The 72089-nt window shown below is 36.7% G+C and overlaps 1 protein-coding gene across 1 annotated transcript; it reads left to right on the plus strand.

Moving 5' to 3' along the window:
• The first annotated feature begins 19830 nt into the window (after positions 1-19830).
• On the plus strand, positions 19831-50404 carry NOL11 (nucleolar protein 11). The gene is made up of 18 exons (XM_044677005.1): positions 19831-19971; positions 26244-26357; positions 26854-26910; positions 28323-28471; positions 30423-30480; positions 30714-30855; positions 32203-32391; positions 34517-34593; positions 37765-37888; positions 38311-38420; positions 42377-42451; positions 43451-43635; positions 43870-43995; positions 44234-44458; positions 45250-45328; positions 45654-45746; positions 48432-48539; positions 48716-50404. The coding sequence occupies exons 1-18, from the start codon at positions 19831-19833 to the stop codon at positions 48827-48829; spliced, it is 2166 nt and encodes a 721-aa protein (XP_044532940.1). The 3' UTR covers positions 48830-50404.
• The last annotated feature ends 21685 nt before the right edge of the window (positions 50405-72089 follow it).

Here is a 72089-nt window from a genome sequence, read left to right on the forward strand (position 1 = left end):
AAAATATACCTGGGAAATGTATTACAAAATAAATACAACATACAACATACAATTTAATTTGTGGTTTTCTTTAAGTTCAGTAATATTTTATTTTTTCCTAGTTACATGTAAAAACTTGAGGTTTTTTTAATCCATAGGCTACTCCCAGGGTTCCATTTCTATGTGAATTTGACCCCAATGAGCAGGTTTTGATTAAGGAAGCTGAGTACTAGTGGATAATGGTAAGATCCAATGTGTGACTATCCCTAAGTGTAGTCAAGGTAAAGGACTGAGTTTTGGTATTTAAGGCAACAAAAGGTTAGGAAGTTAGAGAGAACCTCAGTTAGAAGGTTGAAATAATCTAGAACAGTGATGGGCAACTTTTTGAGCTTGTTGTGTCAAAATTCAGCAAAAAAAAAAATGAGCATAACTCGGGTGAGTGTCACCTTGAGAAAAAAAACATGATTTCATGATATTTATAGTTTAAATAACAAAAATGTATAATTGTAACATATAACTGTATTTAATACCAAAAAAGAATTATTCAATTTACCTGCTTACTGACTGACATCTATCAGTTGCTTTCTTTTGTTGGTCATGATATTATTTAACTTATGTGGGGTGCCATGGACTAAGATAAGTGAAGGGGAAGGGGAATTCTTTAACTAAACTGCCTATTAGTGACTTTTTTGTTATTGAGTTTCATTGGCTAATGAAAATTCATTAGCCACTAAATCTTCAGTTGAAGGTTGGTATTTTGTATACTTTGAGCCCAAGCAAGCACTACTAACTTCATCTGTCAATCTGTTTCTTTTGTTGGTTTTTATATTATTTAACACTGAGAATAAGTTGTCACAAAAGTATGTAGAAGGAAAAATTGTGAGTAACACCATTGCTATATTTTTCAGGGTACTAAAAGTGTCTGGTAATCAGTTCCAGGTACTCCAAATTTCCTGTTCATAGTTTAGTGGCACTCCTCTTGATTCTCCAAGCAGCACCTTTCCAGATTCTCAAGCTTTGACCTTAAGTTGACAAATACCTGAGTCCAGATGCTGTCTTGAAATTCTGCAAGTTGCATCTCCAAATCATCAATTTGCATCCATTAGAAACGATTTAATTCCAGACTACTATAGACTACTACATCAGAATACTTAATTATTTTCATGATCTGTTCTAGGCTTCTGAATTGATCAAATCTATAACTGAACTGGTCAAGTAACAAGTCTAAAACATGCTGGTACTTTATATGAAAGGGTTCCATTTCATTTTGTACGGTTGTACTGGCCTTCTCAAAATACTTTGTTACTCGAGGAAAATACTTATAAGTTTTAGTTTCTACATCTCACTTGAAAATTTTAAGTTTACTTTCAAAAGCTTTTATGTATCCAAACATACAACGTCAATGCTTTTGCCAAAACCTTATAACTTTAAATTCAGTTCATTAATATGAACAGAAAGATCTGAAAAAACATCAGGGTGTTGACCCACTTATCATCATTGAGCTGAAGAAAGTTTCCCAGATCCTTATTCTCAAGAAATACCTTAATTTCTTCAAAGCACTCCACAAAGCATTCCACAAAGAGCTCAAGAACTTTGCCTCAGCTCAGCCATCTTATATTATTATACATCAGCAGTCCACTGTAGGTGGAATCAACCTCCAGTAAAAGTGCAGAAAATTCTCCCTTGTGAAGACGACAACCAGCTATTAAATTAACTATTTTTGTAACAACTGACATTAAATCGTTTAAATCAGTGAATCCTGCCTTGGCACATAAAGCCTCCTGATGGATAATACAATGAAAAGGCATGATTGGATGTCCAATAGCTTCTGTAAACAATTTGACAAATCCGACTTTTTTCCCCACCATGTTTGGTGCTCCATCTGTTGTCACTGACACAACTTTAGAGATATAAATGCTTAGGTTATGGAATGTTTGTATAACAATCTTAAATATTTCACTTCCTGATGTACTTGTTGGCACTGATACTAACTTTATCAACTCTTCTCTCATTGTGAGACCATCAGAATATTGACCAATAATGGCCAACTGAGCATGTGATGTGACATCAGTAGTTTCATCAAGAGAGATCGAAAAATATTTACAATTACTTGTGTCTCTCTTTAATTGATGTTGTATGTTTGTGTTCAGTCTCATTATTCGGTCTTTTATGATATTTCTACTGAGTGGTAACTCAGATATTCTCTTAATAATTTTATATTTATTCTGCATATCATGATCTTAGGAGAGTTTCTTTAATAAATTCTCCCTCACTGAGTGCTTTTGCATGCTGAGCTATAGAGTAAGCAATGCTCAAATTTGAAGTTGTTAAATTTGTAGAGCCTTTTACAAACTTAAGGATGGAATTAGATTGACTCTTCAGTACATAGAAAGCAAAATGATCTGCCATTTTTTTCTATAATGCCATATATTTCGGTCTATGTCTCTTGAAAGGGTTGGCTACTGCTTCTTTATTTAACCTTGTTTTTTTCTTTTTTGGGTTCTCCATGAGGGAGGCAGAAGATAGAATTATAGATAGCCTGTTAGCCCTACAGGCAATTAAGGGCTAACTAGCCTAACTGACCACAAGATGGCACATATAACTGTCTTTTAGGAAAGGGCAGGGTTAATAAGCATAAATAGGAGTTAATAAGGATGCACAACAGTAATAGTGGTGAAATGGAGTCTGCACTATGCTACAAGATGGTGTTCCTTATGTAAATTAAGATGGCTGCTGCTATTTCTAATGGCGGGAAATGGCACCCATAGCACAGGCCCTTGCCAATCCCAGCCTCCCCCCACTTTTCTCAGTAATGATGGTCAATTAGAAATCCACAACACCCCAGAACAGTAGATTGGACGATGGTTGCTGTGGTTATGTGGTTGCTGGCAATGGTGATCACAGGGCCCCCAGAGATGCATTCCCTGTGATTTCACTGCTTCCTGCTCTGATAGCCAAAAGTGAGGTCAAAGGTCCCGTAATGGCCAGAAGTCCCAGAACTAGACGCTCTGTACCAGAGTTCTGTTGTTTTGGCCTACAGACCTCTGGCACAGAGTGTCTACACTACACTACAGTAAATGTTTCATCCTCAGCATGCGGCCCCATACTTCTCTGTTTGTGGCCACATGCAGCCTCTTGTCATCAAAAATGGCTACGTGTGTCAGTGCTGACACGTGTGTCACAGGCTCACCATCAGGGATCTAGAAAATAAGGGAGGACAGGAGGAGAAGATGGTAAACCAACTCCTCGAGAAAACAGGGACTAAAATATAGGTCCCCATGATCTATATTGAGTGAAGAATTTAAAAAAAAAGAAGCTGCTGAGTGATGGTGATAAATTAAGTGTGTGGAAATGGCATAGGGGAACAAAGAGTAACCAGGACCAAAGAGAATATAAATAAAAGTACAGCCAGTGATAGAGGATATAGTCCAATCTCAGTGAACATTAGTAGATAAGAGTATGAGATAATCTTAGATTGAAGAGAATTTTATTCATTATGGAATAGAAGAAATTCCAGAGGGCATAGTAGAAGTAAGGCAACAGATGGGGTAGGATTAGGAGCTTAGAGATAGTTTCCTTCTGTGTGGAATTGAATAATATAGGTATAGGGAGAGAAAGAGATAATGTAAATGTGATATTCATGGGAGTGTGTGGCAGATGAATAATAAAGCTCACAGTCTTAAAAGGGTGTTATTATAGGGTGGGAGCCAGGAATGCAGAGCCTTGATCACTCCTGCCTGCTCCTTGTATGTGGTGGAACCCATGTTGGATATTGATGCAGTTGGGAATAACGTGTTTTGTTGGCCCCAGCCTGGGGCTTTCATTAGAGTATTGGGAGATAAGGGAAGGTAAGTAAAGCAGGAAAAGGGATAAAATATTCTTGATTATCCTCACTCATTTTGAAATGTGAACTTTTGGTACAAATGGTATCTAATATCTTTATTGAAATTAACCTAAAGAGTCAGTGCTTGGATTTGAACAACATGGTGCTGGAAATGAAATAAGAAAGATTTAGAATTGCAAGGCTAGAGCTATTTGTTGACGGAAACATAGGAGCAGGTGGAAATCATTAACAGGTCTAGTCTCACTTCTCCAACTAGTGCAGTTCACACTGGACTTTAGTTTCCATATCATCTGGTATATGCCAAAAGCTTCAGTGGTATCAAATATGTTTGACAGTGATGTTGAAGTGGAGAGAACACTGAGCCCTGGATTCAGGAAAACCTGTGTGCAAAGTCTTCAGACACTAGCTCTTTTGACTCTGGGCAAGTCACAATTTTTCTGGGCCTCAGTTTCCTCATACGTAAAATGAGTATAATAGGGGCATCTATCTCAAAGGGTTTTTGTGAGGATCAGATAAGATAGATTTAGAGCTTCCACCTTTGATATTTCATTTAAAGTGCTTTGAAAACTTTATTTTTTTATTTTGTTTTGTTTTTATTTTTTAGAAAAAATTTTTTCCATGGTTACATGATTCATGTTCTCTCTCTCTCTCTCTCTCTCCTCCCACCCCCCACCCCCAGTAGCTGACATGCATTTCCACTGGTTTCTTCCTGTGTCATCAATCAAGACTTATTTCCATATTATTGATAATTTTTCTAGGGTGGTCATTAAGAGTCTACATCCAAATCATGTCCGCATCAACCCATGTGTTCAAGCAGCTGTTTTTCTTCTGTCTTTCCACTCCTGTAATTCTTCCTCTGAATGTGGGTAGTGTTCTTTTCCATAAATCCCTCAGAATTGTTCTACATCATTGCATTGCTGCTAGTACAGAAGTCCTTTACATTCAATTTTACCAAAGTGTATCAGTCTCTGTGTACAATGTTCTCCTGGATCTGCTCCTTTCACTCTGCATCAATTCCTAGAGGTCTTTCCAGTTTATATGGAATTCCTCCAATTTATTATTCCTTTGAGCACAATAGTATTCCATCACCAGCATATACCACAATTTGTTCAGCCATTCCCCAATTGACAGACACATCCTTGTTTTCCAGTTTTTTGCCACCACAAAGAGCGCGGCTATAAATATTTTTGAACAGTCTTTTTATCTATGATCTCTTTGGGGTACAAGTGCAGCAGTGGTATAGCTGGATCAAAGGGCATGCATTGTTTTAGCACTCTTTAGGCATAGTTCCAAATTGCTATCCAGAATGGTTAGATCAATTCACAACTTCACCAGCAGTGCATTAATGTCCCAATTTTGCCACATCCTCTCCAACATTCATTACTCTCCCATCCTGTCATTTTAGCCAATCTCCTGGGTTTGAGGTGATACCTCAGAGTTGTTTTGATTTGCATTTCTCTAATTATTAGAGATTTAGAACACTTTCTCATTGCTTATTGATAGTTTTGATTTCTTTATCTGAAAATTGCCTATTCATGTCCCTTGCCCATTTATCGATTGGAGAATGGCTTGATTTTTTTGTACAATTGATTTAGCTCTTTGCATATTTGAGTAATTTGACCTTTGTCAGAGTTTTTTGTTATAAAGATTTTTCCCCAGTTTGTTGTTTCCCTTCTGATTTTAGTTGCATTGTTTTTGTTTGTACAAAATCTTTCTAATTTAATGTAATCAAAAATTACTTATTTTACATTTTGTAATCTTTTCTAACTCTTTCTTGGTTTTAAAATCTTTCCTTTCCCAGAGATCTGACAAGTATACTATTCTGTGTTTGCCAAATTTTCTTATAGTTTCCTTCTTTATATTCAAGTCATTCACCCACTCCGAATTTATTTTGGTGTAGGGTATGAGATGTTGATCTAAACCTAATCTCTCCCCTATTGTTTTACAATTTTCCCAGCAGTTTTTGTCCCAAAAGTTGGGCTCTTTGGGTTTATCATAGACTGTCTTGCTGACGTCATTTACTCCAAGTCTATTCCACTGATCCTCCCTTCTGTCTCTTAGATGGTACCATATTGTTTTGATGACCAATGCTTTAGAGTATAGTTTAATATCTGGTACTGCTAGGCCACCTTCCTTAAATGTTTTTTTTTTCATGATTTCCCTTGATATTCTTGATATTAGTTTTTTCTAATTCTGTAAAAAAGTTTCTTGGTAGTTTGATAGGTATTGCACTAAATAAGTAAATTAATTTGAGTAGAATGATCATTTTTATTATATTAGCTCATCCTACCCATGAGCAATCAATGTTTTTCCAATTGTTTAGATCTAGTTTTAATTGTTTGGAAAGTTTTTTTTTAGTTGTTTTCATATAATTCCTGTGTTTGTTTTGGTAGATAGATTCCTAAGTATTTTATATTGTCTAGGGTGATTTTAAATGGTGTTTCTCTTTTTAACCCTTGCTGCTGTAATGAATTGGAGATATATAGAAATGCTGATGATTTGTGTGCTTTTATTTTTGTATCCTGCAACTTTGCAAAAGTAGTTGATTATTTCTACTAGCTTTTCAGTTGATTCGCTAGGATTTTTTAAGTACACCATCATATCTGCAAAGAGTGATAACTTAGACTCCTCATTGCCTATTTTAATACCTTCAATTTCTTTTTCTTCTCTAATTGCTGCTGTTAGTGTTTCTAGTACAATGTTAAATAATAGAGGTGATAATGGGCATCCTTGTTTCAAGCTTGATCTTACTGGGAAGGATTCTAATTTATCCCCATTGCATATGATGCTTTTTGATGGTTTTAGATATATACTGTTTATTATTTTTAGGAAAGGTTTGCTTTATGCCAGTAACCCTTGTCCCCTCCCTTGATTTACTTCCCTTTCTACCCCCCCCTTATTATTCCCTTCTTTTTATTTTTAAGGCCTAATGAATTCCCTCCCCCTACTTCTCCTCTCCCTTTTTTGACCTCCCCACTCCCCTGCTCCCCTCGGTTTATCCCTTCTGACTTTCTCAGTAGGGTTAGATAGAGTTTTTTATCCCAATGGATAAAGCTATTCTTCCCTCTCAGGGTTAATTACACTGAGAGTAAGGTTTAAATATTACCTCTTAATGCTCTCTTCCCTTCCTTCTTATAATAGTATTCATCCCTTCCCCTTCCCATGCCCTCTTTGTGTGTAATAGAATGTCCTATTTTTCTTATTCATTCAAGTTTCTCTCGGTGTCCTCTACTATTCACCTCCCTCTTTCCCAGCCCCATATCATCTTAGACCATTTAGTATTCCCACCTCTACCTATGAATAATTCTTCTAATTGCTATAATAGTGAATACTATAATAGTGAATAGAGTTCCTTACATCGAATTATACATAACATTTCTCCACATAGGAATACCAATAATTAGATCATATTGAAGCCCTTAAAGAAGCAAATTAAAAAAATATGAGTTTTCTTTCTTTCCCCTTTGTTTCTTATTTACCTTTTCATGTTTCTCTTGATTTTTCTGGTTGGATATTGAACTTTCTATTTAGTCCTGGTCTTTTCTGTGCAAATACTTGGAAATCTTCTCTCTTGTTGAATGCCCAAACTTTCCCCTGGAAGTATATAGTCAGTTTTGATGGGTAGTTGATCCTTGGTTGTAGACCCAGTTCTCTTGCTTTTCTGAATATCATATTCCAAGCCTTGCAGTCTTTTAGTGTGGAGGCTGCCAGATCCTGTGTGATCCTGATTGGTGCTCCTTGATATCTGAATTGTCTCTTTCTGGCTTCTTGTAAAATTTTTTTCTTTTACTTGGAAGCTCTTGAGTTTGGCTATTATATTCCTAGGAGTTGTCTTTTCTGGGTCTAGTGTAGAGGGTGATCTATGGATCCTTTCAATGTCTATATTGCCCTCTTGTTGTAGAACTTCAGGGCAATTTTGCTGAATAATTTTAGTATGGAGTCCAAATTTCTATTAATTTCTGCTTTTTCAGGAAGACCAATGATTCTCAGATTGTCTCTTCTAGACCTGTTTTTTTGGTCTGTCACTTTCTCATTGAGATATTTCATATTTCCTTCTATTTTATCAGTCTTTTGACTTTGTTTTATTTGTTCTTGTTGTCTTGAGAGATCATTAGCTTCTAATTGCTCAATTCTTGCCTTTAGGGTCTGGTTTTCCTTTTCAATCTGGTCATTTCTGGTGTTCAATTTGCTTATCTGTTCATATGATTTCTGAGCCTCACTTTCCAATTGCAAAATTCTACCTTTTAAACTGTTATTTTCTTTCCAGATCTCTTCCATCAGAAAGATTTGAACTCTTCAATAGCTTGTGACCAGTTTTCATTATTTTGGGAAGGTTTGGATATGATTACTTGTTTGTTCTCCTCTGCTGTTTGCTCTGTTGTCTGGATTTTATCTGTGCAGAAGTTGTCGAGTGTTACAGATTTCTTCTTGATGATCTTTCTCTTTTGGGGTTCTTGTCTCTGGCTTGCCATTGTTAGCCTAGAGCCCTCTCAGGTTTATCCTCACACTCAGGGTCTGTCTGCACTCTTTAGGCTCCTGAGATCTCAGGTCTAGTTGTTCTCAGGGTCAAGCCTCCTGGTGGTCCCCTTGCTTGTTTCTCTGCCCGAGGCTCTTTTAACAGTCTCAGGGAGCTGCTTCCACAGTTGTGCACCCCTCTGCACTGGGTCCCCACTCAAGGTCCTCGACTGCGCTCAAGATCCAAGTCCTCGCTTGTGCTCAGGATTTGTGTCTGGGCTTGCATCCATGCCTGCACTCAGGGTCTGTGTTCAAAGTCTGCATGTTCTTTAGCCTCTTGGGGTCTTAAGTCTTGCTGCTCTCAGGAGCATGTCCTGGTGACCCCAGGTAGCTGCCAAGGACTTAATGCATGCCCCAAACTTGCTCTAACTCTTGTGCGCTGACTTTGGCACTGTAGGTAGTGTGGGGTCAGGGAGGGGGTTGCTCAGCTCATGTTTTAGTGAGAGCTGTTTCACCCCTTTATAGCATGGAAATGTCCCGATTCCACATACCTCCAATGTTGCACCCTGTTGTAGAGTCCCTTCACTCCTCTGGATTTGTTTTTTGTCTTCTTGAGGAGTTCTATATGTTTCGGTTAGGAGAGGTTAAGCAGCTGCTTTTTACTCTGCTGCCATCTTAATCAGGAAGTCCAGATCCCCATGCACTTCTTTATGGAATATAAATTTACTCCATTTTGTTTGTTTTCCCAATTTTCTTAATATTACCTTCTTTTTTTCCCCTCTTGTTTTGTATATATTTATACATATATATATCTTGACATTTCATCCTATACAGCTTGTCACTGTTCCCTCTATGTAAACTTCTTCTAATTACCCTGTTGAAAATAACAATTTTTAATATTTGCCAATATCTTCTTTTCTTCTAAGGATACAAATTGATTGAACTTATTGGGTCTCTTAAAGAAAAGATTCCCACCCCCACCCTCCAGCTCTCTTAATTACCTTATGGTGATTCTCTTCAGTTCTATGTTTGGGCAGCAAACTCTCTGTTTAAGTCTGGTTTTTTCTTCATGAATGCTTGGAAGTCCTCAATTTTATTCAATGACCATACTTTCCCCTGCAAAAATATAGTCAGTTTTGCTGGATAGTTGGTTCTTGGTTGTAGACCCAGTTCTCTTGCTTTCTGGAATATTGTGTTCCATGCCTTCTGGTCCTTCAATGTAGATGCAGCCAGATCCTGTGTTATCCTAATTGTGGTTCCCTGGTATCTGAATGACTTCTTTTTAGCAGCTTGTTATATTTGTAATGAAAACTTTAAAACACTATCTTATATTAGCTGGGTAATAATAGTAAATAAAGACTCTCAGATTTGGAAATTCTCAAATTAGATAAGGATATAAAGCACTTTATAAACCTAAAGTACTATAGAAATGCCAGTTATCATCACCATCACCATTATTCATATTAGCCTCTAATCACCAGGTCTACAGCCTGGTCATAGCTTCATTTCTTCAGCCTTCTACTGCACTCCTTCTAAGCTCAAGCAATATTTATAAAGCAATACAGGGGTGTGCTGGTATATATTTAAGAATTGGGCTTTGGGTAAAGGTAGGAAAAGGAATGTGTGTATACACTTGAGTTTGTAGGGGTTAAAATTAATGGTTTGACTAAATATATAAGAGAATGTGGTCACCAAAATGAATATATCTCAAGTCAAAATAACTTTTAAAAAATCAGTTTTATTTACAAAATAGAGGGAAAGAGTGAAAGGAGAGGAATGTAAATGAGGGCAGAGTGAGAAGTCTGACTTATCACTCCAAATATTTGCTTCACCCCTTGGCTCTACTCTGGCAGGGCTCCAGAAGCCTCAGTGGGAGGGCCCAGAGGTAAATTAAGCAAGGGTTTCACACACACACATGGCCTCTTCCTCTGAGAGGAAGGCCTAGCTGGTGTTAATCTCTGTTATAAGGGGATTTTTAGGATGTAATAGGGAATCTGCAGGATGTAATATGAGACTGAAGCTAGGGGTAATAGCTGGTAGGAATAGGGAATAAGGCAAGGCAAGGGACCCAAGGCTGGAGGTAATCAAAGGAATAGACTAGGTAGTAGGGAAATTAAGGCAATATGGTGGATGAGGAAGGTACAATGATGAAGGTTGGTAGTTGAGGTAGTAGGAGAAAGGAATGTCTGAGCTTAGGGAATATAACACTATGGTACCAAGTGTTGCAAGGGAGGGGATGAGTTAATCTAAGGCAGGCAACAGCAGCAGGGAAACACAGACTGGATACTAAAGTTAGAGACAAAACACTGAAGGGAAATAGATTGAGCCCTTCAAGTAAAGGACACTTTACAAAGCCAGGTTAGAGCTAGCCAAGGCTTTAGTCAGTTTCACAGGAAGGGACTAGAAAGGAAGTATTGAAGTTACACTTCCTCCCAAATGAATATCCTCAGCTTTCCTCAAACTCCAGAGAGTATGTTATCCCTCTCTCTCTTCCTCCCTCTCTTATTAATCAACTAATGAAGTAGCCAAAAGGTCTTGATTAAATACAAACAGGGTTAATTGTCTTCTAGGATAGATTGGCAGGGTAGAGGATACAAGGTAGCCCTAACTTCAGGTGGGGGAAGGGAGGCAGGAACGTGAGACTGAGAAAGGACCTGCCTTAACTCAGCTCTCAGGTGGTTTGTAATTGATCGGGTTAGGAAAGTTGGATACAATGATTCAATAGGTAAATTGTTGCAAGGGTAAGCCCTATTTGATTATTTAAAATATCAAGTTTAAACTAACACTCCGAACTACCCTCCTTTCAAACCCTCACAGGAATTTAGGCAGGGAAAATGAAGGTGGGAATAAGGTATGGTAGGGAGATTCAAAGGAATTAGCTAAATTAACAAATATCAAAGAAAGCTGCAAAATATAGGCCAGGTTTCAATCTAAAGAAGGAGCTCACATGGACCCTGGTTCTCTCCACGAGTTCCCAGGACCAACTGTCTCTTTTCCAAGATTCTAAACTCCTTAACTGACAGAAGAACTCTGCAAATCAGTTATGCCCCCTCTCTTCACCACATCTCTCCAGAAGTCAGGAAAGGAAGGTCAGCTTTTTCCACTCACCAATCCAAAGTCCAAGGGGAGAAGATCTCAGAGCAGTCTTACCAAATGCTAGAATCCCAAGGTCCACAGCCTCAAAATAGCTCAAAAAACTCCTCTCACAGGAAGTTGCAGCCACTTTTAAAGACCCTTCTTTTCATCACTTCCTGTGCCTTCCTCCACTTTACGGGGACCACTTGCCATCTATAACTTTGCTTAGGATTACCCAGGTGGCAGTCAGCTGTCACCCACTTTAGCACATGGGTTGTGGACCTCCCCCACTTAGGAATTAAGTAGGGTGTATACACTTCTGGTGATTAAATTTAAAAGTTGGGAGAGAGTTAATCCCATCTTCACAAATTTAATCTGTATTATTAACACTTTTGTAAATCTAGACAATCAACAGAATAAATCAACCCTTGATTTATAGATTTTCTGATTTCTGGGGTACAAAAGCTCACACTGAAAATGTAAAAACCCAGTCAAAACTGGGTTAGAAGTGACTCCAGCACTCCCTTAGTTAGAAAGGACCACATACTTGAACCAAGTATCCTGTTTGCCTTATATCTGATGAGGGCTCATCCAACCTTTGTTTGATGATTTCCAGTTAATTGGAATCCATTACAGTTTCAATGTCAGTCCATTTCACTTGTGGACTGCTCTAATTAGCAGGATTTTTTCTTTACATAGGGCCTACAACTGCTTCTCTGCAACTTCTATTCTTTGCTATCTGAAATGGAGAAGAAAATGTCTGTTCCCACTGCCTCATGCCAGTCTTTTAAATAATATTATATTCCCAAAGCCCACAACCCCTCCTTTATTCAGAGAGCTGGATTCTGTTATTGTATCTTTAAGTGAGAGAGAGATAATTCATCTGGAGAGTTAGCTAACACTTGGCTTTTATTTATAACATATAGTTTCTGGGCCAGTAGTATCCAGAGAGCCAATTGTTAAGAGAGCCAATTGTTAAGTGTTCAGAATAAATATTTACACATTGGAAATTGGTAAAGGCTACAAACTAGGTTTTAATTTATTGTTTTGTTGATTGTCCAGACTTAAGGGGAAAGAGAAAATGTTAATAATTACAGATTAAATTTTTAAATGTGTCCTGGGTGCAGTTTGATTTTGGAGAGCTGGTTGTTAAATATTTGCTGGCACACCACTGTTTTGTTTCCACTCTCTAAAAGCCAAGCCTGTTTCATCTCCTCCCAAGCTCCAGTGTTCTCAGGTCCTCTAGTAGTAGAGTTAGGGTGTCTTTTTTTTCTACTATTTTCTAGTCCTTATCACCTGTGTTCCTCTCATTTTAGGATCCTAGTGACTAGCAGATCAGTTTCATTTAACAATTTACTGTTAGGTAACTTTTGTAAAGTAATATTTACAGCAAAGTAATACATAGCTAGGTGGCTCAGTGGCTAGAGGGCCAATTTAGGAAATGGGAAGTCCTAGGTTCAAATCAGATCTCCTATACTTTGTAGCTGTGTGTCCCTGGGCAATTTGCTAGTCACTTAAACCCAATTATATAGGCTTTGCCTCTCTTTTTCCTTGGAATTAGTACTTGCTATTGATTGTAAGACAGAAGGTATAAGTTATTATTTTTCAAAAAATCCAATAACAAAGTAACATTTATATCAAAGATATACAAAGTTTGAATATTTCTCCCAACACTTCAGGAGCACAATTCCTGCTCAACCCAACCCCCTCTTCATCTCAGATCTTTTTTCTTTTTCTCCATTAAACTTCTATTCTCTTTTGGAACACTCGATTCTCTCACGTACCCCTGGAATATATTGAGGTATTCTTTAAGTCCTTTTCACCTTCTTCTCCAGGAAGGCCATCAGCCTATGCTTGGAACATAATTGAAAATTTATTTTTTTACAAGCATCGTTTATCCAAAGTATTTCATATTATGGGGCCAACTATTTCCAGTTAATCCCCTGCCAAAAGTGGCAATCTGATATTAGGTTTTAATTTACCCTAATCACTTCACTTAAAAGGACATTTAAATTTAACTCAAATCTAGGTGTTCTAATGGCAACATTGAAAATCTCAAACTAGTGAAGCTTTTCAGTTACTAGTCTTGTGTAGCACTGAAGTAGCTGAAACTAGATTGTAGCTCATAGGTCAAAGTCCCCTGCCCCTTTACAAAATGAAGAGACAAAGAGAAAAATAGCCATAGCTGAAACCAGCTAGAAACCCCCTACATGTTTGGGGAAAACAGCCAAAACCACTAACTACAAAGGCTCTCCAACTACAAAGGCTATAGAAGTTACATTTCAGGAACTATAGGGCGCCCCTAAGTCTGTCAATACCCGCCACCTTACCCGCCATCCCTTGACCCCCCTTAACCACCAGCCTGGACCTTACCCGCCACCCTACCCACCACCTTACCCGCCATCCCTTGACCCCCCCCCCCCAGCCCGGAATCCCAAACGTATATAATCTTTGCTCTGAATATACATCACTGGAACTCCTTTGCTGAGCTCCCCTAGTGCGCACTAGAAATAAAGACTTCCCTTTGCTTGGATTGCATTGTCTCCCTGTGCTCCTTGGGTGGCGATCCATTCGGACCCCAACAGCGCTACTACAGAGACATATTGCTATTAAAATGAATAATATGGAAATAGGTATCAAGTGATAACATTTGTACAACCCAGTGGAATTGCTTGTCAGATCTGGGAGGAGGGAAGGAAAGAAAATGAATCATGTAAACATGAAAAATATTTAACAAATATATTGCAATTGTTAAATGTGTTTTTTGAAACCACAAATTTGTCCCCTCTCCTTTAGGAATTTGCCTTGGGGGAATCCCCAACAGATCTGACTTTACCTCCTACTAAACAATAGACTTTGAGGTACTTAATGAAGGGAGTTTAGATAAGATTAGTAAGAGATCAAGTCTTAGGTATCCTTTTTGTTTATCTTCATTAATCAGAGACCCCTCCCTGGTAGTCCAGCCTCAGGCTGGAAACATCTTTTTGTAGCTAGTGTAAAGCATCAGCTAGTGTAAAGTCAGTCAAGCCCTGGGCTCCTCCTTTCTAAGTGTCCATTGTAGAGCTAATCAATCATATTTCCCAGCCCTTTGTTCCCCTAAAAGGTACATAAGACCTCCAAGTTCAGTTACTCTTTGGAGAATTATCTTTGGCTGTGCATTCTCCCAGAGGCACTGCTCCCAGAGTCCCAGAGCTTTGACTCTGTGTGGTTTTTAGCACTTGATTCTGTATGGTGGCTGAATGTTAAGAACTTGTCTTTTATCTTGATTAAATATTTGGTTTTTCTGACCATTTTAGTGGTTCTGTGTTTTTCCACATAGACACTATTCTCATTTTGGGCCTCATTGTCTCCAATGGCCTGTTCTGTCTATCTGTATGTCTCTCTCTCTTCTCTCTCTCTCTATCTCTCTCTCTCTCTCTCTCTCTCTCTCTCTCTCTCTCTCTCTCTCTCTCTCACTCACTCGTACTCCCAACACAAATTGCTCTCCAAAAAGAAAGATAAAGGTACAAAATATATAGCCAGCAGCTTGTCCATTTGAGAACTGAAAGAGTTTAGATTCAGCTTCCTGCTTAGTTGTTTCAAGGAACCATTGAAAAAGAGGCCTCTCACTGAGGACCCTCAGTCTTAAGGCCAGAGAAATCTAGAGTTAGTCACAAAAGGTGATTGTCATAATCAAAGGAACCCCAATGCAGAAAGCACTGTTGGAAGTCCAATTTGGTATTCTGTCAATTATCCAAATACTTGCAAGTATACAGTCCATATTTTGAAAACATGGCAGTGTCCCTTCAGGAGGACCTGGAGGAGTGAACCTACAATTAATTGCTCAGAGGCCTTTTAGCAAACCCTCCATCAAAAAGCCAGGTACTCACTCTACCAAAAAAAGAGAGGGAGTACAATTCTGAGGTCATCACACAGATCCAAAATGCAAGATCCCCAAAGAGGGGCAAAAGAGGAAGGGTATAAATATACTTTAACTGGGAGGAATGATTAACCCCTCATTAGATCTAGTTAAATCAAAAAGCTCCAAGTGTGATTAACATCTGATTAGTTCAAAAGGCTCCAAGTGTAGAAGTTTTCAGAGATCTCATAAGACCTTTTCTAACCATAGCTCAATGAGGTCAAGGTAGCCCCTTAATAACATTTAACACTACTCTTTAGCAGATACAAACCTGGTCCACATTATGGAAGCCATTGCATAATTTACTCTCCTATCTCTCTGGAAGCTCATCTTCCTGAGTTCACATTTGGCCTCAGACACATAATATCTGCATGACCCTGGGTAAGTCACCTAACCTGGTTTGCCTCAGTTTCTTTATCTGTAAATGGAGGATATGGCAGACCACTCCAATATCTTTGCCAAGAAAACTTCAAATGGGATCATGAAGAACTGGACAGGACTGAACAACAACAACCATATAATGGTTGAGATGTTTAGCCTTGTTTCTTTGTACAACTGGTAGGTGTTTACACCTCAATCAACCCCAACAGCTCCTTTATAGCAAATGATCACCTCTCAGGAACTTGAAAATCCCATTCAAATACTCTTTAAAAAACCACAGATTTGATCATAGCTCCATACACTACAGTGCCTCCCTATTCCCTCTAAGGCTCAAATACAAACTCCTCTGGCATTTAAAGCCCCCTTCTCAACAAGATTCCTGGTGATTTTTTCCAATCTCATTATATGTCACTCCTCTTCCCTAATTCTATAGTTCAGCCAAAATATTCTTGCTGTTTTTCACATTTAACTCAACCTTCCACCCCCTGTTCATTTGCAAAGCATTCCCTTTACCTTAATCTCTTAGAATTCCTATAGTGGAAGCAGCTGTATGCCTCAGTGGATCGGGAGCCAGGCCCAGAGATAGGAGGTCCTGGGTTCAAATATAACTTTAGACAATTCATAACTGTGTGACCTTGGGCAAATCACTTAACCCCTACTCTTAGCCCTTACCACTCTTCTGCCTTGGAACCAATACACAGTATTGATCCTAAGATGGAAGGTAAGGGTTTAAAAAAAGGAATTCCTAATATTCATCAAATCTCAGCTTAATCACTACCTTCTATATGATTGCCTCTCCCCATCTGCACCCTACATCCTACCAAAAACTTTGTATATATTTTTCACAAAGACATGATACAATGTATGTTTCTTGAGGATAAAACCCAGTTCATTTTTTATCTTCAATATATGGTAAGGTGGGTGAATGGATGAAAATGTTGGATGAATAAATAAATGAAAGAAAAATAAATAAATGAATTTTTAAAAATTAAGTGTTTACTATGGGGTGGATGGGAAATACTAAAAGAAAAGACAGTGACAGAAGGCTGGGATGGGGTGGGGTGTTTGGGGGTGTTAATGTCTGGAAAAGCCTCTTCAGGCATTAGAGAGGATAGCCAAAACCTGGTCATTTTACCAGCAGATGTGTACTGTAAGAGATTTGGACAGTGCAGAGCCAAGGTAAAATGTAAAATGCATGATCAACAGTACTGAAAACTGCTTTATGTTCTGATAATGTTTTAAGTATCAGCCTTTGTTCGAAAGCTTGTAACAGTACAAACAACAGAAAGTTTTGTTAATGTGCTGCTTGTGAATCTTTTATTTTTGGCATTTCTAGGGTGGAAAGGAATAAATCAACTGTCCCATACCTGGTTCAAATTTTACATCGAGCATTTCATTTTCCCTATTTGGGTTAGTTCCTAGGCAAAATCTATAAGAGATATCCTCAGGAGGGTCAGGATGAGGGACTTTTAACAAATCCCAAAGTATGAGATTTAGGGAACTTAACCTAGGACTGAATCTGGTCCAAACCACATGCCTAGGTACATAGTAGGGAATGGGTATAGTAATCCCAGCCCTTATAGTGAGCCAATTTGTGTTCTCCAAGGTTTGATTGGTTTCCAGTTTATCCCGTTTATAATTTGTTTGTACATAGTTATTTCCATGATGTTTTCCCCAAGTCCCCACCCGCTTAGATTATGAGTTCCTTGAGGTCAGACTGTTTTTTACTTTACTTTGTATCAGTAGTACTTAGCAGAGTGCCTGGCATACTGGCATGCCTGGATCTAAATAAATGTTTACTGTCTGATAACTAGCTCTTTCCTGACCTTGTCCTACTAGCTTCCTCTCTGGTCTCTAAATTTTCATAAATCATTTCCCATAGCTGGAACTCTCATTCCTTATCTCTACATATCAATAGTAAAAATGTTTGCTGAATTTGAATGTATATTTTTAGGTTCAACCAAGTAACCCCCAGTCATAGAAGCATTGAAGATAGCAGTCTCACCTCAGTTCAATCCATCCTCCATTAAACTGTGAAAGTAACTTTTTAAAAGTATAGGTCTGATAAATTCCAATGGCTCCCTATCATCTCCCAGATATAGCATCATCTCCAAGATAATTATAGCATCATATGTTTAGCATTTAAAGCCTTTCACAACCTGGTCTTATGCTACCTTTCCAATCTTATTAAACATTACTCCTTACCTACTATACTGACCAGCAACATTAGTCTGTGTTTTGTTGTATCTCTCATGTGATACATTATTCCATCTCTTGACTCTGACTTTGCCCTGGTAGTATCCTTTCCCTCTCTCCTTATGGTTTTCTCATATTCAAGTATCAGTTCAAATCTCACCTTTTGCAGGTCTTCCTTTCTTTTTCTCTTTTGTTTCCCTTACTAGTACCTTCCCTCTGAGACTGTCTCCCATTTAGATAGCATATAACTTGTAAGTACATAGGCATTTACATGTTGTCTCCCCTATTAGAATGTGAGCTTCTTGAGAGCAGCACTTAGCATATAATAACCATTTAATAAATTCTCGTTGATTAATTGGCTGACTTTAAAATTGACAAATTGCTTTTATATGCATTATTTCCTACAAGTCTCCCAACAACTCTCTCTGATATAGGTAAGGGAGTCACTATGCCTCAGTATACAGATGAGGAAAGTGAGACACAGATAAAATAATAATAATAATTGCTAACATTTATAAATATCTACTATATGACAGGCACTTTACAAATATTATCTGAGTTGATTCTCACAAATCCCCCAGGAGATAGGTGTCATTTTTACCCACATTTTGCAGGTGAAGGAATTGAGGCACAGGTGAAATCATCATCATATAACATAGGGTAGTGTGACAAGTGCTTTACAATTATTATTTCTTTCTCTTTAACCCTTACCTTCCATGTTAGAATCAATACAATGTTTCTGTTCTAAGGCAGAATATATGTAAAGGCTAGGCAATGTGGGGAGGAGGGGGTCTGTGACCAGATTTGAATCCAGGACCTCCCATCTCTAGGCCAGGCTCTCAATCACCTACCTGGCCCCTACAATTATTATTTCAACTGATCTTCATAACCATCCTAGGAGGCAGTTGTTATTATTATCCCTTTTTTAAAAACTCAAAGATATTTTAGTTCCTAATTACGTTATCACAATTTCCAACATATTTTCTAAAATTATAAGATCCAAATCGTCTTCCTCCCTCCCCTCCCCTGTCTCAAAGATGGTAAGCAATTTGACACATGTAGTATCATGCAAAACATAACTTCCATATTGATCGTTGTTGTAAGAGAATAATCACATAAAACCAAAACCCCAAAATAAAACAATGTTAAAAATAGTAGTTTTGATATGCATCTGACTCTAACAGTTCTTTGGAAGTGGATAGCATTCTTTATCATATCCTTATGAATTGTCTCAAATCATTGTATTGGTGAGAGTGACTAATTCTTTCACATTTGATCAGCATACAATATTGCTGTTACTGTGTACAATGTTGTCTTGCCTCTGCTTATTTCACTCTACATCAGTTCATGTAGATCTTTCCAGTTCTTTCTGAAATCAACCTGTTCATCATTCCTTATAGTACAATAGTATTCCATCACCAAAATATACCACAATTTGTTCAGCCATTCCCCCAGTGGATGGACATCCACTCTGTTTCCCATTCTTTTCCACCACAAAAAGAGCTGCTATAAATATTTTTGTACAAGTAGGTTGTTTCTCCTTTTTTATTGATCTCTTTGGCATACAGACCCAGTAGTGGTATTATAGGCATTATCACAGTTTTTAAAGATGAGGAAAGTGAGGCAAACAAAGGTTAAGTTTGCCCAGGGTCACAGAGCTAGTCAAAAGTCTGAGGCTATATTTTAACATGAGTTGTCCTGACTCTGAGCCCAGAGCTCTACCAGTTATGCCATCTGTATTTGAACCTACCCTATTAGGTTGTGCTTTTCTTAAAGGGATAAGAAGGCTGAATCAGAAATCTACTCACAACTCTAGAATCTCTCCAGGCCCAAAGACACCAAAGGAGTACTGACTTGGGGAGGGGGAAGACCAAGCCCAGTGTAAAGGAAATCTTTTCCCCCAACCGCTAGGGGTCGCGCCATTCACCATTCGCCCCACCCCATTGGCCTCTCCGTCCACTCTCGCGAGAAGGAAGCGGGAAGAAAGCCAGTTTCCTCTAAAATGGCGGTCTTGGAGGAGGGTTTTACCCTGGGTGGTCTCGTGCTGGGTGCTGGCCTCGATGGCCTGCTGGGTGTCGAGCAAGGACAGAAAGGAGACCTATTCCTGGTCACTGATCGCGGCAGAACCGTCATCCTCTACAAGGTGAGCGAGGCGCGTTGTAGGCGAAGGGGCGGAGCGGCTGCGAGGCCAGCCGGGATTCTCGGGCTTTCCGCCCCTCGCTGGAGCCTCCAGGAAAGAGGGTTTGGGGTGGGCCGAGGGTCAGGGGACCTGGCTACGAATCCCGCTTATTCACAGCACGCCCTGCTCCTGCAGCCGGGGTGGCGGCGCCGGCCTGCCCTTGTCAGCGGCCGGGTCTCTACGCTGGCCGGTTCCACGCGGGCTCCACGCTACCTCGCTACCCATTTCCTACCTTAGGTCTCCAGTGGCCGAGTCGAACCAGTCTCACAGTGGTCCAGCCAAAGAAGCCAAGTGTTAGTTATAAACAAACATTTATTAAGCGATTACTGTGCGCCAGGCACTGTACTAAGTCAACAAGGATCCATTAGAGCACTTTCCATTGCCAGGACTCTGCTGTGTTACTAAAAATCTGTTAAAGCACTTTCTTTGTGCCAGGCCCTATGCTATGCCCACAAGATTATATTAAAGTATTTACCGTGTGCCGGGCATTGTGCTAAGTCAGTAAAACCACTAAAGCACTTACTATTTGCTAGGTACTGTACCATGTTAACAGAATCTTTTAAAGCATTTACTGTGTGCCAATAAAGTCTTCTAAGGCAACAGGGATCTGTTGAAAAACTAAACACTAGGAACTCAGCAAACCACTGGGTTTGGTTAAGGTTTGGCTACATGACCCCTTCTCCCATCCCCAAAACCATTACTTCTGACCAGAGGCAGGAAGGATGCAAAGCTCTCTTCTAACTGCTTGGTTGGATCAGAATCCTCTATCAGTTACTATAAAGCTTTGCCTTTGATCTTATCATTCTCTTTAATAAAATGAGATACTTTTTAAGTGCTTAGCATAGTATCTAGCACATACTAAGTGTTTAATAAGCGCTTATTCCTTTCCTCCCTTCCTTCTTATTTCCAGTATTTCCCTTTTCTTCCTTTTATTTTCATATTCAAAAAAACAAGACAAAAAAAAACCCCACCCTTAACTATTGGCTTAGAATTCATATTGGTTCCAAGGCAAAAGAGTGCTAACAGGTAGGGGTCAAGCATTTGCCCAGGATCACATGGCTAGGAAGTGTCTTCACAATAAATTTGAACCCAAGACCTCCTATATCTAGATCTCTTCCATCTCTTTTAATGCTGGTGCCTTCCCTCTGAGATTCTCTCCATTTTATAGTATATATCTTGTTTGTACATAGTTGTTTTCCTCACTAGATTGTGAGCTCCTCAGTGGCAGGAACTGTTTTTGCCTTTCTTTGTATCCCCAGTGATTAGCTTGGTGCCTAGCACCTTGATGGCACTTTAATAAGGGCTTGTTGACTTTTTTCAGAGTGCAGAATTTAACATACATTTTTAGATGTGGCTAGAACATGGGTTTATTTTGCTTTAATTATGCTGAATAAACTCACTCCTTGCAGAATGAGCAGATTCAAAGTCAAATGATGGTCTTTGGCTTATTAGTGGTTGGATAAGAATTTTGGGTCTAGATCCAAGTTCTTAGAAAAGAAGAAAAATCAGTCATTCAGCAAGCATTTATTAAGTCCTTATTCTCTGCCAGGTACTGTGCTAAGTATGCATAGGGATGCAAAGATTGACAGAAAACAGGCTCTCAGGAAACTCAAATTGGGTGGGGAACCTCAATCTGTAAATAACTATGTACGTACAGGATATGTATATTTGTAAATATACATAGAGATATACATTAACAGTTGCAGGATGGAGTGTTAGGAAGGAAGACAAAGACACTTTCCAAAAGATAGGATTTGAGCAAAGTCTTGAAGGAACCCAGGAAGTGAAGGTGAGGAAGGAAAGCAGTACAGGAATGGGAGAAAGTTTGTGAAAAGGAATGGAGTCAGTAGATGATCCATTGTCTTTATTCGAAGGTACAAGTCACTGGATTGTACAATATGTGAAGGAAAGTAGGAAGACGAAAAAGATAGGAGAGGGCCCAGATTGTAAAGAGCTTTGAAAGCCAAACAAGATTTTATATTTGATCCTGATAGGGAGCCACTCATGTTTTTTGAGTGAGTGACATAGTCCAGTGCATTAGGAAAATTATTTTGATAGCTGAGTGGGGAGAAATGTGAGGCAAAGAGACCTACCTAAAAGCTCTTTGAATAGTCTAGGCCTGAGATGGTAAGGCCTTCACTAAGGCTATGTGAATGGAAATAAGGAGGCATTTATGAGAGTTGTTATAAAGGTAGAAATATGACAACAGTTCAGATATGGGTTAGCAAAAATGAGATGAGGATGATACCAGTAATAGAGTGTTGTACCCAAATTTTAATACCTAACCCAGGTTCATGGCCGAAGGAAGAATCACACTGACAATGCAATATGCAAGAAGAGGCTCATTCTTTACTAGCAATAATAGCTAGGGCCGCTAGGCAGAGAGGCATGCCTGAAGGACCCCTTGGAATTCTCAGCCAAGAGTTTATATAGAAATGTTTGGGGAAGGGGGTTGGTACATACATAATTATCAAGGTAGTGTCAGGGACAGGTGGTCCGGAAGCATCTGGGGAGGGGGGGGTGTTTCAGGGTCAGGGGTCTGGAAGCATTTGGCAAATATTGTAAAGCAGGCAAACATAGACAAACATTCCTCAAGAAAGTTAATATTCATCAGATAAGATAGCTTCAGTTTTAGGTTTATGATTGGGGGAGATAAGGAAGACTGTGCTGGGAAACCTTGGGGGCTGGGGGTAGCTTGCCCAGGCCAGAAATAGTTCAGTAGACTGCCAGACTGATTTTTAAATCCAACAAGAGAAAATGGGAAGAAGAGAAGGTTTGGTGATTGAGTGTGAGAGATCTATGGGAGATCTAGTTTGAGATGTTCAGTAGACAGTTGGTGAAACTAGTCTAGAGGTTAGGGCTGGATAAATAGATTTGAGAATCATTTACATAGAAATGATCATTTAACTGACAGGCATTGATGAGATTATCAAGTGAGGCAGTATGGGGGTTGGGGGAAGGGCTCAGGATAGAGCTTTGGGGGAGTACCCACAGTTGGTAGGCATTCATGACTTTGAGGAAGATCCAGCAAAAGAGATTAAGAAGCAGCAGTCAGATAAGTAGGAGAAATAGGAAAGAGTAAAGTCATGAAAACTTAGAGAATATACAGAAGAAGGGGATCAACAGTTTCAAAGGCTACTGATAGAAGGATGAGGACTGAGAAAAGGTTATTAGGTTTAACAATTAGAATTCATCAGAATCTTTGAAGGGAGCAATTTCAGGTGAGCGGTGATATTGGAAGCCACTGAGAAGTGAATTGGGAGTACTGATCATAAATGGCTTTGTCAAAGAATTTAACCAGAAAAAAAGGTATCAGGGATAGTCTGATCAAGTGAGTTGTTTTAAGGATGAGAAAGTCATGAATGTATTTGCCCACAGCAGATAGGGAAAAATTGAAGACTTGTGAGAGAGTAGGGATGAAAGAAGGGGCAATTTACTGGAGAAAATGCGATGAAGTCAGAAAAAAGACACAAGTACAAATCCAGTAGGAATTATAAACAAATCTGGTGTTCATCAACTGGGGATGACTGAACAAATTATTAAATTAATGCAATAGATTATTATTTCCCCATCATAAGTTAACTCAAAAAAGTTGGGGAAGACTTAGGTGAACTGTTAAAGTGAAGTGAGTTAAACCAAAACTATTTTATGACCACAACATTGTTAAGGGAAACAATTTGGAGAGTATTAAGAACTCTGATCAATGCAGTGACCAATTATAACTCCAAATACTGTTGATGAAACATGCTTGCCACCTCTTGGTGGGAATGAATTATATGTACAGTCATTTTCAGATGCAACAAATGTTACATACTTTTTTTTTTTTTTTTTTGCTCAGCAGTACTTATTTGTTATGAGTGAGTTTTTATGAAAGGGGAAGATGTTAGAGTGATCTTGAAAAACAAATATAAAAAAGGGAAAATACATCAAGAAAACATTTTTAAAATATGAAGAATTTCAGAAGGGTCCATAAGCAGGTCATTATTGGTACACACCAAATATATATCAAAACATGTTTGTGTATAATAGATTCATAGTTTCGTGTGTGTGTAGTCCCCTTCCATGGCCTTATTTGTATATGAAAATCTTTCTGTTTTTTTGATTTTTTTTTTTTTTTTTTTGGTTAAAATATGTTGTGTGGAGATGCAAAGCATGGAATCCATGCAAAGGTACAGGGACAGCCTCACCCAGAATTCCAGAGAACTTTGGGTGAGGGGGCAGTTGAGAAGGGTTTGAGGCAGTTACTTTGTGGAGGTTGAAGTGAGCAGACACCCTGCTCACTACTCCACACTTGGGGGTTCACTTGAGAAGCCATTGTGGCATAGCCAGTGTGATTTTTTACAAAAGGATTAGCCTGTATAATAGGGTTAGTCTATATCAACGATTAGAGAGTAAAGATATTCATTAATAGCAAGAGGGCCAGTTTTAGTTAAGTGCCTTCATCCCCTCCTGTGAGGGGAGGGGGGGCAGCATCAACCTAACAGTTCAGGGTCACCCTTCATTATCCTAAACCCCTCATTAACCTCTCTAGTTTTTCCTTGTTGTTTTCTAATATAACCTTTACCTTCAAATCTGTGCCTGGGAAATTATTTGGGGGAATACTCACAACTCAGTCTGGACATCTAGTTTGAATCCTGTCTGCTGCCAGTTTAAGAAGATCTTCTCTGACCTCAGCAGTTAGATAACTAGCTTCTTTTTACTCATCTACCTAACAAATATTTTAACAAAGGGAGGTGGGGAGCCTGAGCTTGAATCTTGAGACCTAAAATTATTCTTTTGAGTATGTTGAAAATATCTGATGTTGAGTGATTCTACCTTAAATGATTTTCTGCAGACCTAGAATACCTGTAGGAAGAAACAACTTTTTGCTCAGAAAGTTGAACATATGTTTCCTAGTAGTTCAGTATCTGGCTTTTTGAAAGATGTAATTTATATTTGTTTCCTTTATGTTTACTTTTTTACCTGACATTATCTCCTGTGTTCCTGAAGGATTTTCAGTTTGTCTCATTTTATATGGGTTTGTATGTTTTAAAATGTAAACTGACACTTTTCATTGATTCCTACTGCCCTCTTCCTCTTCCTTCTTCTCAGCAAATAAGTACAGTTAAGAAAAATTAATCAGTAGATTGGCCATCTTTGAAATTATATGCCTCATTCTGGAAGTGGGGGCATACTTCATAGAGAGTCCTCTGAAATCAGGATTGATCATTCACTGCTCCAGCAAGTATGCAGAAGTCTCTTAACATTTTTTTTCTTTTATATTATTGTGGTTATTGTGTAAACAGATCTCTTGATGCCTTGCTATGAATCATTTCTTGTTAATCTTCCCAAATTTTTCCCCATTACATTCACATACTAGTTTGTTCAGCCATTTTCTTAATTATTAGAAACTTACTTTCATTCTAGTTCTTCACTATCTCAAAAAATTTCTACAATAATTTTTTTTTTTAAATAAAACCCTTACCTTCCATCTTAGAATCAATATTGTGTATTGGTTCTAAGGCAGAAGAATGGTAAGGGCTAGGCAATGGGGTTTAAGTGACCTGCCCAGTCACACAGCTAGGAAGTGTCTGAGGCCAGATTTGAACCTAGGACCTCCCATCTCTAGGCCTAGCTCTCAATCCACTGAGCCACCCAGCTGCCCCCTACAATAAATATTTTTTAATATATGAGACCTCTCCCTTTTTGACCTCCATTAGCAGTATGGTTAGTTGGTTTTAATGATAAAGACTTGGGTGGGGTTCGGAAGGAAGAGTGAATTGTGCTGTTGAATACTGAAGCTATGTAAAGTTTTGCATGGGAAGGGAGTAAGCACTTAGCATCTATTCTGTGTCAAATACTATCTTAAGTTTTACAAAGATTATTTCATTTGATCCTAAAAACAACCCTATGAGGTAGGTGCTGTTATTATCCCCATTTCACAGTTGAGGAAAGTGAGGTTAAATGACTTGTCTAAGGTCATACAGCTATTAAGTGTCTGAGGCCACATTTGAACTTGTGTTTTGCAGAACCATACCCACAGCTCTGTGCACTTTGATACCAACTGCCTCTATATAAGTACTATTTTCAATAGAAAAATAGTTATTACTGTATTCTTTAAAACTGGTTTAGCATGGATCAGAGTAAAGGCTTATTTCATTATTATTGCTTGTTTTGAATTTTGTTGATTTGTAAATATACTTGGGGATTTTAAAATTTAATGATACTAAGCATTGTGTTTGTTTTTATTTGATTAGGTTTCAGATCAGAAACCGTTGGGTTGCTGGTCAGTGAAGCAAGGTCAAACTATAACATGTCCAGCTGTGTGCAACTTCCAGACTGGGGAGTATGTTGTTGTCCATGATGATAAGGTAGGATTTTTTTCTGTTGATTTATGTTAGTGGAGCTTTCATAAGTAGTTTCCTACTTTAAATCAACAAAGTCCCTTAAAGAAATTTTAGGAAGATTCTTTTTTTTTTTTTTTTTTTTTTAACCCTTGTACTTTTCGGTGTATTGTCTCATAGGTGGAAGAGTGGTAAGGGTGGGCAATGGGGGTCAAGTGACTTGCTCAGGGTCACACAGCTGGGAAGTGGCTGAGGCCGGGTTTGAACCTAGGACCTCCTGTCTCTAGGCCTGACTCTCACTCCACTGAGCTACCCAGCTGCCCCCGGAAGATTCTTTTAACAGTTGCCTCAGATTCTTAAATTATAATATACTTATACCAATGACATACTACTTAAGTAAAAATTTTTTAATTTTAAATTTAAATAAATATTTAACTATTCAAATATGTGACAGTTCATATATTTATATTATAGTTATCTAGTGAGTGGTTTGCAATTATAATATTTTGTTTTTCTATTTAAGGTTTTAAGAGTATGGAAAAACGAAGATGTGAATTTGGACAAAGTATTCAAAGCAACAGTAAGTTGAAGGATTGGAAGAATAGATATATATTTGGATATTAGTGCTAATGTCTGTTTTTAACTTAAAACTCCATGAAGACATTTGGGGACAGTATACACAAGTAAACAACAGGTCTGTCCTATTCCAGGATAAACCAAAAAGACAAATAGATTCAAGAAAAGTTTAAATAAATCTGTACATTTTGGAATGGAACAAATAGGGACTTAAACATAAAATTTCCTCTGTGAACATCTTTTGGTATAAAGGCTCTCCACTGACATATCTCAGCAACTCTACTATAATTTAGAGTTGCCTAGGCTGCTTGAGAGATTGAACGAGGTACTGCATGTGTTTCAAAAACAATATTTGAGTCCTGGTCTTATGACTGAGGGTAGCTCTCTGGCCATTCTGCTTCTCAAATACATGAATCCATGATGTGTTATTCAGGGTAAAGGTAGAGAAATCTCACAAAATTGAACTGATTATACCATTGATTTGATTCATTTAGATTTTTTTCTAAACTTTTAGATTGAGAGGCTGGAAAGACTAGAGTACATATTTTTCCATGTTTACATGATTCATTTTCTTTCCCTCCCCTCTTTCAGAACCGACAGAACAGTTTCACTGGGTTATACAAATATTATCACTTCATACCTATTTCCATATTTTCCATTTTTGTAATAATCTTTTAAACCCAAAACCCCAAATCATATCCATATAACAAGTTATAAGTCATATGTTTTTCTTTTGTGTTTCTACTCCCACAGTTTTCTCCAGATATGGATAGCATTCTTTCTCATTGTCCTGGATTGTCCTGGATCATTGCATTGCTACTAGTAGCAAAGTCCATTACATTTTATCATTCTACAATGTTTCACTTTCTGTGTATAAGGATAAACATTATTTTTGAGTGAATAAGTGAACATAGTTATTCATATTTGCTATAAATTCTGTTATAGCTGGTGGATTGACTTTAACCCCTTACCAGAGTAAAGTTCTAGACCCAGCTTTTTGCTGGTAATTAGCAATGTAACCTTAGGCAAGTTATAAGACTTCATTTAACTTTACTTAACCATAAAATGAGAGAATGTGATTAGAAGATGGTTTAAAATAAGCAAAATATACCTTTAAACAAACATGAAAATTTGGGGGTTCTTTTCTGTCTTTATAGAAGTGTCTTTTTTAGTACTTTCTTGTAAAGGAATTTAAACTTATTTAATTCTTGTTATTTGCCAGTTATTGGGTTGTAACTATAATGCTACAAATTTGTGACTCAAAGAAATTTTAAGTGTAGTCATTAATACTGATAAAACTAACTAGTAGTCATGCTGAAATTTTAGGAAATAATATTGGGCAAATCTGAAATTGTTTCATATTCCTCACTGTAAATTCATTCAGAATGAAATTAAAATACATTGTTTCTCCTGCAGCTGTCTGCTGATGTATATAGAATACATTCAATACAAAATACTGAACCACTTGTATTGTTCAAAGAAGGTGCTGTTCGAAGTCTAGATGTTTTGCTTGCAGAACCCCAACAAAAAATTGAAGCTGTTATTTCAGATGAAGAAGTTATTAAGTAAGTTATGGCACATGCGAACTGTTTTAAACCAAATCAGATACACTTCAGCAGTCATTCTAAAAGGCATTTTTTCCCATATTAAAGTCTTATTTCTTTCAGTATATTAGTCATCTTTTTGAATTTTGTTACCTTTGACACTTCCATTTCCCCACTTCTGTAGCTACTTAGAAGAGGTTCTTTTGTAAAGGTTTAATAACCAAGTACTATACATATTATCTAAACATAAACTTCCTTATATTATTTAGTTCAAATGTAGATCTCTTATGTTCTTTAGAGGAATTCTGTCCCAAGGCAATCTGGTGACTTTTTACAAATGAAATGGTGAAACTGGAGGAATTTGTAAGACTTGACCTGAGCTAGAAAAATTAGTGGGAGTTGGCTTTAAGATAGTCTTAATTCCTATTAATATGATTCTGAGGCCTTTGCTACCTGGGAGTGGGGGGAAAGATTGGCTTTTCACATTACTTTCTAAATAAATTTGTGGTGACAAGTGCAGCCTCCTTTTATATTTGAAATTTAACAATGCAGCTCAGGCACTGACCACCTTTTTTGTTCTGTCTCCTCACTCACATTTTCCATCAGTGTCTGTTACAAAGCAGTACTATAAAATAATATGACTTCAGAGCTTGTAACAAATTCTTTTACATATTCCTAATGGTAGTATATTTTTCTTTTAGGCTTATAAGCATGAGAAGTGGTATGAATGTGTGTGTGTGTGTGTGTGTGTGTGTGTGTGTGTGTGTGTGTGTATAGAGAGACAGACAGATAGGTTCCGGTATATTGGAGATATACATATGCCCTAGAACTTCACCCAGGTTACTCTTGTCCTTTAAAGTGTGTATAGGTATGTATATAAATATGTTTGTCCCTTTATTTCAGTCATACATGAGATGGAAGAGAGTGTTAGATTAGGAGTCAGAGGACAAATCTCACTTCTGTCAGTACCTGTGTGACTCACAACGTCATTTAACTGTTCTGTTCATTGATAATATGAGGAAATTGGACTGTTTTATGACCTTTAAGGTTCCTTCCACCATTATCTATGATTCTACAACCCAGTCACCAAAGCATAAGTAGATACTTTTCTGTTTTTTCATTCTGCATGTATGAACCACAGATGCTATGAAGGAATAGATTGCTGTCACTTTCATGATGTAAACCCAACCAGAGGACTGAGAGCAGTCTTCATTGTGTATTTTGTCTAAACTCACTGGTACCCATTGTTGAATCATAGTCCCACTTGTTTGATATTGATCAGTTTCTGTAAATTGAAAATTGTAGTTTAAATGCAAAAGGTTCTTATTTTGTAGATAATATAGTCCTTAATGACTCCTCAGGCTAATTTTGCTGGTGTTGATTTTAGGGTTTTTAACCATTAAAAAAGACAGTAAAGAACCTTCATTAGTGTAGGAATCAGGTATTCCAAATACTAGTCCCTGATATATTCTATTAATGTAACTGAGTAAGTCATTGGATAATAAATTTACAGGTCGAAGCGATCTTTGAGGCCATCTAGCCTTACCCTCTCATTTTCCATGAGGAAACTGAATCAAAAAGGTTAAGTGAATTCATTTAATTCAAACTTTAACTTAAACTGTGTGTTTATCATCACAAAGAGATTAAGTGACAGACAGAATTTGAACCTAGTTCCTTTGACTCCAAAATACTTTTTTTTGACTTGAAAGTCACTTATATCTTCTCTTGCCTCAGTTTACTCCTACACTCATAAAAGGATCAGACCTAGAGAGAGGTTGTTTTCATTTCCAGTTCTTTAAATTCCGTGATATAGCATTGAAATAAAAGTTCCCATGTGCATTAATATGCATTTTTAAATATTTTTAGCCTTCTTTATATCAGTATTTAGTTTTTATTGAGCATTTGTCTATTTTGTTTTACTGATTTTTATTGAATGCATGTATTCCTAAAAAAAATACCGTTGTATTTTCAGGTGGACAAAACTTTTCTTGGACTCTACTCAGCCTGTTTTAATATTTGTTACAGAAAAAGTAAGTGTCTTTGGTGGTTTCTTGACCTATCTTACCAAATACAGAAGAACTTTTAGAGAGAGTTAGCTTGATAAAAGAAAGTATTTTGAAGTTGGAGTGAGAAGATAACTATTTGATTCTTTGAATTAACATATAATTTGTATGGATTACAGATCATTTAAAATGCATTTTTTAAAATTTAGTTTAAAACTTTTGATATCTATAAATGAACCAATGTTATCTTTCTCTTATAGCATGGAAATTATTTTGTGTATGTGCAAATGTTTAATCCACATAACTTATGCAAATATACCCTTTTACCTGGAGAAGAAGAACCAGTTACATTGAGTTTTGCTGCATCTGTGAATGAAAGATTAGTCACTTTGCTGTGTTTAAGTAAGTTATTTTCTAAATTTTTAAGCTAAGAGCTTTTTTCTTTTTAAAAAATGTATACCTTTTAGTAGCAACAAGATGGCTCTGTGGATAGATGGGAGGGGAGGTCCTACGTTCAAATATGGCCTGAGATACTAACTAGATGTGTGATCCTGGACAAGTCACCTAACTCCAATTGCTTTGCCCTTACTAGTCTTCTACCTTGGAACAGATACTGAATTCTAAGACAGATGGTAACGGTTTAAGAAAAATTATTCCCTTTTTTTGTTCATATTCACCTCTAAACACATTCTTTCCTTTATAACAGATTCGAAATGAAAGAGAAAGTCATCAACAAAACTACTGTAATGTATTAGGAACTGAGCATAGAAAAGAAAAACTGTCTTATTCCTCTTTTCTCCCTGCCCTTTATCCCTCCAAGGAATGTACATGCAGTAGGGGGAGGCAACGTGGAAAAAACAGCAGTTAAGCAAAACTTAACAATCATGTATGGGCAACATTCTGTACCCACTGTCTTTCTTGGTTTCTTAGAGGCTATATCAGTAGTTACAGACCCAGATTATGCTACAATAAAAAGGTTTGTAGGTATGGAATAATTGAGCTAAAAAGTATTTCTGTCATCTGAGACCAACAGTCTAAACCTAGATAAGCTTGTTACAAGAAAGCTGACAAAGGTATTGCTAAGAAGTACAGTTAGAGTATCAGCATAGGTTAAATTTATGACACAGTGGAATGTTATTTATTGCTGTTCACTCATTTCAGTTGTGTCTAACTCTTTGTGACCCCAATTGGGGGGAGACTGAGACAAACAGGGTTAAGGGACTTGCCCTGAATCACACAACTAGTAAGTGCATGAGGCCAGATTTGAATTCAGGAATATGAGTCTTCTTGACTTTGGGCCTGCTACTCTATCCACTGCATCAACTAGCTGTCCAGTGTGCCAAACGGTCCTCATGACAGTCCATTTTACATAATTTCAATACACAATGAAGGTATTTTAAAAATCAGCATTGTAAGTTTTTATTGTTGTTATTTTGCATTATTAGTCTTATCTATGATTTCCTTGATACTAAATCTTTGATCAAGAAATTAGCCTCTAGTGAATTAACATTGTTCCCACTGGTGAAATGCAATCCACTTTGCTATGCAGATAAGGAGAATTGCTTATGTTTTCTTGTCTTTGTGTGAAAACATTTTACTACTTTATTTTATTTTTACTAAAAGGTTGAAAAGAACCACTGTCATGTTATTGGAAGTTTTATGAACTACATATATCACCTAAAATAGTAAATAGGGAAGGAACTTTTCCCCCCTCAGTAATTAAGGCAAAGATATTTTTGTTTCCAATAGGCTGTAATGGGTGTATATATGAAACTTTGATACCACTAAATAAGGATAAACCTGAAGAGAAGAAAGTACTAGTCACATCCCTCTTACTCAAGACTTCTGTATCTGGCAATGTTTTGAAGGGTGATTCATTTGCCATTCTTGATAAGGATCATGTAGCAGTCATGGGAACTTCACTGAAGGCTCCTAAAGGTATCTTCAATCTGTCACTAAGCCCTGTTCTTTCAAAATATCTTCTATAAACCAAATAACTGGGAAGAATACTACCATACCCTCACTACTACCTGGATTATGTCACACCTGGATTTTTTCCAATAGTCTTCTAACTCATCTTTTTGCATATGGCTTCCTAAAACATTTTTTTCTCTTCTTTTTAAATATCTCTAACTTGCTCAAAACCTTAAGTAATTCCTTATTGTCTAGGTTCAGGTTTCCTTTTACATTTCTTGAGATGCTGATGTTTCTGACCTCACACCTTCCTTTATCCTACGAGACATTTGACCTATCATGAAGGAGGTTGAGGTCCATTGCTTCTGGACCCAGCAAGCTTCCTATTGGGAAGGCTTGCATAGGTAGTAACCATGTAGCTTAAACTTGAAATTTGAATTGTTCCTTTCTCTGAAGCTAAATAGTAGAGAAGGACTTGCTATTAGCAACCCTCACTCCCAGAAACACCAGATAATCAGAATGTTTCAGAGCTGAGATATTCTGAGAGTTTGGGGAGAAATTTTATACTGTAGGTCTTCTGTGTAATGATAAGGAACATTATGATTTTGATTCCAACCCAAATTTTACTTGTACTTCCCAGTTGGAACCCTCCATTTCAACTTTCAGGTTAGTCTCCTCACTATTATCTGCTCATCTCTTTTCTCCCATAATAATATACTTGTTCATTTTCACGTCTGTACTTTTGTTCACTTCCACCTATCTAAATACTGTCTGTTCTTTAACGGCAAACAGGTTTACCTTCCAATTGCCTCCACTCTCTCCTTTCTGTGATACAATATTTATGTTTAGCATTCATTTTGTCACATCAATAAGATTGTATGTTTAGACTTGGAAGGAACATTAATACAAGCCCCCAATTTTATAGAGAAGGAAACTGAGACTAAAAAAGATTAAGATAATTGCCCAAACACATAGTAATAAGTGGCACAGTTGTGATTAAAATGCAGGTCCTAATTTGTATTTGTTGTTTAGCTGCATGTAACTCAGCATGTCCAAAATAGGACTTACCCTTCCTAAATCCACCCTCGTTATGCATTTCTCCATTGTGGTTGAGAGCACCCGATCCCTCAGGTTCATGACCTTGATGTCATTCTCAGATCCTGACTTTACCCACATATCCAATTTACTGCCAAATCTTTACAACTTTTCCTTTTTTCTACTAATACAACTACTGTTCTAGTTGAGGCCCTCATGACCTATTGCTTTTTTTTTTTTAACATTCTGATTGGGTTGCCTGCCTCGAGGCTCCTACCAATCCAGTCTGTATTCCAAAGTAACTTTCCTAAAGTGAAGTCTGACATGCTTTCTCTTCTATCTCCCAGCCCTTACCAAACCCCTACTCAGTAATCCCTTTGTGGCTCCTTAGAGGACATCTAGTGTCAAATAAAAACTGCTGTGTTTGGCATTTAAAGCTCTCCTTTCCATTTTTATACCTAACTCCCCTTGTTGTCATCTAGGCTTACTTGCTATTCCTCACACCCTCCATCTCATCTCCTAGTTACCCATGGCTGGAATGCTCTCCCTTCCTCAGTCTTAGACTTTTTTGGTTTCCTTCAAGAATCAACTCAAATCCCACCTTCTTAATATCCCTGAATATTAATGCCTTTTCCTCTAAAGTTATCTTCTGGTAATTCAATAATATTTCGTCTAGACCTGTTTTGTCATAACAAAGTCCTTGAGGCTAGAAACTATTTTTACTTTTTCTTTGTGTCTCTAGCACTTAGTGCAGAGCCTGGCACATAATTGTTTAATTGATGCTGTTTAGTAAGTGATTGTATTTCTTATTATGTAAAAAGATTGTAAAACCCATAAGGGCAGAGACTATGTTTTTATATTTGTTTTGAGCTCCACAATGCTAATATACACATGTATGCTTCATATTTTAAGAATCTACTAAATGTCTAAAATCACACATACTGGAGCAAATTAATATGGATTAAGTCTTAGCATAAAACCGTTGATATATTTTGGGAGTTTGGGAAACTATATGAAAAATTTTAAATAATTCTGTATTTAACTATAATATGGAAGCACTGAAAATGTGTACTTATGATACTTTTATTCTAATACTATATTTTTGTTTTAATAGAAAACATCTCTATTTGGAATATTAAGTTTCAGACATTACAAACTTCAAAGGAATTACCACAGGGGACCAGTGGTCAAGTATGCTGTTTTGTAATCCTTTCTTGTTTATTGAAAAAAAAAAAGTATTGTTTGATAAGTATACCTATAAGAAGCAGCATTACAGAGGGTCATCCTTTGAGTTGGAAAGCCCTAGACCTCTGACATGCTTGCTTTGTGACCAGTGGGCAAGTTACTTAACCTTTCAGTGTCTTATGCAACTCTAAGATTATAAATTACAGGCAGATTGTTGATCTGTATGGGTGCAATTCCACCTAGGAATTCCTCAGCCCTGAAAATTACAAGTCCTGACTTCTTAAAATTGCCTGTATTTATTACCTCCTTTGGTTCTGCCATTTCATTAATGTGGGTACTTTCTTAAATGATGTAACTCATAGATGTCTTCTAATGTGCTGATGTGATGTCTTCTAATGTTCCTCAGTAATTTAAGTAGGGAATCCCCTGCTTCTTCAGGCTTCTGTATAGCCCATGTTCATCACAACTAAAGACTAGAAGTCCAATTAAAGCTTTATGTTTTTGTTCTGCTTTGATGTTACCATAACTCATATACCACTGAGTATATTTGCTCACTGTTTTAAAATTTAAGATGTCCAAAAATAATTTAATTTACTAAATGATCATGGCAGAAAGCCTTCATGATACAATTTTGGAAATAGAAAACCAAACCCAAATACAAGGCACACATTTGCTTATTGGATTCCTGGTTTAGGTTCAAGTCTAGAAATTATTCAGAGAGCTTTATCCTTTAAATTAAGCTGATCTATGATTTGATTTTCTGATCTTTTGTATTGTAGGCTACAACCTAAGTAATATCTTACTCTTAAGTGAATTAAATTTTTTTCTTTTTCTCCCTGATAACTTAAAAGTTCTCAAGAAAGCAAGTAACAGTCTAGTCAAACATTAACATTACTACATTTGAATGGTAATAATACTAGAGTAACCACTCTAAAAAAATGAAGGCCAGAGCTTCTTTGAATATAATTTTTAAATTACCTCTAAAATAATTCAACTATTTAATCACATTTTGCATAAGTTTAAAGCATTGTGCATTTTTTCATCATTCATTACTTTTATTTAGAATATTTTTTCATGGTTACATGATTCATGATCTCCTCCCTCCCAGAGCTAACAAGCAATTCCACTGCGTTATATATGTATCATTGTTCAAAACCTATTTCCATGTTATTCATATCCTGCAGTGGAGTGATCTTTTAACATTAAAACCCTAATCATATCCCTATCAAACCATGCGACCTATCATATGTTTTTCTTCTGCATTTCTGTTCCTATAGTTCTTTCTCTGGATATGGATAGCATTCTTTCTAGGTACTCTGGATTGTCCTGGGTCATTGCATTGCTGCTAGTAGAAAAATATATTACATTCAATTGTTCCATAATGTATCAGTCTCTGTGTACAATGTTCTCCTGGTTCTGCTCCTTTCACTCTGCATCATTTCCTGGAGGTCTTTCCAATTCACATGGAATTCCTCCCATTCATTATTTCTTTCAGCACAGTAGCATTCCATCACCATCAGATACCACAATTCAATTCAGCCATTCCCCAATCGATGGACACCCCCTCATTTACCATTTTTGCCACCACAAAGAATGTGGCTATAAATATTTTTGTACAAGTCTTTTTCCCTATGATCTCTTTGGGATACAAACCCAGCAGTTGTATGGCTGGATCAAAGGACATGCATTCTTTTAAAGCCCTTTGCACATACTTACAGAATCCTAGAAAATCAACTAAAAGACTAGTGGAAATAATCAACAACTATAGCAAAGTTGCAGTGTACAAGATAAACCCACATAAATCATCAGCATTTTTATCTATTTCTAATAAAATTCAGCAGCAGGAATTAGAAAGAGAAACTCCCATCACTCTAGACAATAGAAAATATTTAGGAATTTATTTACCAGAACAAACAAGAATTACATGAACACAACTACACAACACTTTTCACACAATTAAATCTAGTGCTAAATAATTGGAAAAACATTCATTGCTCATGAGTTAAGACAAGCTAACAATAAAAAAAGGCAATCCTATCCAAATTAAACCACTTATTCAGTGCCATACCTATCAAACTACAAAAAATTTTTTATAGAATTAGAAAAAATTATAAGTTCATCTGGAAGAACAAGAGATCAAGAATATCAAGGGAAATAGTGAAAAAAAAAATGGGAAGGATGGGGGCCTAGCAGTACCAGATCTTAAACTGTGCTACTGTACTATAAAGCAGTGGTCATCAAAACAATATGGTAGGGGGCAGCTGGGTAGCTCAGTGGATTGAGAGCCAGGCCTAGAGATGGAAGGTCCTAGGTTCAAATACGGCCTCAGACACTTCCCAGCTGTGTGACCCTGGGCAAGTCACTTGACCCCCATTGCCCACCCTTACCAGTCTTCCACCTGTGAACCAATAGACAGAAGTTAAAGGTAAAAAAAACAAACAAAAAAACAATATGGTACTGGCTAAGAGACAGAAGGGTGGATCAATGGAATAGACTAGAGTTAAATGATCTCAGCAAGCTAGTGTTCAATAAACCCAAAGATCCCAGCTTTTGGTATAAGAACTCGCTATTTGACAACTGCTGGAAAAATTGGAAAACAGAATTATGCATTCTTAAGATTGGTACCATATATGTATTGGCATTTATATTCATCAGCCAGTGCTCATTAAACTGTACTGTAGATATCCCTATATTTGAAGTAGAGAAAGGCAATAGAACACTTATCTTGTGTGGTATCATACAAGTATGTCATTACTAATTAGCTAACATTTTTATAGTACCATTAAAGTTTACACAATGCTTTGTCCTAAATCTTCACAACTTTGTGAAGAAAGTGCCTTTTTCACCCCCCTTTTACAAATGTGTAAGCCAAGAGTCATAGCTAGTGAGTGTCTGCAGCAGTATTCAGCCTCATTGTTCTGGACATTGAATCCAGATTTTGATATCTTTCATGCAGCTAACTGCCTTTTTCATATAAAAAATGGCTGAGCTTTGCCTTGTGCTACTGGAGCATCTTTTGGAATCCCAGTGCTCAGTACAGAACATTGTACATACTCGATACTTAGTAAATGTTTGTCAAACTAAATTGAGTTGTCAGACTCTTTGAATTAAACTTTAAAAGCAGAATAATGAAATTGCATAAAATATTTTGCCTTTAATGTGCTTTTCATTTTGTAGCTCTGGTGTTATGGGGAGAAACTATTTATACTACATGGAAAGTTTTTGACTGTGATCCCATTTAAGTGTGAAATATCATCATTAGCAGCTGCTCTGGGAAAACTCAAGAGTATCCAAGCTCCGGGTATGAGTTGTTATATCAATGTAAGAATAGTTTTTCCAGTTCCTATTCTAATATACCAACCCCCATAGCTTTCCTGTAGGCCATGCTCCTACCTTTGACATTTGCTTTTATTAGTAGAAACTTGCAGGAAGCCAGTGTCCAGGAACAACAGGAAAATTCCTAAGGCAAGAGAGATGTTGACTAGGTTGCTTTGTGGGCCTCTTCTAGTTGCAGAATCATATTCCTGAGTTTATTGCCTTTCTTTGTACATAATTTGATCTACCATCCTATGGGGTAGGGGGATTACTAAAATTTTAAGCTTTCCATGAATTGGGAGGGTGGGGTTTGTTTTGTTTTGTCAAAGGGTTAGGAATATGAATTAATATAAAATGTTAGTATCAGGTAGTATGATTCTAGAATTTCTGTATTTTGTGTCTTCACAGGTACCCAAACTATGTCCCACTTTGTAAACTGGGGAACATTTCAAGGAGATGGACTTGAATCACAAGATTCAAATAATTTAGTATCCCTTAAAGGACATTCAAAGAGAAGTGTAAGTCAGATAATTTTAATTAAAATATCATTGTAGGATAAATGTCCAATGAAGAAATATACCAGAAAACCAGCATTTCTGATCCAAATATTCTTTTAAAATGCAGTAATCCATTTATGCATCAGTTTACTAAATATTTATTTCTGTATAGGCATTGTGATAGGCACTGGACATACAAAGACAAAACTGAAATGGTCCCTTCCATCAAGAACTTCATACAGAGCAAAGCTATGTCATTTCTCAATATACTAGAACATTTGGATTAAAACACAGGCTTGGAAGACAACACAGTATAGTGGGAAAAGAAGCATGAGGGGTGCCATGTCAAAATATGCTATCTTGGGCACATTGAACAAATCATTTAACTTTTCCTTGCCTTGGTTTGTAATGGATAAGGTACTGGACTTAGAAGGCAACCTAGGTGGTCATATATTGTCCTAGACCTGTAGTAACTGTGTAACCTTGGGCAACTCACTTAATGTCTGTAAATATCAGTTTCCTTGTGTAAAGTGAAGCGATTGGAAGGTCTTTTTCAGTATTGAATCTATGATTATATGATCTTTAAGGAGAGTAAGCGTGGAGTTTCTTCTTGCTCTAAATCTACAAATTAGTTTAGATTTTTATTACTTTCACCTCTCACCTGGACTATTTACATAGCTTTTTAATTGGTCTCTCTGCTTCCAGTGTTTCTTCAATCCATTTTCCACTCGGCTGGCTTATTGATATTCTGAAAGCACAGGCAAAACTGAGTCACTTCCCTGCTCAAGAAACTTCATTGGTTCCCTATTGCCTCTAGATTAGAATATAAACCCTTCTCTCTGGAACTAAAGGCCTTCATAATATGGGTTTAATCATTGAAATCACAGAAATCAATAATTGAAAAAGCACAACAATAGCCAGCTAGTCCAATCCAAAGTTGAAATGAATCCCTAACTGTGCTGTATCTGACAAATGGTCATCTAGCCACTTAAAGCTGGGGCTGAGGTGGGTCCATGACCCAATTGTCTCTTGGGGTAGCCCATTTCATTTTTGGACTAATCTAATTGTTAGGAAGTTTTTCTGATCAAGCCCTAGATTGCCCTCTTCTGGATACTCTTTTGCTTGTCATATCTCTCTTAAGCCAAGGCACTAAGAAATAGCTCTCACCTAGAGAACTGAGTCTGAGGGATGCAAAGCACAGCAGGATTATCACCTCCTTATTCAGAGAAATTTCGCTCCCTCAATGCAGCCCAATATCATATTAGCTTTTTTAGATGCCAGTGACTTATCAAAAGAGTAGGGCAGCTAGGTGACTCAGTGGATTGGGAGCCAGGCCTAGAGATGGGAGGTCCTGTGTTCAGATCTGGCCTCAGATACTTCTTAGTTCTGTGACCCTGGGCAAGTCACTTACCCCCCATTGCCTACCCCTTACTGCTCTTCTGCCTTAGAGCCCTTGATCCTAAGACAGAAGGTAAGGGGAAAGAAAGAAGAAAGGAAGGAGAAGAAACTGAAGAGTGGACAAACAGGTAAGAGAATCCAAAGAGTGTTGTTGAGGAAGCCTATAGAAGAGAAAATATCCAAGAGGGATGGCTTGTTAGCCATGTCAGAAGCTTCAGAGAAGTTGGAGAGCATGAAAACTGATAAATGATTATAAGAATTTTCAATTAAAAATTTATCATTAACCTTGAAAAGAACAATTTTTTTGGAATGATGAGGTTGTTGTTGAAAAGTCAGTGGCATGTGCTGAGCATGGTTGTAGGAGATAGAAAAGGAGTTGGGAAATAGGATTAAAGATTATAATGAGAGGGAATCATCAGAGGGGCAAACTCTCAGGAGGAAAGGATCCAAGGTGAAGAAAGGATCATTCAAACTACCACATCTTGGTTAACTGTTTTAGGGTAACTTGATCAAAATAAACCCAGTAAATATATCTAAAGGTAATTACCATACACTAACCCATCCCTAAAAGATAAGTAAGGACATGAGAAAGTGGTTAATACCTAGAGAGAGGAATGGCAGTTAAATAAGTTGATCTGAGTACCAGCCTCCAGCCTGCTGGGAATTAATATAATAACTTATCTACCTAAACTAGGGTTCTTGCTAGGGGATAAGGAGATTAGACAGGAAACAAAAAACAACTGTTTATTGAAGATAAAGAATTTAGGAAGGTGGGTAGCAGGTTTCCTTAACTGGGGTAACTAGTAACATATATTAGGGCAAGGGAATGAAGTTCTACACTAAAGCTTTTACTAACAACAGTCAAGCAGGATAGGGGTTTTGAAAATTCTCACTCCTGGATCCCTGACTCCTCCAGTGTTGTTTCTCTGGTGTCCCAGCTGATATTCTGCCAATAGATGCAGTGGGGTAAAAACAGTGAACTGGTACAGAATGAAGGTCCACCCTCCAAGCTGCAAATTCAAGCTCTAGCTTGCTCTTCCCACAAAGATGATGATATATTGATGATGCCTTCTCAAAACACACAGGCTCCTTCAGTGGTAACCAACTGACCAAGACCCCAGTTCTGTGTCACTCACCTGCATTCCAGGCTTTTTTAGAATGTTCAGCTTCTGCCACCCTGCTTGGCAAACTTTCTCTTATCTACACTTAAAAATGCTATTTCCTTATTACAAAGGGCACCAAGTAGGTTGGCTCCCCTTGACAAAAAAGATTACCTCTTTAAGAATCTTATGGGAACAAAGAAGAAGAACAAAGTTGGTCATTTTCCTGAAGTTATTTGAGAGTAGGAGGGGAGAGAAGAGGGAGATCTTGTCAAGGGAATGGCCTCAGTTTGGTGGTAAAGTTTGAGATGAAACCCTCTGCTGAGGAGTAATTAGAGAATGATGGTTCAGCTGACTTGGGGAAGGAGGAGAGAGTTTGGAATGAGTAAATTAAAAGCATTTATTAAGGACTTGGTACGTGCTCTCAACATTGTGATATGGTACTGGTGTTACAAATATAATGGATTAAATCTATTCATGTTATGATTACCAAGTCATGTTGGCTCTCCTCCATTCAACATCTATCACCCTTTACCATGCCCTCTTTTAGTGAATTCCTGTAATAAGCATATTCCTATTTGATCTTCTTGCATCCTGTCTTTTTACCTCTAATACATCTTCCCACATAGCTGCCACAGTAATCTTCTAAAGCATGTCTGACCGTGTCTCTTTGTTAAAAAACAAACAAACAAAAACCAAACCTTTAGTGGTATTAGAATAAAATACATACTCCTGGCATTTGAAGCCCTTCACAGTGTGTCTTCAACTTATTTTTCCAGGCTTATTTGATATCATCTTATCCCATGAATTCCAGCCATACTGGCCTCTAGACAATATTACATCTATCACCTCAGTGCCTTTGGCAAGGCTTTTTCCTTTGCTTGAAGTAATACTATCCCCTTTCCTGTATGAACTTCCTAACTATTCAAGGCTCAGCTTAAGTGCTACAAAGGAAGCCTATACTGATTCCTTCTGTTATTAATCTCTCACCCCTTGCCCACACCTTGTGTTTGTTACATTTTGTATTGACATCTCTATGAACATGCTTTCCCTGCATTAGAATGTAGGCATCTTGAAGGTTGGAACTGCTTTCATTTTTGTCTTTGAATCCCCATCACTTAGCATAATATCGGACACACAGTGTACATAGACTTTTCCTCAAAGAACCTAAACTTCTAGATAATCTACCCAGAAGACAATAATGAAAAAGAATAGGAAGAAAAAACTTAGAAGAGGGGAGAAGAGATGGAAGTGTTACCTTCCCACTGAGAGGGGATACTTTTGCTAGTTCACCACAATCTTAGTATTAATGCTGATTCTGTAATCATGACAAAATTTCACAGTAACAAAATAATTTAGATAATCCCAAGTTTGTTTTGTCTTTATAAAAAGAAAGATTAATCTTTTGAAGAAGTTTGTTTCTACTAGATTTTTTTTTTTGACTGCTCAAAGTTCCTAATCAATTTATTTAAATTCTAGTTAAGGACAAGAAAAAATGAGACAAGGTCTCAGCTGGAGGATTCAACAAACAAAGAGTTTCTATCAGGCATAAAGGTAGGAACATAAAATAATCTATTGACATGTTAATAAATGTAGCAGATATTAGAAATAAATTATTTCTAAATCAATTAAAATATCATTTTAATTTCCATTTATATGAATAAGTGCTGAAGAACTGCTCCCAGCAAGTATTCAAATATAGAAACAAAAACAAAGATTATAATTGTTGAAGTTGGCCAGTCATAAGCATTTACTAAGACACTGATGGCAAACCTATGACACAGGTGCTCTTTGTGGGCACTTGGCCACCCCCACCACCCCTAGTTCATTAGTAGAAAAGTAGAGGGACTCCAGCAGAGCTGCTCCCCTCCCCCTCTCTACGGAGTCTGAGGACATTTTCTCACATCCCCCCCTCTGTCCAGCAGCCCAGTGGGAGTGCATGGGAAGTAAGGTGGGCAGCTCACAGTCAACTGCTGGAGGGGAACTGAGAGCTCAGGTCACTACCTTCCCCCTCTTTACCTGTGCTGACTGAGGACATTTCTCTGTCCAGAGTCCAATGGGAGCACTTCTTCCCTCCCTGTGTGGGGTAAGGGGGGGTGGGGGCACAGCATGTGATCTGGGGTGGGTGGGGCCAGGCACTCCATTTCTAAAAGGTTCACCATCTTTGTACTAAGACCCTCTGAATATGCTAAGCACTTTGATAAATCCTGTCTATAAATTCCCTCCCTCCCCCCTTAAATCCTTACCTTTTGTCTTAGAGGTCTTCTCCAACTTATTAGTTTATGATTACAAACTTATAGATGAATCATTCAATGATACGTTGGCTAAAGCATCAATTAAGTTGTTTTCCAAGGAGTTTACCTTAGAATCCACTTTCATACTGCAGCTTTGTTAGATTACAGTCTTTACTTACTAAATATCAATTAAATATACATTAATAATACCACTGCTAGTGACTGAATGAAAATGAGAAAATATTCTAGTCATAATACTTTAGAATTTTGATTTTACTAGTATGTATCACGACAGACTGGGATACCACTTGTCTTTCAGGATGCTTCTGAAAAACACCTTGAACAACAGTTGAGTAAGTTTTTGGCTGATAAACGGACACCTGACTTTCAAATTACTATTGGGCACATAGTTTCAGAACTGGTGGGAAGGTGTAAGACAGAACCACCTTTTTATCCTCAGAGTAGTCTCGTACAACTCATCCAAACTCAAGTACTTTCTTACAGGTAAAAACTTTAATTGCTGAAGGATAATTTTGTATGCACTACATTCTTTTTTTTTTGTTTTTTGATTCCCACACATTCTTTATTGAAAAATTAATTTTAAATGTCCTGAATATGCACTACATTCTTGTGACATTGTATTAAATGCCAGCTTTACAGGGGGGTTAGAGATTATTTTTACAAGTGAAATTTGCTTGGGATCTTAAAATAATTTAACATCTTTTATTTTTCCCTCAGTTTGTGCCCTGACTTGATGGCAGTTGCCTTAGAAAAGAGAGATGTACATTTGTTACAGTTCTGTCTACAGCAGTTCCCTGACATTCCTGAATCAATTACCTGTGCTTGCTTAAAGGTTTTCTTAAGGTATACAGAAAACAAACTGTCTTTTCCTTCATTTTAGTTCTGACTATATGTTATCATTGTTATTTTTTAACTATAAGACATTTTAAGAATAATTAGAAAATTAAGTCTTTGTTAATTTTCTGACTGATAAAGATGTTGCTATTTTGGTTTATAATAATCAGTTATTAGGGAGGGAAGGGAAATTGTGAAATCATCAGAATTAATTTCATTCTAATTTATGACATTTTTCTTCTTGTAGCATTGGCGATGACAGCCTTGAAGGGACAAATGTGAATATGGAATCAGTTATTGGTTACATTGACTTTCCCCAAAATGAGAAAATGGAGAAAAAAGAAGTTGTTCAAAATGGTTTTAGTCCAGTACTTTCAGAAGAGGATAACATTGAGGACAAGTTAAATAAATCAGATGGCATGATGAATACTACTCTGACATGTCCTGTAACTCCCCAAAAGGCAGCTTTACTGTATCCTTTGAAACATGAATATTTTTTTTCTCTATCTTTTACCATGCAGTGACCTAGTGGTGTTTTAACTTAGTATTGAAGTGATTGAAAGACATCATCATATAATAATAATCCTGACTTAGGGTCAGGAAAATGTGGGTTCAAGCTCTGTCTCTGATATTACATCCTCACTGTAGAATCTTGAACAAGCCACATATCTTCTCAGTGTCCCAGAGGACTTGCAAAGATTCTAATTTACAGATAGGTTGATGCTCTGCTTGGTGGAAAGTGTTTTATTACATAAATAGTAACTGCCTACAATGGTGAAATAACAGATCTATACTGACTGAAAAAGTTTTGTTTTCTTAAGTGATATTAATTATAACAATGGACATTCAGGATTGCTTACCCAAACCCAGTTCTTTTATCCAATTAAGGAAATTGAATTATTCTAAAGTAAGAGTTCTAATTTCTATATCTAGTAAATGTCATAATCAATATTCCAAATACGAAGTCTTTTATTTTAATATTTAGATGGCAATTCATAGAAAAAAATTTCACAGCCAAAAGTAACTACTTTCTTAGTGTTGGTTTGTGAATTATCACTTTTAAAAATATCTTGTGTTTCCATTCTGAATAAAAAATTTAATACATGTAATAGTTAAGCATTTTCAGTGTCTATGGGTTGGCACAAAAATACTTGTTGATAGAGTTAATCTTTTTCTTTAAAATTTTATACAAATTTAAGAAAGTATCTTTATAGTATTTTTGATACATCTAAGTGATGCTTATTTTTCTTAAGTCCTGAGTAGAAATGCAATTCTCCACTCAGCATATAGTGAAACATTTCTTTTGCCCAATTTGAAAGACCTCACAGTCCAACATGTCATTGTAAGTACTCTTTCATAAAGAATTTTTTTTTAATTTGATTTTTCATTTAGGTTTTGGTTTCATCTAATCTTATGACAATAACAGCATGGCCCAAACCTAATGTTGAGTTAAAATTGAGTATGTGAGAAACTGGAGAACTTGAAAGAAAAAGTTGAATGGGCATGTGATATTATTCCAAGTTAAGTCTTTGAGGAGCATAGGTGAAAGTAAATAGACACTAGAGATAAAGGAAAAATAAATAAGGAAGGGAAAGGATTGAAAGACTTCTCTTAAGTATTTTCACTCATATAACAAAAATATTTGTTGTCACTTTTCTTTGTCCTAGCTATTTCTCCAGTATTTGCATTTCCTTTATGAGAAATGTAGTGAAAATGCTAGTATGACTCTTCCAGGACCCTGTCCTCCAACCCTGAACCAGGTGAGACAGTGATACATTTACTTTGTTCTGAGTAACTAAGAAGTTAACTCTGGTTATAAGCAGAGTTTGGGGTGAAACCATGACTGGTGATCAGAATTGAGTTTCACTAGGGGCAGCTGGGTAGCTCAGAGGAGTGAGAGCCAGGCCTAGAGACGGGAGGTCCTAGGTTCAAACCCAGCCTCAGCCACTTCCCAGCTGTGTGACCCTGGGCAAGTCATTGCCCACCCTTACCAATCTTCTACCTATGAGACAATACACCGACGTACAAGGGTTTAAAAAAAAAAAAAAAGAATTGAGTTTCACTGAGGAATTTTACTGGACTTCATAATCCTCATAAATGACCACTGCACACATCCTTCTTCCGTCCCGAATTAATATCCATTTGGCGGTTGTATTTAAAACCTAAAATTTTTAGAAATTTCCCATCTCGAGGTAGCCTTTTGTACTCCTAAGTAATACATTGAACACATGGAGCAGTGAAATAGTGCTAGTTTTGTGTCAAGAGAGATAAGGATTTAAGTTCCCACAACTGAGATTAATCATGCCACATGTTTCTTAATCTCTCTTAAGTCTCAGTTTTATCATCTTCAAAATGGAAATAACAATTATACTTCATAGGATGATAGAAAAACTCAGATGAGAATGGGTTTGATAGCACTTTGTAAATATTAGAGTGCTTTATAAATGTCAGTTATTACTTTTTGGTCAATGGAATTTAGAGAGAAACTGTCTGGGGACAAATACAGCTAACTAAGTCCTTCTGTTTGATATATAATGCTATATGGAAAATGATACAGAGGAGCGAAATGTTTTTTTTTAATTGAATAAAAAGTATTAGAATATAAATTTATTCAAAGTTCCAATCAGCAATCAGTCCATAAACAGTTATTAAGTACCTACCATATGCCAAACACTGTGCTAAGTGCTAGGTATACAAATATTAAAAAAAGATAGTTCATGCTCCCAAAAAGCTTTAAATTCATCTTTGGGAAAACTAGTAAAACAGACAGAACAGGAATGAGATAAATAGACAGACTTGCTTCATTCTGTTCCAATATATTTTTGCTTCCTCATTTTTTTAAAGCTTTTCATTCCACTTAATTTGGATAATTATGAATATTCAGCATGGTGACCTTTTAAAAAAGTTTATTGTTATGTCTGGATGATTGTGAGCAACAGTTTTGTCTAAAATAATGCTCAAGATAAAGGAAAGTTTATTTGTTGAATTGTTAAGTATATTTTTGGGGCTGTTTGTGTTATACAAAAATATATTATATATATATTCATTTGTAAATGACAACAAAATTCTGGTCACCTGATTATGACTATATTCAATATGTGCTAAATGTTTACATGTAACCTTATAGGTTTGTTTGATTTTTTTTTTTTTTAACCCTTACTTTCCACCTTAGAATCAATAGTATGTATTGGTTCCAAGGCAGAAGAGCGGTAAGGGTTAAGCAATGGATGTTAAGTGACTTACCCAGGGCCACACATTTAGGAAGTGTCTGGGGCCAAATCTGACCTAGGACCTCCTGTCTCTAGGCCTGGCTCTCAATCAACTGAGCTACCCAGCTGCCCCTTGTAACCTTTAAAGTTATATATTGTACTGTTTTGTTTTGTTTTTTCTTTTTCATGCATAATATCCATAAGTCAGTAAATTAGGTCTCACTAAGATAACTTTTCTCTAATTTCTGATGGCAGTGTCCTAGCTTTATATAACTATCATAAACTTTTCCATTTCTATAAATAAGTCCATATGATTTAGCCATTTGTTTGAGAGTTCCTTGGCCACATATTTTTGGTTGAATGCATGTGAATGTGACTCATAGAAGGCCTTTTGATTTCCATGCCTAAATTTTACCCGCCTTAGGTTCCATCTGATATAAAATCACTTTTAATTGTACTTAACAAATGCAGTGGTATGTACATATTGTAGCCTTTTGCTCTGTGAAGTGATACTTGTTGGACTCTGAGTTTTTAACTTGTTAAATATATGCTCCAAGAACATCTATTGATTTTCCTTTTTTGGTTCTGTTATGTTGGCCAGTCTAATAGATAAGAGATATTTCAGTTGTTTTAATTTGCATTTCTCTTACCGTTAGTGAAGCCAGTAGTGCAGTGATGGCAAACCTATGACATGCGTGTCAGCACCGACACATGTAGCCACTTTCAGTGACACACGACCGCATACAGAGAAGTATGGGGCCACATGCTGAGGATGAAACATTTGCTGTAGTGTAGTGTAGACATTCTGTGCACTATAGATGACAATTCTATCTATATTCATTTACTTATTTTGGTTTATTAAATAGTTATATATTACAATTATGCATTTTTGTTATTTAAGCTATAAATATCATGAAATTATGGTTTTTTTATTTGAGTGATACACCACCCGAGTTATACTTGTTTTTTGGCGAATTTTGACACACCAAGCTTAAAAGTTTGCCCATCACTGCAGTAGGGTCATGGTTCAGAGTCTTTGGCTTTATTGGTATTAATCATATCAAATAATCTATAACTTTTTGTATACCAAGTTTTAGAAAGAGGTGCCCTTTATTTCTTAGGACTGTCCATCTCTCCTAAAATGTTTGATTTCACATTAAAAACTTCTTATTCTGGAAATTGTCAGTCATGACAACTGTACAATCAAACAACCTTTAATTTCCTATTTGTCTTCAGATTATGGATTGGATCTGTCTACTGCTAGATGCTCATTTTACGGTGGTTGTGATGATTCCAGAAGCAAAAGGAATATTGGCAAGTCTTTATAAGTTTGTGAAAGCCCAGGTATGTGAATATTAAATACATAAAAAAAATTCATTTTTGTTTCCCTTTCAGTAAAATACCAATTATCACCTAAAATTTAACTAACTATTCAGCATGTTGATTTTAATTATTAGCCAGATGGGATTCATTTATATGTGAGCATCATTAAAATTATACCTTTAAAATTTTCTCTTTAGGTATGGGTTTATTCTGAGCTCAATAAAATTGAAGGAAGTTTACAGCAGCTACAAAAATTGCACCAGCAAAGAAATATGGGATTGTATTCAATTGAAGTGCTTGAACTCATCTGAGAGTAGCATCCATTATGCAGAGACTTTTATGAAGACCTCTTTCTTCAGTGAATTCTCTATTCCTACTCATCCAGTTAAACAGAGGAATTTGTTTTATGACTTTGTTTTGATGTCAAGACAAGTTTCAAAGACCAGAGGAATCAGAACTTACTGCTTCTCACTCCATATTTCATACTGAACTATTCTAGTTTTATAGATGAGTGCTGGGGAGTGGAGAGGCAATGTTCTGCAAGTAACTTTTTTAAAGTATAACTTGGTTGATTTTAAGTATGTATTGTATATGGATAAAAATCTAATTTCTTACAAAATTTTTTTGAGTAGTACTTCTTATAAAACAATTACCATTGAAGTAATACTTAGAAGAATTTATTTTAGTTGAATAAGAAAGCTACCCCAGGTCAGCAGTTCTCATTACCAAACATTTAGAATCTCAATTAAATCAAAGAATTTAACTATTCATGATCTTCTTATTTTCATCTTAATAAATGCTTATTGATTGTTTGACATAATCTAAAAGGACGAGAACAGCAAAAGTCAGAAATAAATTCCAACAAGATAAGAAAAATATTTTACCTCTGCTTCTCCCCACGTGGTACAGAAATGGCAAATGTATCCTAATACATACCCTATGTAACACCTTTGATTTAAACCCATTCTTTCTACAGCCACTATAAGGTAATATCTTGTATTCAGTAACAAGACATATTTTTAAATTTCTAGTTAAAATAATGACCAGTTGGTATTTGTTCTATATTTTGTTTTACAGCATAAAGAGTATAAATACCAAGTGTAACACTTCTAAAATATTGTCCTCATGGTTGATTGAACCATTGTGCTATTCGGAACAATGAAAAGTTTCATGTGGAGAGAAATCATGGATATTTTTGCTTCTTGAAAATATATCTTGAATTATATTAACTTTAGAATAATGAGAAACTGCAATTCTTTAGATCAGTTATCTCCAAACTTTTTGAACTTGTAAAAAAAATTTGAGCACATTCTCATATGTATATTTTTTATGAATTTGTATATGTTCTGCTGTACTGATAGTTTTATACATTAGAAAACTTAAATGATAATAGGAATTTTTAAAAAGATGAAATAAAAACAAAATAATTCTTGATCTTAGAGTTAATAGGGAGCCAGTGGAGTTTTTTGAGTCAGGAAATGATGTAATCAGACCTATACTTTAGAAAAATTACTTTGGCAGCTCTTTGTGGAGGATGGATTGGAAAGAAGAGACACGCTAGTCAAGGAGACTAATTGGGAGGCTATAACATTAATCCAAGTGAGAAGTATTGAGGGCCAGAACTAGGATGATGACTATGTGATTAGAGAGAAGAGGAGAGATGAGGAAGTTGAAATGACAAGATTTGTTAACTGATTGTGGATAGGTGGAGTTGGGAAAGTGAGGTGCTAAAGATCACACAGGTTGTGACACAATTGGGTGACATGTAAGGTAGATAATGGGTTTTGAAACAAAAATGATATTTATAATGAAATCTGTCATCTGTCTCAACTTATCCATGTTTATTTTGTGTAACTCATTCTATACCAAATAAAATTAAATAGTGAGAGGAATCTCTTGTTCATGGGTCACTTCCCCAGAGTTCAGAACTTGCTGAAGATTCCTGCTTCGGCTTCAAGGTTTTTGGGGACAGAGAGAAAGAAGCAATAGGCCCAGTAAATGTTTTGTTTAGACATGAAAGAAATAGCCAAAATGATATTTTTAAATACTTAGGAAAACTTTCTTCTTTCAAAGTCAGATTCTTAAGAAGACAAAGACCTTTTTGTTGTAGCAAAGCCATCCTTGTTGTATAAAAGAGCATCATTTCTCTGCATAAACACAGAAAAACAGATCAAAGGGATTTCTAGCAAAGAATGATGTCTGAAGAGAGGAACCTGGGACACTACCCGCTATGGCTAAGAGATCCTGCTGGAACATTGCCAGCTTACTCTTGAGATGTGCAGTAGTGGGGCACTGTGAAGAAGATCCTTAAATGAAGTTTGGCTTGAGGAGTAGGTGCCCTGGTAACTTCCTAGTTTTAAAACTCATTGTTCTTGCTAACTAGATGGTATAGATCAGGGGTCGGCAAGGTATGGCTCTTGAGCCACAACTGGCTCTTTTGAGGGCCAGATATGGCTCTTTCTGCAGGAGCCATAAAGTCAATTTTTTTTCAGGCACTGTTACAGGAGCGCGCACTGTGAGCGAAATTACATTTTAAAAAATATGGCGTTTATGGCTCTCATGGCCAAAAAGGTTGCTGACCCCTGGTATAGATTATAGATAGAGAGCTGACCTTGAAAGTAGAGAGAACCAGTCAGTCTCTGTCTCTGACATATCCTGGCTCTGAGACCTTGAGCAAAGCATCTACCCTTCTAGTACTTTACAGAATAGATTTCAACCTAAGGTTGTATTTCAACTTTACCAGTTGAGGAAATTTCCTTATTTGGGAGTTCCTTAAGTCAATTCTACAATTCTACAGGTCTATTCCCTGTATCTTTTGTTATAATCATATTAAACTACAAGTCCACTGCTATATTTTCCTGTTTTTATAATGCTGAAGGAATAAGTGCTGATAGGCTCCTCAATTTCAGTGGTAAATATAAATGGCCAGTTATCACCTGTTGTCCAAAAGAGGAAAATTCAATTTGTTCTAAAAAATCAGTTAAAAGTTATTTCTTATTATCTCCAACCCATGTTAATAACTTTAAAATAATTTTTTGGTGTTAAATTTTTATTCCCCCCTCTACCCTTCCCAACCCCCACCCCCGCCACCCCAATTATACATTTCCAACATTTTTTTTTTAAACCCCTACCTTCTGTCTTGGCAGAAGAGTGCTAAGGGTGGGCAATGATGAGGGTCAAGTGACTTGCCCAAGGTCACACAACTGGGAAGTGTCTGAGGTCAGATTTGAACCTAGGACCTCCCGTCTCTAGGCCTGGCTCTCAATCCAATGAGCTACCCAGCTGCCCCTCGTTTCTAATATTTTTCAAAGAATATATAGTCTTAATCTCTTACTCCTTCCACTCCCACTTGAGATGATCATGTAAATCATGTAAAATATTTTTCTATATTAATCCTTTTGTGGAAGTAACTTAGAAAAAAATTTAAAAAGTAAAAAAATGGCCTTAGTCTAGATACAAACACAGTTCTTTTCCTCTGGAAGTAATTAGCATTTTTTATCATTAGTCCTTTTGGATAGTTTTGGATCATTGTATTGCTGAGAATAGCTGTTATTCACAGTTCATTGCAAAGTAGTCCTGTTACTGTATAGTGTTCTCCTGGTTCTGCTTATTTAACTCCCTTCAATTTGTTTAAGTCTTTTCAGAGTTTTTCAGAGCTCTTTCTGCTTGTCATTTCTTACAGCAAAATAGTATTCCATTACCATCATATACTATAACTTAGCCATTGCCTAATTGATGATTATCCCCTCACTTTCTAAATTTTTTCCCCTCTAAAAAGAGCTGCTTTAAATATACTTTCATATATGTATATATACATATACATATACACATGTATATATATACATATATATAAACTCCTTTTTGTTTTTATTTTTTAATCTCTTTGAGATACAAACCTACTAATGGTATTGCTGGGTTAAAGAGTATGTACTATTTTATAGCCCTTTGGGCATAGGTCCAAATTGAATCAATTCACAACTCTCCCAACAGTGCATTTGTGTCCCAGCTTTCCCATATCCCCTCCAAGTTTTGTTATTTTCCTTTTCTGTCATGATAGCCAATCTGATAGGTGTGGAATGGTACCTCAGAGTTGTTTTTAATTTGCATTTCTCTACGTAATAGTGATTTGGAGTGTTTGGTTTTTTTACAAGACCTTAGAGAGCTTTAATTTCTTGGAAAACTGCCTGTTCGTATCCTTTGAACATTTATCAATTGGGGAATGACTTGTATTCTTTTATATTCAACTCATTTCTCTATGTTTTTGAGAAATGAGATCTTTGAGAAACTTGTAAAACATTTTTGCACCATTATGATTACTATGTATTAATTTCCATCCTATTTATCTCTAATTAGTTTCAGACCTTCACCTCCCAAATTTAACCTCTTTTCTGTCACTCCCACACCTCTTCTCTTATCCCCCTCTCCTCCTACTTTCCTGTAGAGTAGGATAGCTTTTTATACCCAATTGATTGTGTATGATTTTCCCTCACTGAGTCAATTCTGATGAGAGTAAGGTTCACATGTTCTCTTCCCCACCTATGTCATCTTTCTCTCCATTATGAACACTCATGCTTCTTTTATGTGCAATAATTTGCCTCATTCTATTTCCCTCTGCTTCCCTCTTCTCCCAATGCATTTCTCTCTCATACTTTAATTTTTTTTATGTTATCCCATCATATTCAACTCATCCCCTTATCTTCAGTCTGTGTACATGACTAACTGCCCTAATAATGACAGAGTTCTTTGGGTGTTACAAGAATCATCTCCCTATACAGGGATGTACACAGTTTAAACTTATTTAATGTCTTTTAATTTCTTTTTATGATTCTCTTGAGTCTTATATTTGGGAGTCAAATTTTCCATTCATCTCTGGTCTTTTCTTCAGAAATGTTTGAAAGTTCTCTATTTCGTTGAATATCCATTTTTCTCCTGAAGGATTATGCTCAGTTTTCTGGGTAAGTGATTCTTGGTTGAAGTTCTAGCTCCTTTTCCCTCTGGAATATCATATTCCAAACTCTTTCATCCTTCTAAGTCTTGTGTTATCTTGGTTGTGGTTCTGTTAATATTTGAATTATTTTTGGCTGCTTGAATATTTTCTTCTTGACCAGGGGGTTTTTTAATTTGGCTATAATATTCCTGGGAGTTTTCATTTTGGGATCTCTTTTAGGAGGTGATCAATGGATTCCTTCGATTTCTATTTTGTTCTCTATTTATATCTACTTAATATCAGGGCAGTTTTCCTTGATGATTTCTTGGAAGATGTCATCTAAGCTTTCAAATAGTCCAGTAATTCTTAATGTCTCTCTCATTGATTTATTTTCCAAGTTATTGTTTTTCCAATGATATGTTTCACATTTTCTTCTATTTTTTGATTTTGAGTGGACTTTGTATCTTCTTTTCTATTTCGCCAATTCTGCTTTGTCTTTACAAAGTTCTTTTCCTTGGTGAATTTATGTACCTCCTTTTCCAAAGGACCAATTTTGTCATTCAAGAAGTTTTTCTCTTCAGTACATTTTTGTATATCTTTTTCCATTTGGCCATTTCTGCTTTTTAAGAAATTCTTCTCTTTGGATTTTTGTGCCTCTTTTTTGCCAATTGGCCTATTCTGTTTTTTAAGATATTCATTTCTGCACTGTTTTTTGTGCCTCCTTTACCAGGCTATTGACTTTTTTCATGATTTTTCCAGATCATTCATTACTTTTCCCAATTTTTCTTCTAACTCATATTTTTAAAAATCTTTTTTGAACTCCTCCATTAATTCTTTTGGGGTTTGAGATCAAATAATATTTTTCTTGGAGGCTTTGGATGTAGCAGTATTGACTTTGTTGTCTTCTTTTGAGTTTGAGTCTACCCTGGCACCAAAATAACTTTCCCTGTTGAGTTTCTTTTTTTGTTGTTTGATCATTTTTCTAATCTTTTTCTTTTAGTTTAAAAAATTGTTAAAGTTGGGCTCTGTAACTGGTGATAGGAGCACTGTTCCAAGCTTCAGGTTCTTTGTATAGCTGCCTTCAGAGGATCTATCTTTTTTCAGTTCTTCTATGTATGTATGTATGTAAGGAGAGCTGTTTTTAATACTCTCCTGGCCTGTGCCCTGGTGTGTGAGTAACCCCAAGTATTCCCCCACTTTGTAAGGATTAAATTTTAATGGTTTGACTAAAATACATGAAAATTATAAATAATAATGGTGGTTGCCAATTCAAAGTATTATTGCTCAAAGTCAAAATGACTTTAATAGCTTTTATTTACAAAAGAGGTGGAAAGAGTGAAAGCAGAGAAATACAAAAGGGTAGAGAAGACATTAGCTTATCTAAACTAAATATTGCTCCAGTGCTCAGATTCATCTAGGACTTGTTGACCTTCAACAGGAATTAAACTCTCTCCAGAACATGGGAAGGGAAAGTCAGCTAGCCACTCACCCAAGTTCCCTCCAAGAGGCAGGTCAAAACGATGATGCAAGCTGAAAGTGATTCCTGAGGCTCACTTTCTTCCTTTTTTCTTGAAGCTGACTTCCTTCTTGGAGTCCAACTTCTTCTTGAAGCTGACTTTCTTCTTGGAGTCGACTTCCCTACCCCCAGAAATTCAGGGCCTTTTATAGTGGCTTCTTCCTCTTTTCACAAGGGCCAAATCATAGCTTCCAAATTGCCCAACACTCCCCAGGGGGCAGTGTTTGTGGGAACCACTTCTTACCTTCTGGAGAGGTGAATACTCATCAAAAGAGTTCACAAATTCCTGGCTGATGGAATTGAAAGGATGGAGAGCTCTTCCACCTAATGCTAAGTAGGGTTTTCAAGCTTTTGTTGATTCAGCTCAAAAGTAGACAAAGGAAAGTTAATCCTGTCTTCACAGTCTGGTGAGGTACTTAGTAAGGGATACTTAAATTATTGTTAACCAAAGTGTTAACTCAAAATGGACAAAGGGAATAAAGGCTTACTTTTCACAGGTGTAAACCCAAAGAGAACAAAGAATTCCCTTTTAGGGCTTGAAACTGACCAGGGTTCCCTGGCTCTCCTTGCCTACAAGTGTTGGTGCATGCTGGTACTCCTTCTCACCCTGGGACTGTTCCCCAGGACTGGGATCTGGCTTTGCATGTGGGTAATGTGATTAGAGTCTTGCACCCAGAGACAACAAAAGGACCTCTATAATCTTCTCCTAAAGAGGTTGCCTGGCCCCCCCTCCCCCTTGCCATCTGTGGCAGAGAATTCCAGAAGCTTTGGCCACTGCTTTAGCTACACCCAAGTCCTGTTGCCATGGAGAGGCCTGTGCTGGCATGATGCATTCCACCTCCACTCCACGTACTAGATCCCTTGTGCAGGCCTTCTAAGTTGTTTTGGACAGCAAAATTATTTCACCTTCTCTTTCTGTGGGGTTATGCTGCTTCAGAATTCATTTTGAGGCATTATACAATAGCTTTTTGAAGAGTAATTGGTACTTACCTTTGTAAAAAAAAAGATACCTATCAGCTATATATGGTGTCATAATTCTTGGACTCTACAATTTTTTTCTTATGAGGATAAATCACTTGGATTTTAACCACTAAATGGAGACTAAAGTTAGATTCCCCTCCCCCCCCCAAAGCTAAATTATAAATTTATTTCTGATGCCATGTATCAGAAGGATTGCTCTTTAAACTGCAGTTCTCTATCTAGGAAGTGAGTTTCCTGCTGTGAACCTTATCTCTTCTGAAGGAAGCTTGACCCAAAAAGATAAAGTTGCTGCTTAATCTTAAGCATCTTACTCCTTCCTCATGTGCTTTCTTATGTTAATTTTTGCCAACTATTTTTATGTTCCAGTTTGTTATGGCTCATATTCTAATTTAAAGATAGAGCTTTTCCATGTATGGGAACCAGAGAGTGTCTATGAAAAGCAAATAAGGCCAAAGTCAGAAGAAGGATGACCCCCTCCCTAAGTGAAGAAAAAAGAAGTTTGGAGACACAGAGAAGTTCAATTCAAGTCAGTCAACATTTATTGAGCATCTACTCTCATCCAGAAGCCAGGCACAGGAGACAGAAAAATGAAACCAATCCTGCTTTTAATGAGTTTGGTTTCAAAAACTCATTTTCATAAGCAAGGTTTTAGAAGCATTGCTTTCTGAAAATAATCTTAGCTTTTACTAATAGTAAGTTCAGTCAAACTGAATCAGTGTCAAAAAAAATGTTGGAAGATTTCCATCAGAACTGAATTAAGGCAGATATGCCAGCTCCTCAATAGCATACCACAACAAAAGCCTGAAATTCATCCTGGATCAAATAATGATCAAGAATTCTAATAGAAGCTACAGTGATATCTTTCCCTCCTAGAACTTCAGAGCCATCCAGAATTCCAGGGTCAATAGGAAAGGAAACTACTTGCCTAGCCAGCACCAGTTTGCCTGTACGGCAAACAAAAAAATGTCATAGTAGAAGACTTTGAGAAAGCCCCTGGATCTTGGAAACTATGAAAAATAGCAATGTCATTTGGCAGCACTTAGAATAACAGCCCAGATCTCTTGTACTTTAATCCATATCTAGTCTATATAGGGTCTTGAAGATTTAAAATCTTTCAGAAGTTCAGGGGCGGTAGCCAGCCTCAAAGATGGAGATCAACAAAGGAAACCCAGGTCATTCAAGATAAGACCAAACAGGTCAAAATACCCCACCCCCAAAAATCAGGTCAGTAAGCCTATCACAGAACCTCAGTTCAGAAACTAAACCTGAAGACAGGAAAGAAGTAAACAAAAACAGTATAAGAAAAATTATTGTAGATCTAGAGGTACTCAAAAATACATTTTAGAAGAAAACTCCAAAACTGCCAGCAGAAAGTTGGGAGGGGGAATTGGTTTTCCACAAAAACCATGTACCCAAAAGAAATAGAAGTGTTTTTTTTTTAAACAAATAACAGCTCTAAAGAAAAGGATGGGAAGGAGAACATTTAGCTTAGAAAAGGAATTATTAAACATTGCCATTAGTTGGGTAAGCACTGAGATCATTATGTGTCACTGACTACTAATGACAGAAATATTAGAGAATGAAAAGGTTGAAAAAATAGAAGAATATATATATATGCTGTCAAAAACAATTGACCTGAAAAAATGTTATCTCAACACAGGATTATTTAAGAATCATTGGAATCCCTGAAAATCATGATTTTTTTTTAAAAAGCCTAAGCACTCAGTTTTGTGGGAATTGTCCAGATTTATTAGAAGAACTAAAAGGCAAAGTGAAGATAGAATCTACCAACCACCTCCTGAAAGGAAACCCAAAAGGAAAGGTCCCAGGAATGTGGCAGCCAAAATCCAGAGTACCTATGTCAAAGAAAAAGTAGTAAGAAGCAATTCAAGTACCAAGGAAGGTCAGTCAAAAACACACAAGGTCTGGCAATGTCTACTGTAAATGAGAGGAAACCTTTCAAGGTGGGATTCCAAAAAGCAAAGAATAGATCTTTATGACCAAGAATAACAGCTTACAAAGCTGATTATAATCTTACAGAGGAGGAAAATGGACCTTAATAAGACTTTCAGACATTTCTGATGAAAATTAGAGCCAAGCAGGAATTCTGAAATACAAACCTAAAAAGTCAAGAGAAACCTAGAAGGGTCTATTTTTTTGAGCAATTGATAGAGGTGATGTGGGACAGCTAAGTGGCACAGTGGATGGAATGCTGGGTTTGGAGTCAGGAAGACTGATCTTTGTAAATTCAAATCTGGCCTCAGATACTTAATCTATATGACCCTGGGTAAATCACTTAATCCTGTTTGCCTTAGCTCCTCATCTATAAAATGAGCTGGAGAAAGAAATGGCAAATTACTCCAATATCTTTGGCAAGAAAACCCCAAATGAGGCATTAAAGAGTCAGATACAACTCAACAGCAACAAATATGATGATGTGTTAACATCCTAATCAGAAGGAAAAAACAAGTGTCCTTTTAGATCCTTCATATCTTTAAAGGATATTGAAATTAAGAAAGAAAAACATAGGTCAAAGGAGGAGGAAGATTGGTTCTGCCCCAAGAGTTCTAAAACCTTAGAAATAAGTAGTATCTATATGAATCCAAGAACTAACATTTCCCATCCACTGATAAGGCAAGAAAAGAGAATATCCATTATATGTATTAAATCACAAAGTATGTATTTACATTAGCCATGTTCTGAAAGAAAGAAAAAGAATGGAAAAAATGCTTCCATCTGCATTCTGAATCCATCTGGAGGTGTATAACATTTTATATCAGATTTCCTAAGTCTTTCAGAGAACTTAAGAGAGTCGCTTAAAAAATTAAATGAAAAAAATAACTTTAGCAAAATAGCACAAACAACAAAAATACAATTAATCGGTCCTTTGATTATTAACAAAGCTCAGAAGGAAAAGCCAGAAGAGAAATTCCTTTCAGAGTAACTCCAGTTGTATGAAATACCTGAGTCTAGCCACCAAGGTAGAGAAATGGTTCATGCTTTTTTTTTTAATAGGACCAACAATGATATGAGGCAATATCTTGAATTATATTTAAGTGAGGCAGAATTGCACAATTATAAATCCAGTGGCAAGACAAAAGTCAGGGTGACTGTGGCATCTTTCATATTTGACCGATCTCTAAGCACTGCACAGTGCCAGCTTCAGGTGTCTTCATAGTTGCTGGAACAAATTATTCTTATCCACTCATTCTACTGCCAGGGGAAGTCTTTACATGCTCAGGATAGACATCCCTCGAACTCAGAGACAAGTCTGAGACCTGTCAGTTATTCTCACCTTGGTTTAGACCCCCTCCATGATGGTTTACCATCCCTGCCAAGACGGTTTACCAAGGCGTGGCAACTGCGCATGTGAGAACTTCTTGGAGTCACAAGTGAGAATTGGATGAAAGGTGAACACTAAAGGTGGATGTAGCAGCCCTGAAAAGGATTTGACAAACCTTCATACCAGAGTTGCTAGTTCTATAGGAACATGCCATATACCTCATAATTAAAAAGTATTCATTAAAGAAGTATATGAACTTCTTTTAAGTTTCTTTACATATTCAGTGCCATACCAAACCACCAAAGTTACTTTATAGACCTTGTGAAAAATAACAAAATTCAACTGAAAGATCAAAAGGTTAATTATCTTAAGGGAAAGAATGAAAAAAAAAATAGGAAGGGGGGAACTAGTAGTACCAGATCTCAAACTATATTACAAAGCAGTAATTATTAAAAAAACTATTTGGCACTGGTTAAAAAATAGAAAAGCTGATCAGAGGAACTGATTAGACTCATAAGACCTAGAAGCAATCAAATTTAGTAACAGAATGTTCTTTAAGCCAAAGGATGCAAATTGCTGGGTTAAGGACTCATTATTCAAAAACTTGAGAAAACAACCAATCTGAAAGAAATCTAGTTTAGACTCGTTATAAACAAAACAGAGAAAAAACAAGATACCTTTTCACAACTATGTTGCCAATTTTTAAAACTGAGGTTCTATTTCATACCAATCAGATTGACAAGGATGACAAAAAAAAATGACAGTTATTAAAGAGGCAATGAGAGAACAGACAACTCATGCACTGTTGGTGGAGTTATGAGGTTAACCAAATATTCTGGAAAGCTACTTGGAGCAACACCCAAATAACATCAAACTATACATACTCTTTGACTCAGCAATACCACTGCCAGGTATATACTTCAGAGTTAGAAAATAATGATAATAGTAACTAGTATTTATATAGCTAGCTTATATAGCTATTCTGGGCTGCTAAGGTAGGGTAGGTTAACATGCTGGGCCTGGAATCAGGAAGTCTTGAGTTCAAATCCAGCCTCAGACATCTAGCTGTGTGACTCTGGGCAAGTCACTTAACCCTGTTTGCCTCCATTTCCTCCACTGCAAAATGAGCTGGAGAAGAAAATAGCAAACTATTCCAACGTTTTTGTCAAGAAAATTCCAAATAGACACAAAGAGATGGACACAACATTTATATAGCACTCTAAGATTTGTAATATGCTTAAAATAGCGTATCATTTGATTCTCACAGAATCTTGGAGGTAGATGCTATTATCAATCTCATTTTACAAATGAAGGAAATGAGTTTGAGAGTTGTGACTTGCCCAGGCTCATAAAGCTAATAAGCAAGAGTTGAATTCATCTTCAGGTTCAGCCCTCTGTCCACTCACTGATCCATCTAGAAAGAAGAATAGGACTCATCTGTACAAAAATATTTATAGTAGTACTTTTTGGTATGACAAAATTACAAAACAAAATGGAAGTCTTTTCAATAGAAATGTGACTGAACAAACTATAGTATGTGCAATGTCATTGTGCTGTAAGAAATATTGAAAAGTATGGATTCAGAGAAACCTAAGATAACTTGCAGGAACTGATATAGAATGAAGGGAGTAGAACCACAGCAATCATTAGTACAATAACCATAACCTTGTAAAAGAAAACAGTTGAAAGAGGCTTAGGAACTTTGATCAATGCAATTATTAATAATAATAGTTAACTATAATATATTATCAGGCAAATGCATATTAAATAAAAAAGATAATTATAGTCATAACTATGATAATTAATAATGACTTCAATAAAGCTAACAAAGAATCATATTTTCATTTCCTGGCAGAGAAGATGGGCACAGAATAAGACATATATTCTGAGACGTGGACAATGTATGAATTTGTTCAGTGATTTGAATTCATTTATTTGATGTAATCAGAGACTTTCTGGGATGTGATGTGGAGATGGTAGTTAGGAGTCATGAAAGAAATAGGTATTGGATCTCTAACTTCATTGGTACAGGAAACTCCCAGGTGAGGAAACTAGTTCATGTCCTTTCTGTGCAACACAATCTTGAAAAATTACTTAGACCTCTGCCCTTTGTCCTACAGACTATGTGTCAAAGGCAGGCATTTCATTTCTGAGTGTTATAGCAAAAAGCTTATAGAAATATTATAGCTTATAAGAATATTATGGCCAAAAAGCTAAACTTGGCAATTAAGCAGGGGGTTTTGGATAACGTCATGCCCAAGCGGGTCAGTTATCTCTCTGACTCAAGGTTCCAGGGACACAACTCCTGGCTGACAGCCCAGGGACACAACTCCTAAACGGAACAACCTTGAAGATTAAGAATCATATCCTGTGGCACCTGAAAGCATCCCCTACTCCCTCTGTCTAACTATTAGCTCACCCTAAGACAAAGGCACCTATATCCTAGAAACATATATTCCCTCTTCTGAATGCATGCTTTGGGACTCTCTTTGCTGAGTTTCCCCAGTGCGTACTGGCAATAAAGCTTTCTCCTGCTTTGATTGCATTGTCTCGTGTGTTCCTCTGGAGGCCACCCATTTTGAACCCTAACATGAGGTTGGCTCTTTATTATACCATTTTTCCTCTTCAATGAGACTATTTTTAAAAAAAGGCAGGGGGCAATGTGAATTATTACTTTTGAATCATTTTTTTAAAAAACAGCAGGAGGAAATTTAGGAGAGAACACATAATTTTGGAATGACCATGTTAAATTTGAAATATACAAAAATCCCAAGTTCTTTGTACTAGATATTCATGGTTTACTGTATACAGCCATCTTTTTTCCTGTCTTTTCTGTTGATGTTTGTTGATGTTTTTTAAGTTCCCCATAATAAACTGGGGGAAAAAATTAAAGAAGGAAAAAGATGAATAGACATTCCCAGAGCATTTGATAGATTAAAATTTTCAAAAATATTTTTTAAAAAAGGCTTCACTTTATCAGACATTCATATAGGCTGACAAATTACATGCTACTGCAATTCTTGAATGAAACAGAGTTTTTTACCTCTAGAGGGAGCTTATATTTGAAATAGCTAAAATTCTAAATTGGAATAAAAAAATTTCAGGGGCAACATCCATGTGAATTTAACCAATAACAAAGAAGAACAGAACCAACAGCTTTCATGAGGATTCATTTATGGAAAGGAGATTCAGGACAAAGTCATCACCATTAGAAATTACAAAAGTTTTCCATAAGAATCCTGAACTCATTGATCAGTGCAGATTATTCAAGGAAATAATAGAAACTACCAAACATCCTTCCAGTTTGCAAACATTTAGCACCTATTATGTGAAGTGGAAGTTTAAGGGGACCTTGAAATATTAAGATGTATCCTTTTTAGCCAGGAAGAACCATCAATTAAAATGAAATGCTTTATTGGGGTAGAGAGAGAAATGTGGGGCATTGCCTCAAGTCATTGACCTAAGACAAATGCCCAAAAATTTACAGAAAAATCTCTTATTTATAAGAAAATCTTGAAATAATCAACCCTCCTTAAAGGGATTATAACATTTTTACAAGGTTTGGAGGCAGGGCAGGTTTTAATCAAGAAATAAAGGACAGGAATATTATACAAGGAGATGAGGAGTTCAGAGCTGGATTACCTGTGAGAGGCTGATATTTTTTAATGAATATAAGAGGATCTTTCTAGCCATGGGGCTTGACCACCTGGGAGAAGCCTCTGATACAATGGGAGAAACTTCTAAGACAAATGGGTATTTGATCAAGACAAGGTCACTCTAGGACCATCCTAAGGCAAGTTCCCAGACAAATTCCAGAGACCAACTTAAAACACTTACTGACTGTAAAGACTTTGTCCTGCAGAGAGAAGAATGGGGTAGAAGGACAAGCTTTCTGCTAGGGTTCTACGGGTACTGATTAAATTAATAATTTGAGAATAACACACTAATTTCTTATTCCATACATACTGAATGCCTAGCAAGATGATGTGGTAGCTAAAATTATGTATCTGAAATTTGCTTTCATAAAATAATGGATAATAAATCCTTAAACTACCAAAAAAAACCCTCAAAATAGTCTTAAGAATTCAACAAATGAATTGCATAATTAAGTCTCATGATTACACTGTTGAGTCCCCTATAGGCATAGATAGTATTATAATTTTCATTTAAGAAAATATAGACATATCATGTTTTCTTTGATTAATATGGAAATCTATTTTGCATAATTGTACATGTGTAACCTATATCAAGTTGCTTTCCAATGGGGAGGGAGGGGGAGAGATAGGATTTGGAATTCAAAAATTTTAAAAATGAATGTTAAAAATTGTTTTCACAATTGCTTGTTGGCTACAGGAGGGGGGCGGTGGGAGGAGGGGAGGGAAAGAACATGATTCATGTAACCATGGAAAAATATTCTAAAATAATTCATTAATTAAATAAACTTTTTAAAAATGTTTTCATATGTAGCTGGGAATAAAATAAAATATTAAAGTAAAAAAAGGAAGTGTTAGAGAGAGGTTTGTAATGGGTGAATTTAGGAAAGGTGTTAGGTTAAAGGAGATTTGGAAGGGATGTTGTCAGGGTCTTGCTAGGTAGGTAATATGAGTTGCAGGTAGGATGTAATAGTGAGATGCAGGATATAATATGAGGCTGAAGTCAGGAGTATAACACTGAAGGTAACAAAGATCTCCAGGGAGAGGATGAATTAATCTAAACAAAGAGCAGCAGGGCTTATAGACTAGGACTTAGACTAAAGACAAACTGAAGGGAAATAGACTATTTGAAATTAACTACAGGCTTTAGTTAATTTCACAGGAAGGGACTTGTTTTGAAGTTACACCTTCCTTCAAGATGGATACCCCGGCTTCCCTTCAAGCCCGGAGTATGTCGATTCTATTCCTCTCCTTCCCTTTCTTACTAATTAACTGGCGAAGTAACTAACAGGTCTGTTTTAAACACAAAAGGGGTTTATTGTCTTCTCAGGTTAAATTGTCAGGTAAAAGGAATTAAAGGAAGCCCTAACAGTTGCTTAAAGAACCCTCGGGTGGGGGAAGGGAAGCAGAGATGGAGTTTGAGCAAGGTCCTGTCCTGACTCAACTCTCAAGGTGATCTTGAAATCAAAAGGGATTATGATGATGGCTACCTAACCTCTCTAGATAAAGTACTGCAAGAGTATAGCTGAACCCTCACAGATTTGAAATTACTCTCTGATTCACTCTCCTTATTCACTCCTCACAGACATTTAGGTAAGGGAAAGGAAAGGTAGGGAAATGAGGTAGAGTATGAAGATACAAAGGGTTTATCTAAATTAACAAATCTCAAATAAATACTCCAAAGCTAGGCTAAGTTTCAATCTCAAGCAGGAGAAAAAGCAGCTCAGCTGGCCCTGGTTCTCTCTCTCCACGAGGTCCCAGGTCCAACTGAAACTTTCTTCCAAGATTCTAAATTCCTAACTGACTTCAGAACTCAGCCAAAGCCTGCAAAACTGCTCTATCCCCCTCTCTCTGTACTACAGGTTACAAATAAAATTAATAGAAATTGGCATGAATTTAGGATTAGGGTTAAACCCCCAGGCCTGCTAAGATCTAATTCAAATGGCCCGCCATACCTTCCCCTTGCCTGCTTCCTAGGAAAGAGCACATACCAATCAAGTTCTCTCTATTTAAGCTTCTCTTTATGTTGGCTCACATCACCACATAAGAAGGAAGCCTGTTGAATCATGGGAAATGTAGTTTGAAATAAGATCCAAATGTCCACAGGAAGTTTAGACCAGAGATCTCAAAATAAGTTCAAGGGTCCCCAAATTTCCAATATCACAGAGAGAAATTCATTCTTCTAAGGTTGCATGGTGAGTCAGAAGCCATGAGACAATTAGGATACCCAGTTGTTCTAAAAGTTCCAAAGTACTTTAATTTAATCAAATTAAAGATAAAAAGGGTAATTTACATTTCAGAAATCACACTGGAAACTCAGTTAATAATTAACCTGAATATCCATTTCAAATATTCTTTCAAAAGTATTTATTCTCAAACCATGTTGAATTAATTTTAATGAAATTAGCCAAGGCAAAGTTTGAAATCAATGAAACATCAGGTACACATTTATTATATTATATTGGATTACAGGTAGCTAGGTAGCTCAGAGGGCTGGGTCTGAAGTCAGGAAAATTTGAGTTTAAATCCACCCATAGCCACTTACTGTGTGTCCCTGGGCAACTCACTTAACCTCTGTTTACTGTAACCCATTTGTGTGAGGTGGAAGTCAAAGGGGATCTTGAAATAACAAGATGTACCCTTTTTAGTCATTTATCAAAATGAGACTAGGAAATCCATCAATTAAAATGCAATGCTTTATTGGGAAGGTGGGAGGGAGGAGAGAGAGAGAAATGTGCAACAATGCATCAAGTTAATGAACAGAGACAAATGCCTGAATATTTACAGAAAAAATACCTTATTTATAGGAAAATCCTGATACAATCAAGCATCCCTGAAGGGATTATAATATTTTGAGTTGGAAATAGAAGTTTTCCTTTTTTTTTTTAAATAAATGGAGTAAGTTTTATAGAACCTGAGAGGATGAACGTTTTAAAGATGCTGATTGTTACTTTTCCCTGTAATGGGAAAAGGATAGAGATAGGCTAAGATTTAAGAGAAGTGGAAGGCTATTTTTGAGGCACAAACTAGGAACTCAAGTGAAAGGATTTTAGCAGGCAGAAGGCAGAGGAGGAACAGTTTGGAAGTGACAACTGATAGAGTAGTGACTTCCTGTAGGAGGTTAGGGGCTTCCTGTCTGGGAATGGTGGAGGAAAGGCAGGCTTTTTGGAGCTCATCTAACTCAACCTGGCTGTGGAGAAGGAATAATCCCTAGTTCATCTTTGGAGGTACTCTATTTAACTGGGAAAGATCTAGAAACTGATATGACCATACCTGCTGTGCTTTTCAGAAGATTTTATCTAAAAAAATCCTGCCAGATTGGCTTTGAGGTTTTACCTCAGGATTCAGACGCCCTGGAGTAAATTTAGCTGTTTGAGCTTAATCATAACGGTTTTCAGAGACAGCTTTTAGAAAATAAATCTAACCAACTACTGAGGGTCATAGATAAGTAGCTTAGTCAGATTTTGGAAAATACCTAGATAGAAACAGGGAGCTTATAAGTTAGCCTGAAGAACAGAAGGCTCCCTCTTGTGAGAGATATAGAGAATTTTGGGAAATTAGGTAGATCCCTTAGAGTTAGGGACCCCTTCTTCTGATCCTCAGTTTGTATCCCCTCTTAAAATAAAAGAGATATTGGGTTTTTTAAAAATATCAATTGCCTCCAATGTGTTTCCATAACTGGCCCAGTGAGAGAAAGTGATTCTGTTTCACTCTTACTAACCAGAGGTTAGAATACCGGGCTGAGTATTAATGGGGATCCCTAAGTGAATCTACCACTATCTGCATCTGGTTCTCTCTCTCCTCATATTCTTTTTTTTATCCCTCAGACCAAAGGGATTTAGAGGTCTTTGTATTTCAAATGAGGTGGGGTAATTTTGTCCCGCAGGGAGAAGGATGGGGTGGTACTAGGACAGTGATGGGCAACCTTTTGAGCTTGGAGTGTCAAAATTGCCCAAAAACAAAACAAAACAAAACAAAAAAAACAAGCATAACTCGGGTGGTGTGTCACTTTGAGAAAAAAATCCATAATTTCACAATATTTATAGCTTAAATAACAAAAGTGTATAATTGTAATATATAACTGTATTTAATGAACCCTAAACTAATTATTTAACTTACCTGTTTACTGACTTCTTTGTTCATTTGTCAGTCATATTCTTTTGTTGGTCATGATATTATTTAACTTGTGCAGGGTGCCGTGAACTAAGATAAGTGAGGGGGAGGGAGAATTTTTTAACTAACTTGCCTATTAGTGACTTTTTTGTTGCTGAATTTCACTGGCTGATGAAAATTCATTTAGCCACTAAATCTTCAATGGAAGGTTGGTATTTTGTATACTTTGAGCCCAAGCAAGCACTACTAACTTCATCTGTCAATCTATTTCTTTTGTTGGTTTTTATATTATTTAACATTGAGAATAAGGTCTCACAAAAGTACATAGAGGGAAAAATTGTGAGTAAAGCCATTGCTATATTTTTCAGGGTACTAAAAGTGTCTGGTAATCGGTTCCAGGTACTCCAAATTTCCTGTTCATAGTTTAGTGGCACTCCTCTTGATTCTCCAAGCAGCACCTTTCCAGATTCTCAAGCTTTGACCTTAAGTTGACAAACACCTGAGTCCAGATGCTGTCTTGAAATTCTGCAAGTTGCATCTCCAAATCATCAATTTGCATCCATTGGAAACCATTTAATTCTAAACTACTGTAGACTACTACATCAGGATACTTAATTAATTTCATGGTCTATTCTAGGCTTCTGAATTGATTAAATCTATCACTGAACTGGTCAAGTAACAAGTCTAAAACATACTGGTACTTTATATGCAAGGGTTCCATTTCATTTTGTACAGCTGCACTGGCCTTCTCAAAATACTTTGTTATGCGAGGAAAATACTTATAAGTTTTAGTTTCTACATCTCACTTGAAAATTTTGTTTACTTTCAAAAGCTTTTATGTATCCAAACATAACGTCAGTATTTTTGCAAAAATCTTGTAACTTTAAATTCAGTTCATTAATATGAACAGAGAGATCTGTAAAAAACATCAGGGTGTTGACCCATTTATCATCATTGAGCTGAAGAAAGTTTCCCACATCCTTATTCTCAAGAAATACCTTAATTTCTTCAAAGCACTCCACAAAGCACTCCACAAAGTGCTCAAGAACTTTGCCTCGGCTCAGCCATCTTACATTATTATACATCAGCAGTCCACTGTAGGTGGAATCAACCTCCAGTAAAAGAGCAGAAAATTCTTGTTTGTGAAGAGGACAAGCAACTATTAAATTAACTATTTTTGTAACAACTGACATTAAATCATTTAAATCAGTGAATCTTGTCTTGGCACATAAAGCCTCCTGATGGATAATACAATGAAAAGGCATGATTGGATGTCCAATAGCTTCTGTAAACAATTTGACAAATCTGACTTTTTTCCCCACCATGTTTGGTGCCCCATCTGTCATCATTGACACAACTTTAGAGATATAAATGCTTAGGTCAGGGAATGTTTGTATAACAACCTTATATATTTTGCTTCCTGATGTACTTGTTGGCACTGATATTAACTTTATCAACTCTTCTCTCATTGTGAGACCATCAGAATATTGACCAATAACAGCCAACTGAACATGTGATGTGACATCAGTAGTTTCATCAAGAGAGATAGAAAAATATTTACAATTACTTATATCTCTCTTTAATTGATGTTGTACATTTGTGTTCAGTCTCACTATTTGGTCTTTTATGATGTTTCTACTGAGTGGTAACTCAGATATTCTCTTAATAATTGCATCTTTATTCTGCATATTGTGAAATAGAACTGTTGCACATCTTAGGAGAGTTTCTTTAATAAATTCTCCTTCACTGAGTGCTTTTCCATGCTGAGCTATGAAGTGAGTAATGCTCAAACTGACAGATATTAAATTTGTAGAGCCTTTTACAAATTTAAGGATGGAATTAGATGGACACTTATAAAGGTGTAGCTGCCTAGAAATGTATTCCTTCCTTTCATTCTCACTTTTTTTCAAGAGCTGGGAATGATTAGTTTCAAAATGTCTATTTATATTCCACCTTCTGATTACTACCATTTCAGTACATAGAATACAAAATGATCTGCCATTTTTTTTCTATAATGCCATACATCTTTGTCCATGTCTCTTAAAAGGGTCAGCTACTGCTACTACCACTTCCTTTACTTAACCTTGGTTTTTTTGTGGGGGTTCTTCATCAGGGAGGCAGTGACAAAAGATAGAATTATAGATAGCCTCTTAGCCCTGTAGGCAATTAGGAGTTAAGTAGCTTAACTGACCACAAGATAGCACATGTAACTGTTTTTTAGGAAAGAGCAGGGTTAATAAGCAGAAATAGGGGATAATAAGGATGCACAACAGTAATAGTGGTGAAACGGAGTCTGCACTATGCTGCAAGATGGCGTTTCTTATGTAAATTAAGATGGGGCCGCTATTTCTAATGACGGGAAAGGGCACCCATAGCACAGGCCCTCGCCAATCCCAGCCTCCCCCTCACTTATCTCAGTAATGATGGTCAATTAGAAATCTTTAACACCCCAGGACAGTAGATTGGATGATGGTTGCTGTGGTTATGTGGTTGTTGTCCATGGCGATTACAGGGCCCCCAGAGATATGTCCCCCGAGATATTCCAGTGCTCCCTGCTCCTCTGGGCAAAAGTAAGGTGAAAGGTCCCCTAATGGCCAGAAGTCCCAGAACTAGACACTCTGTGGCAGAGTTCTGTTGTTTGGGCCTACAGACCTCTGGCTTAGAGTGTCTACACTACACTACAGCAAGTCTAGTTGGGAATGTAGGATATAGATAAATATCTATAAAACAATATGTAATATAAGACAACAATACAAGAAAAGTCTCGAAATGACATTTCTGTGCCTAATGAGAACTAGAAATAATAATTGCTATAGGAGTAGGGTAAAAGGAGAGAGTACTTGCCTTCATGGAACTTACCTTCTACTAAGTCAATCAAACAAACAATAGACTTTCATTAAGTCTACTATATAATAGGCACTGTGCTAAGCAATGGAGATATAGAAAGAAGCAAAAGAAGTTCCTGCCCTCAAGGAACTTACAATCTAATGAATAAGTGAATATATCATTAGATGAATCTAACATGCACACAGTTAAATAGATAAAAATTCTATTCAAAGTAAATGAAATCATCTCATGAGGTAGGGGAACTCTAACAACTAGGATGAGAAAGGCATTTCCTCTATATCTTGGGGTAAGGTAATTTCCTCATCTACAGAATGGAAGAGTTGTATTAAATTTGTTTTAAATTCTAAAATTCTATAAATGAATTAAGATGGAGAAATCATTGTGGACTACATTGGTCAGAACAAACTTTACTAAAAAAATTCACTTGATCTTGGCTCTGAAGAATAGAAACATGATTAAAAAAAAAGAAACACTTTTGGATACATACATGTTCTGCATACTCATGCTTCAGTCTAAGCAGCCAAAATAATTGTATTAATAACTTGCTAACATGCTTATAGGGTATTGAAGTCATAACAGATTCCTTAACACCTCTTATCTCATTTGATGGAATTCCAACTAGGGCAATTGAAAGGAATGTGATATGAATGATGAAAAAAGAATTCCAGAAATCCAGTGACATCCAGTCCTGGACAAATGCCCATCACTAGGCTTGAATGGAGTCATTCACCTTTCTGCACCCACTTTAAGCAATGTTTAGAATAAGCTTCTCCCCCATTGTCACACACCATTTCTGTGCAACATTAAAATATTCAAAATCAAAAGGTGATGGTGGGGGATGGGAAGGAAGTTCAGAACAGAGAGAAAATAGAAGAGAAAATCTAAATAGCTTTCTCTTTTTGTTATCCAAATTTTCTGTCTTTAGACCATAGAATCACAACTACAGAACTAGAAGGAACCTCAGGGGTCATCTAATTCATCCATCTCATTATACAAATGAGGAAACAGGTCCAGAGAAGTTTAAGTTCCTTAGTTCATCTGACTTACAGAGAATAAGTGACAGAGTCAGGATTCAAACTCAGATTCTTTGACTCCAAGTTTGTCACCCTCCCCAAGGTACCACACTGCCTCCAAATTGCTTTTCTGAAGTTTGTTTGTTTTTTTAAAGGAAACAAAAGTTCTGCTTTTACCTACTTGAAGGAAAATGGAAAACTAATTATTATCTAGATGTCAGACCCAAACACATTTTGGCAACTCATCGTTGTACTTCAGATGAAAATGATTTATTCTGGACAGATTTCTTTAGACAACTACCTCAGTTCTCCATTTTGCTTTGCATATATGAATGTAGTCAGTCATTGCAGTCAAGAATTTTGTCCATTTTTTTTTAAAAAAAAGGCATTTTCTTTCTCTAGCCTTGTAATGCCTCAATAAATACCAACTAACTTCTTTGCATTTTCATTATAAGTTCTATACAGAACCGGCTATCTGTGCTTTTTTTTTTTCCTCCATAGTTATTCCCCTGTGGAGATTCTGTATCATAAAATGGAGATAATGACAATGTTATTGTGAGAAAACCATTTTGTAAACTATAAAGTGCTGTATAGGTATGAATGACTATTCTCATTACTGAAGAAAGAGGTAGGTTTGAGCAATAGAAACATTTATGAAAGTAAAATTCCATTTGCAAGAATTCTGTCCATATATTTTTATCCATAATCATAATATGTTTATAAGGGTTGAGGGGGACAGTGGATTGCAAGCTGGGCTTGGTGTAAGAAATATCTGGAGGTAAATGTTCTCTTGGCCATTAAGAAGCAGTGTGACCACAGGCAAGTTAGCTCCCATTGAGTTTAATTATCACCTCTATATAGATGACTCTCAGGTTTATTTTTATTGTATCCAACCTTCTTTAAAGCCCCAGCTGTGAATCTCTCACAATTATGGGACATTTCAAACCATATGTCCTCATACATATCTCAAGTACAGATAGATGGTATAGTGGACAGAGGCAGGAAGTCTCCAGTTCAAAGGTAGCTTCTCACACTTACTATTTGGGTAACCCTGGGCACCTCTGTTTGCCTCACTTTCCTCATCTGTAAAATGAACTAGAAAAAGAAATGGCAAACCACTCCATTGTCCTCCAATATCTTTGCCAAGAAAATAACAAATGAGGTCACCAAGAATCAGACATGACTAAAATATTGAACAACAAAGACATCTCAAGTTTAGCACCTGCAATCAGAACTCA

This window comes from Gracilinanus agilis, chromosome 4, assembly GCF_016433145.1.
Source record: "Gracilinanus agilis isolate LMUSP501 chromosome 4, AgileGrace, whole genome shotgun sequence".
Lineage (NCBI taxonomy): Eukaryota > Metazoa > Chordata > Mammalia > Didelphimorphia > Didelphidae > Gracilinanus > Gracilinanus agilis.

What these genes read in the sequence shown, in the direction of transcription:
- NOL11 (XM_044677005.1), top strand. Translation starts at nt 19,831, where the DNA reads ATGGCGGTCTTGGAGGAGGGTTTTACCCTGGGTGGTCTCGTGCTGGGT. An exon ending in TAATATTTGTTACAGAAAAA is followed by an intron (nt 30,481 to 30,713) that starts GTAAGTGTCTTT and finishes TTTCTCTTATAG; the next exon opens with CATGGAAATTATTTTGTGTA. An exon ending in CACAGGGGACCAGTGGTCAA is followed by an intron (nt 34,594 to 37,764) that starts GTATGCTGTTTT and finishes TTCATTTTGTAG; the next exon opens with CTCTGGTGTTATGGGGAGAA.